Genomic DNA, 72,089 nt, shown 5'->3' on the forward strand with positions numbered 1-72,089 from the left:
AAACTGAGAGCATGGCAGAAATTAAGGAGATGCCTGCCTACATATCACATTCAGTTAGGAGCCACAGAGCTCTGCAGCATTGTTGTTGGAGCCCTTTCCATTTATTCACTGCTCAAACCTTTTGCTTTATTTCCTGCTTTGTGTCCATCCACTTGTATCAGAGTAGCCAGGACAGAGTGAGTTTTTATGAGTCATGATGGTGAGCCAGTGGCTAGACACCTTACATGGACATTATAATGTGTATTTTGGTTATTCCAGGAAATTGTTTTTTAAAGATTTGTTTATTTATTTGAAGTAGTTACACAGAGAGAGAAGGAGAGGAAGAAAGAGAGGGAAAGGTCCTCCATCCATTGGTTCATTCCCAATTGGCTGCAATGGCCAGAGCTGTGTCAATCTGAAGCCAGGAGCCAGGAGCCTCTTCCGGCTCTCCCACATGGGTATAGGGGCCCAAGGCCTTGGGTCATCTTCTACTGCTTTCCCAGGCCATAGCAGGGAGCTGGATCAGAAGTGGAGCAGCCAGGACTTGAACCGATGCCCATATGGGATGCTGGCACTGCAGGTGGCAGCTTTACCCACTATGCCATAGTTCTGGCCCCTCCCCAGGGAAAATTTTTTTTACTTCTTTTCTGCTTAATTCTGCTTTAGTTACCTAAGGTTGGTAAATATATAAATTGTGAATTAATGAGGTATTCCAAATTTAGCTTTGAATTATATGATTTTGTGGGTGTATTTATTCATTCATTTATTTATTTATTTGAAAATCAGAGTTACACAGAGAGAAAGGTCTTCCATGTGATGGTTCACTCCCCAATTGGCCACAATGGCCAGAGGTGTGCCGATTTGAAACCAGCAGCCAGGAGCTTCCTCTGGGTCTCCCATGTGGGTGCAGGGGACCAAGTATCCTCTACTGCTTTCACAGGCCATACCAGAGAGCTGGATTGAATGTGAAGCAGCAGGGCCTCAAACAGGGGCCCATATCAGATGCTGGCACTTCAGGCCTGGGAGTTAACCTGCTGTGCCACAGCACCAGCCCCTAAATTTTACTTTTTTGTTTAGACCTTTCTTATAGACATGGATTATGTGTTTTAGTTTCTAAGTAACTGCATCATAATGAGGACCATTGTAGATTGTAGCAGTTAAAAATATTTGGCTTGATGATCAACATAAGGCTTATAGATAAGTAGCTACCCATGAGATTGTGTCCTGGATTTAGGGGAAGTTTATAAGTCAGTTGGAGGTAGCCTTTTATTACTGGTGAACATGAACGTACTGAGAACACCTTGTCCATTAAATAATAAAATCCAAATGAAGGTTTACACATGAGTTCCCTCCTGCCTCATCTACCACTGAAATCCTGTTGTTTCTCCTTTTGGATCTCCCTGTAATCTGTTGCCTGTTCTTCATTCCCATTACCACCATACCTTGGTTCAGGTCCTACTAAATTACCTTTGATATAATTTTTAATTGACCTCTCTGCTTTTTTTTTCTTACCTTTGTGTCAAAAGCCTCTTAGTTCATCCCAACCTTTTTCTGATTGCTCAGGTTCTCTTACTCCAATATCTAGGAAAATCATGTGGCTGGTAGTTCTTTCAACACATCACACAAAAGAATGCTCAGTAAATGCTTACTAAATAGTGAATGGAAAGCCTTACAAAGCTAGGGTGAACATTTAACCTGCTTGGCCCTGGATGGTTTCTGTTTATACATTTCAGCCCTGTGTCATTATTAACATGTCTCTTTTATTATCAAAGTTGTCTCTGAGCAACAAATTATACATTCATCTAATTGTGGCAGTCATCAAATAGGTATCTATTTCATTGTCTCTTCAACTAGGTAGTTCTTGGGGATCAGAAATTGTATTTGTTTAATTTTTATAGACTCATTTATTCATTCAACTAAAAGAATGACTCTATCAAGATGCTGAGTTTTAATGTCAAAGCAAACATGTTTCTTGCCCTCCTGAATTTTCATTCTGGCAAGAAAAAGCAGTCTACACAAAGAATATTGCCTGACATAATAAACATTAGTGTGAAGGCTGGTGCCGCGGCTCACTAGGCTAATCCTCCACCTTGGGGCGCCGGCACACCAGGTTCTAGTCCCGGTTGGGGCACCAATCCTGTCCCGGTTGCCCCTCTTCCAGGCCAGCTCTCTGCTGTGGCCAGGGAATGCAGTGGAGGATGGCCCAAGTGCTTGGGCCCTGCACCCCATGGGAGACCAGGAGAAGCACCTGGCTCCTGCCATCGGATCAGCGTGGTGCGCCGGCCACAGCGCGCCTACCGCGCCGGCCATTGGAGGGTGAACCAACGGCAAAAGGAAGAGCTTTCTTTCTGTCTCTCTCTTTCTCACTGTCCACTCTGCCTGTCAAATAATAATAATAATAATAAACATTAGTGTGAAATGAATGGATACATTTAAGCATTCCTAATCCAGCAATTCTAATCCCATGAATTATAATTGACAGAAGTAATCACAAACAGAACTCCATGTCATCCTGCTTCCATTTACATTTCTACTTAAAATCTTAAAAACCAAACACCACACATATACCTAAGAATGCATAATATTTATATGCTATCTTGATATTAAACATGAGAAAAATAACCATATAGCAATAGCAACTTTGAATCTCCTTTCTTTTTTAGAGAAGTTATAATCCTATGTGTTTCTCTACAGTGAAGATTAGGATTGTAGATACTCTTCCTCTTCCTCACTTTTTATTTTAGAGATGAGAAATCTGGGTTTTAGAAACTGGGCCCCAAGATAAAAGAAATATTTCTTTTTTTAAAGAAGATTTTTTTTTATTTGAAAGGCAGAGTTACAGAGAGGCAGAGGCAGAGAGAGAGAGAAGTCTTCCATCCACTTGTTCACTCCCCAAATGGCTGCAATAGCCATAGTTAAGCTGATCCAAAGCCAGGAGCCAGGAAATTCTGGGTCTCCGATGTGGATGCAGGGTCCCAGGCATTTGGGCCATCTTCCACTGCTTTCCCAGGCTAGACCAGAAAGCTGGATTGAAAGTGGAGCAGCAGGGACTTGAACCAGCCCCCATATAGAATGTCGGTGCTGAATGAGGAGGCTTAGCCCACTATGCCACAGTGCTGGTCCCGAAAGATTTCTTAAACCAATATTTCACTTTGGTTGGCCTTTAACCTAGACTTTTTTACCATACTTCCATGGGCAAATTTAATTCTAATCTCTTTCCACCTCAGCTTTCTCTTTGTAAATTGAGAATACTGTCTCCAGAATTAACCTAAGGTATAATTGATACAAAGTAAGGCATTTACTCTGGTAATCTGGCCCCTAGAAGATACTTGGCAATGTTAGTCCTGTATCCAGTTCGCTCTCTCTCTCTCTCTCTTTTTTTTTTTTTTTTTTTTGTACTTGGTGAATTAGAGGGTGGTGTAAAATGCTTTGAAAAGAACCACAAATAAAAGACACAAATAAAAATTGTATTCTCAAATCCAGATGTTAAACTATGCTGTGTACACCTGTGCTAAGAGTTACATTGAAATCCTTGTCATTCATTACTTGAGAGAAGCTGTCCAGGAATAAAGCAGCCAGTAGGATTTTTCTGAGGGAAACAGCGTGTGTGAGGGAACCGGGATTTGGGACTCAGCAGCAGTGGCTGTCACTTCTTAAGATTTTGTTCAAGAAAGGAAGAACAGCAGCTGACCCTTGAGATCTGGGGTGGGAAGGAAGGGAAGGCGGGATGTAAACAAAAGCAAACGCCCTCTGGTTCCCAGCCTGTCTCCGCCCACCCCACACTGAAGTCCTAGGAGAGGGCCAGTAAGTCTATCCAGGAATGCCCTGGCCTGGACTCCATTTCCCAGAGTCACCCGGTGCTCTAACGCTTTCCTGCTCTGAACGCCTGTGCGTGTGCATGCGGAAGAACGTGCGCATGCGCGTGCCTTTCCAAGTGGCTCGGAGTTGGGAACGGAAGTTCATTTACTGATCAGAGAGGGCCCTGAGGGGCCGCGCTGCTCCTTCTCCCGCATTCACTGGGGAGTCTTGCTCTGCAAGTGCAGTTGCAGGCAGTTCGGGAGCACACGCCCCAGACCTGCCGCCCGCCGCTTCTGTGCCTCTGCATCTGCCACCGTGGGTCCCAAGTTCCAGCGACTCCTGTCCCACACTCCCCGCTTTGCTCCCCGTGTGTCCTGAAGAAAGGGGACCTGCTCCCGAGATTTTCCACGGCAAGTATGGAGAACAGGAGGGGGCATCTATGCGTGTGTGGGAGAGGGGTGGGTGCGATGGCGGGTGGCGGCTCCCAGACCTCGATCACTTGCTTCTCAGTGATCCTGGGAGCTTCTCCAGCAGAGTTAAGGCTGGAACCCAGGTGTTGTGTCTCCCACTGCCGCTTCCCGGTCTCCCAACACTTGGCCGGTCCCACGGGCTGCCTCGCTCAAATTCTCCTTAAAGTACACTGGATGAGCAATGGCACAAGCAGGGCAGTTGAGAGCAGGGGAAGGAAGGAGTCCCATTCCCTATATTTAAATAAGCCCAGTTCTCACTGTGGGTGGGTCAGAGAATGCCTTGTGGCTGGGCCTCTGGCTATATCCCCTGGTAGTTCCAGCTGGGCGGGGCTCGGTGGCCCTCAGCTGGAGCCTGAGGCAGTGGAGAGGTGGGGATGGAAGATCAGAGTAGGATCTGGCTCCTGCCCCCCATGCTGGACCCTGTGGACACATCTGACAGCTGGGGCGCTCTGTGTTTGGCTGACTTTCCCAGCAGCACGTGAAGCTTGTGCAGTAGCTTTGTGGATTGATCGCTCCTCCGTGTTTAATTAACAGACTCTTTTTCAATCTGGAGCTTGAGGCCATGGAAACGTAGCTGATTTATTTTCCTGCTTTTCGATTTCTGTCTTCAACCCTTCTTTCTTCTCATGTTATTAGGGATGTCAACTTTTATTACCTGCTGCTAACCCCTTTGCAAAGTGAGTAGTGAACTGAAATTAATGCAAGTCTACCGTGTGAGTTAATAATGAGCTACTTCAATCTGGATTTTCATAGTGGAGAGCTATGAAAACATAAATACAGAAAAGTATCAATTTTTCTTGTCTAGTTCTTTACAGTCACTCAATGCTTCACCGAGCTGATTATCTTACAGTCCACATGGTTTTAATTAAGAGGGCCAGTTACTTTTTTTTTTTTTAATTTGACAGGCAGAGTTGGACAGTGAGAGAGAGAGACAGAGAGGAAGGTCTTCCTTCCATTGGTTCACCCCCCAAATGGCCACTGTGGCTGGTGCACTGTGCTGATCCGAAGCCAGGAACCAGGTGATTCCTCCTGGTCTCCCATGTGGGTGCAGGGGCCCAAGCACTTGGGCCACCCTCCACTGCCCTTCCAGGCCACAGCAGAGAGCTGGACTGGAAGTGGAGCAACCGGGACAGAATCTGGTGCACATATGGGATGCCGGCACTGCAGGCAGAGGATTAACCAAGTGAGCCACGGCACTGGCCCATTACTTTTTTTAAAAAATTATTTATTTATTTATTTGAAAGGCAGAGTTACAGAGAGGCAAAGACAGAGAGAGAGAGAGAGAGAGAGATCTCCCATCTGCTGGTTCATTCCCCAGATGGTCACAATGGCCAGAACTGCATGGATCTGAAGCCAGAAGCCAGGACCTTCTTCCAGGTCTCCCACACAGGCACAGGGGCCCAAGCACTTGGGCCATCTTCCACTGCTTTCCCAGGCCATAGTAGAGAGCTGGATCAGAAGTGGAGCAGCCAGGTCTTGAACCGGCACCCATATGGTTTTACCCGCTGACACAACACCAGCTTCAAGTTACTTTTCTTATTCTGGGTTCTGTGTTTAACCCCATGACATTTTAAACATGGGAGGATATTAGTGGTAGATTTTCAAAATGACTGGTCTGTGGAAGCCTTTATACAAGGTGTTAATGTGAAGAGGGGTAAGGAAGAAAAGAGAAAATGTGCCCCTCTCCCCGCACAGAGATGCCCACACAGTGCGGTAAAAGATGTGGCTTTGGGCTGGCACTGTAACTCAGTAGGTTAATCCTCTGCCTGTGGTGCCAGCATCCCATATGGGCACCAGTTTCAGTCCCAGCTGCTCCTCTGATCCATCTTTCTGCTATGGCCTGGGAAGGCAGTAGAAGATGAACCAAGTCCTTGGGCCTCTGCACTCATGTGGGAGATTCAGAAGAAGCTCCTGGCTCCTGGCTTTAGATCAGTGCAGCTCTTCTGGCCATTTTGGCCAACTGGGGAGTGAACCAGCAGAAGGAAGACCTTTCTCTCTGTCTATCCATCTCACTATCTGTAATTCTACCTCTCAAATAAATAAATAAAACATCTTTTAAAAAAAGAGCAATGTGGCCCTGGAAACTAGTGCTATAGACTTTCAGTATAATGAAGTTTTCACTTGATTAACTCAGTGATTCATAGATTCTGTTAGAGTCCTGTTGTCACCAGATTACTAATCTGTGAAACTCATTTAGCATAGTAAGGTTACCTAGGAAGTAAAAATAGAAAGGGAATCCTGGATAGAGGTTGCTAGGGTAACAGCATTCTTCCTCTGAAACCCAGTGTTTTTGACCTTTTCTCCCATGTACTCCCTATCACAGTGCTTGTGAGTGGACAAGCAGTTCTGTGTTTCTGTTGAAAAGAGTTGCTTCACACCCAGGAAACAACTGTAAGACACTTTCTCAGCAACTATGTTGTGTGTACATTAATACGAACTTGAAAACAGCCAAGAACAGGCTTCCTGGACTACTCAGGCTAACTCACTGTTCTTGGCACATCATCCCCTGCTCTGCTAGAAGTTTCTGGCAAGTTCTTTAAAATTTTTAGGAGAGACATGTTTCATATGAGAGACATAATCTGATAATGTAGCAGTGATGTCTTTAAGAAAAGATGCCATGTGAGGAAGCAGTCTGATGTGTCCACTCATCTTCCTATTAATAACTCTCATTGATGTCTAGCACAGGGTGGCAGAAGCAATCCTCCTTCTGAATTGCATCAAGCCAGGAGGATTCACCTACAGTTTATCTGAGCTTTCCTTGTATGAGGGAATAACCAAAATACTACATTGTATAGGGTTTTTTTTTTTTTAATTCATTTTATTTACTTGAAAGGCAGATTTACAGAGAGATGGAGAGACAGAGCGAGGTCTTCCATCCATTGATTCACTCCTCAAATGGCCACAATGACTTGGGCTGAGCCAGGCTAAAACGAGAAGCTAGGAGCTTCTTCTGGTTCTCACAGTTGATTTCAGGGGCCCAAACACTTGGGCCATCATCCTTTGCTTTCCCAGGTGAATTAGGGAGCTATATTGGAAATGGAGCAGCCAGGTCTTGAACCAGTGCCCATGTGGGGTGCTGGCACTGCCAGGGTCTGCTTAACCTACTACACCAGTCCCATGTGCATTTTTCAAAGGAGGGGAGGGGTTAAATTTTTTCTAATATGACTCTCAGAATAAAGATTATAATTTGTAGTAGATGATGATTTTGGTTATATTTTGAGTTTCATTAAATTTCTATATTTTTTAAGTTAATGAGTACTAGTAGTTACCTTATTTTTTTAAAAGATTTATTTATTTTACTTGAAAGTCAGAGCTACAGAGAGGAGAGGCAGAGAGAGATAAGTCTTCATCTGCTGGTTCACTCCCCAACTGGCTACAGTGGTCGCAGCTATGCCAATCCAAAGCCAGGAGCCAGGAGCTTCTTCTGTGTAGTAGTTATGTTATGTTATCCTTGCTTTGGATAAACAAACTCTATCCCATCCCTCATTTAAAATGCTTTTTAAAATAGGTTTATTTTGAGGGCTGGCACTGTGACATGGCAGGTGAGGCTGCCACCTACAGTGCTGGCATCCCTTATGGGTGCTTGTTTGAGATCCAGCTTCCTGCCGTGGCCTGGGAAAGCAGTGGAAGATTGCCCAAGTTTTTGGGTTCTGCACTGCATGGGAGACCTGACAGAAGCTTCTGGCTCCTGGCTTCAGATAGATCCAGCTCTGGCCATTGCAGCCATTTTCAGAGTGAATCAGTGCATGAAAGACCTCTCTCTGTGCCCTGCCTCTCTGTAACTCTGCCTTTTAAATAAATAAATTTTTACATGCTACACCATGGAGCTGGCCCCAAGACCTAACAGGTTTTCTGGGTGCTTATCCTGGGGTTCACTTTCAGCACTAGGCATAGTTATTCTGTGTGACTGAATATTTCATGTTCCTTCTTATGGAAAAGTTTTTCTCATGATCTGAGTAGTTGGCTACATCTGCCCATAGTGGAAACTAAAACTTAATTTGGCATTTGAACACCCAGAGTGCTGATTCCTGTAATCTTCTGAATTTAATCAGAAAATGTGTTTTGAAACATTTGGTTTATGAGTAGGCAGGGCAGTTTTCCTGGATCCCGTGCGAATTGGTGAACTGATGGTGTTTTTCTACCCCACATTATATTCTGAAATTTACTTCATTTTATTTTCTTAAAATAACTATATTTGAAATTTGCTCCCCTCTTCTGAAGTGTTTGTGCTGAAGTGTTTCTGAAGTGTTTGTCCTTCTTATAACCATAGACATAAGTAGCCCTTTTCATTCTCTTTATGATGCTATAAGAGCAATGGGACATTGCAACTCTCTCCCCTGGCAGTACATCTTCCTCAATGTTTCTCTTTGAATTAGTCCCTGGGTTAACTTGGCTGCACAAAAGGCTTATACCTAAACCCAGTGTACCTATTGAATGAAAGTCATCATAAAATCAATATGCCTTGTAAATCTCTCATCTTTTGTTTTGAAATGTGTTGTGAATGTATGCTTTATGTCAGTGTCTGTAAGCCAGAGACTTCCCACTTGAGGCAGAAGGCTGCTGAGGGACAGCACAACTGTAGCTTTGCTCTGTTACTTTACTGTGGCTACTCTCTCACCCTTTCTCTTTATTTTATTAAGATTTAAAAATTTTATTTTAAAGCAGAGTTACAGAGAAAGAGGCAGAGACAGAAGGATGGGGATCTTGCATCTGCTGGTTCACTCAAGAGACTGCAATGAATAATGCTGACTCAGCCTGGAAGTCCAACCCAGTGTTCCACATTGGTGCAAGGACCCAAGTACTTGTGCCATCTGTTTCTGCTTCCCCAGTTGTGTTAGCAGGGAGCTGGATCAGAAGTGGAACAGCTGTGACTCAAACTGGCACTCATGGGGCTGGCATTGTGGCACAATGGGGAAAGCCACCATCTGCAATGCCAGCTTCCCAGATGAGCAGCAGTTCATGTCCCAGTTGCTCCACTTCTAACCTAGCTCCCTGCTGATGACCTGAGAAAAGCAGCAGAGGATGACTCAAGTGTTTGGGCCATTGTAACCCATATGGGAGACCCAGAAGAAGTGCCTGGCTCCTGGATTCTGTGTGCTTCAGTCCTGGTCATTGCAGCCATGTCAGATGGAAGATCTTTCTCTTTTTTAGCATTTATTTATTTATTTGCAAGGCAGAGATAGAGAAAGGGAGAGAATGAGAAAGAGATTTTCCATCTGCTGGTCTACTCCCTAGATGGCTGCAATGGCCAAGACTGGGCCAGGCCCAAGCCAGGCACCAAGAGCTTCATTCAGGTCTCCCACTTGGGTGGCAAGGACCCAGGTATTGGACCATCTTCTACTTTTCCAGGGCCACTAGCAGAGAATTGGTTCAGAAGTGGAGCAGCCAGGACATGAACTGGTGCCTATACCAGATGCCAGCACTGCAGGCAGCAGCTTTACCTGCTAATCCACAATGCTATCCCATCTGACTCTCCCTCCTCTCTGTAACTCTGACATTTTTTTTTAAGATTTATTTTATTTATTTGACAGAGTTACTGATAAATATAGAGACAGATAGAGAGGTCTTTAGTCTGCTGGTTCACTTCCCAAATGGCTGCAATGGCCAGATCTGAGCTGATCTGAAGGCAGAAGCCAGTAGCTTCTTCCAGATCTCCATGTGGACAAATGGCCAAGGACTCAGGCCATACAGTGTCACTTTCCAAAGCACATTGGCAGGCAGCTGGATTGGAAGTGGAGCAGCCAAGACCGGAACCAGGGACCATATGGGATGCAGGGATGCCTCAACCAGCTATGCCACAGCACTGGCCCCCAAAACTCCGACCTTCAAATAAATCAATTTTTTTTAAAGGGTGGACACACATATTGGATGCCAGCATTTTATTTTGTGGTGGCTTAATCCACTGTGCCACAAAGCCAGACCCACCCTTTATCCTTCTGATGACTTGTGTGTCAAGATCTTGGTGATATCTGCTGAACAACTGTTGGTATTGTTAGACTCTTCTGTTTTATTTTGGTTGTCATTTTTTGAGTTTATTTTGGCTGCCACTTTTGGTAGCAAGCTGTGATGTCATCAGTGGCTAAAGCTGCCATGTGTTAGGCTGGCACTGATTCTACCTTTCCATTTCTTCAAGACTAACATGCTACAAAGTAACAACTGGAAATCAAGCTTCCTTTCTTCTCACCTAACAGACCAGCTGGTCTCTGTGTTTCTCATTTTAGCCCAAACCTATATAGCTTCCTAGAACAGAAGGAAGCTTATTTTTTAAGGCAGAATTCATAGTTGTGGTAGACCATTCACCTCTGAGAATTAAAGCCATCACTCTGCTTTTTGACTGGTTCTCAGTCTGTGGTGGTGCCCTCTCTCACATGAAGACAGACTCCTCACAGAAGAATACACCTAGGTGGAGAAAACTTTATGGAGTGGGCTTTCCAAAGTGAAATGGAATTCTGGCCTGGACATCCTTGAGATCGTGATCAGCAGAGTGGGGAAATTCTTAGCTATGTCCATTCACATCCTTTCCTTTTCGTTCAATGTATTCCTCCCTTACATAGTGCTCTGTGCTCTCCTTCTGTTGCACAGCACAAGGAGTGTCTGTGATTGAGGCTGTTTGTGTACTGCTGCAGTATCTGGAGTTGCCTTTGTCTCCATCTCTAACCAGAAACTCAGATGCAGAGTGAGGAGGAGACTGCCAGCCTGCCACACAGGGTTTGGGCCCCTTGCTCCTTTACTTTTCTTCAGTGCAGGAGCAGCCTTAAATAGAGCTGTACTGGGTAGTATTGTTTCTTTTAGATTCGAGTGCTTGGATAGCAAAAGAAATACATATTTTTTTTCTTATAGAACGGATTGAGGAGGCACTACATAAAGTCAGCAGCAACTTTCTTGGCTCCTGTTACATGTCAAGATGAGTCAGAATATTCAGGGCCATTTGTTAAATTTTTAAAAAAATTAAAAATATTTATTTGAAAGGCAGAGTTACAAAGAGAGAGAGACATAAATCATTTATCCATTGGTTCACACCCCTATTGGCCACAATAGCTGCAGTTGGACTGGATTAAAGTCAGGAGCCAGTATCTTCCACATTTCCCATTTGGGAGTAGGAGCACAAGCACCATCTTTTGTAGCTTTCCTAGGCACATGAAGGAGCTGGATCAGAAGTAGACAGCTGGGACATGAACTCATGCACAATATGGAATACCAGCATCACAGGCAATGGCTTTCCCACTATGCTCTACTGTCTGTTTTATTATTATTTTTATTTGAAAGGCAGAGTTAGAAAGAGAGAAAGAGAGATGTAAATCATTTATCCACTGTTTCACACCCCTAATGGCCACAGCACCTGGGGTTGAATCTGGATTAAAGTCAGGAGCCAGTATCTTCTTCCACATTTCCCATGTGGGTGTAGGAGCATAGGCACCAAACTTTGTAGCTTTCCTAGGCACATGAAGGAGCTGGATCAGAAGTAGACAGCTGGGACATAAACTCATGCACAATATGGAATACCAGCATCACAGGCAATGGCTTTCCCACTATGCTCTACTGTCTGTTTTTATTATTACTATTTTTATTTGAAAGGCAGAGTTAGAGAGAAGCAGAGGCGGGGGGGGGGGGGGGGAGAAAGGCCTTCCATCTTCTGGTTTACTCCCCAGATGACTGCAATGGCTGGAGCTACCCTGAACTGAAGCCAAGAGCCGGGAGCCTCTTCCAGTTATCTCACATGGGTGCAGGGGCCCAAGGACTTGGGTCATCTTCTACTGCTTCCCCAGACCTTAGAAGAGAGCTGGATCAGAAATGGAGCAGCCGAGACTCAAACCAGTGCCCACATGGGATGCCAGCAGTGCAGGCAGCAGCTTTCCCTGCTGGGACACAGTACCAGCCCCTCTATCGTCTCCTTTATGGAAACATATATTTAAGGGACATTAGAAGGCCATTCAGGCCCTCCCTACAAAACATTTTGAAATAATGATTGCCAGTCCACAAGACTGCTTCCAAAGGGAGAGAGCTGCAGGAACAGAGAGGCAGTGATGTAGAAAGGGTTTGAGGAACAAGGGAAGATGTGAAGGCTGGAACAAATCTTGAAAAGTATTCTGAAGGATAAAGTAATAGGACACAGGTCATTTGTGCAGATTTCTATTATAGGGTGTTCCTTTTTTTTTTTTTAATTAGAGATAATTTCTAACATAATTTGTGATATACTTGACTCACTTTTCAGTTTTCTTCTTACAGATAAGATGTGCTTATAAGATATAGAGGGGCTGGTACTGTAGTTTAGTCCTCTGCCTGTGGCACTGGCATCCCATATGGGCACTGGTTCTAGTCCCAGCTGCTCCTTTTCTGATCCAGCTCTCAGCTATGACTATGACCTGAAAAAACAGTAGATGGTTCAAGTGCTTAGGCCCCTATACCCAAGTAGGGGACAGAGAAGAAGCTCCTGGCTCCTGGCTTCAATCAGTGTAACTCTATCTGTTATAGCCATTTGGGGAGTGAACCAGCAGATAGAAGACTTTTATCTCTGTCTCTTCCTCTCACTGTCTAATTCCACCTCTCAAATAATTAAAATCTTATAAGATGTAGAGAAGTACTGGAATTAAATGCAATAGTACACTCCTAAATATGCAGTTAGCATTAAATTTTTGTTGAGAAAGGGATGAGCTTGGCTTTATGTGTGTCTTGCTTAGAGCAGAATTTTTTTAAAAAAACTTTTACTTAATGAATATAAATTTCCAGTGTACAGCTTATGGATTACAATGGCTTCCCCCTCCCATAGCTTCCCTCCCACTCGCAACCCTCCCCTCTCCCGCTCCCTCTCCCCTTCCATTTGCATCAAGATTCATTTTCAATTCTCCTTATATACAGAAGATCAATTTAGTATAAATACTTCAACAGTTTGCACCCACATAGAAACACAAAGTGAAACATACTGTTTGAGTACTAGTTATAGCATTAAATCACAATGTACAGCACATTAAGGACAGAGATCCCACATGAGGAGCAAGTGCACAGTGGCTCCTGTTGTTGACCCAACAAATTGACACTCTAGTTTATGGCGCCAGTAACCACCCTAGGCTGTTGTCATGAGTTGCCAAGGTTATGGAAGCCTTCCAAGTTTGCCGACTCTGATCATATTTAGACAAGGTCATAAAAGACAGAGTGAGGATAGTAACCAATGATCCTAAGAGTGGCATTTACCAGGTTTGAACAATTATACAGCATTAAGTGGGGAAGAGGACCATCAGTACACACATGTTGGGAGTAGAGCCATTGGTGGTAGAGTAGAGGTTATGATTACAAAGGAATGAGGCCCAAGTACGCTACACAGGGTCTAGAACAAAGGACAGAGTCATTATTAGAGGAGCTAAGAAAGGTGCTGTCTAAGCTACAATTAAGTTTTCTGATTTAGAGGGAAATAGAACCTGATAGAAGGGGCTTGATAATAATCTGGTGGGCTTTAGGCCTTGTAAGTTAAGAGGCCCAGACCTATCTATCTCTTCACATGGGGTATATCCTAAGGGAGGTGTGAACCTCCTAGGGGAAGGCACTCTGTTGACTTTCATTACTTGGCTGGCCTGGGAGGAGAGCTGGCCAGGTAAAGGCAGGGGGCATCTCTAACAAGAAATTTAGAGTTCTGCCTGCAATGTTGCTGACCCTACTTGACCATCCCCTCAGCTGCAGTGGTCACTTTGGAAGTTGGGCTGAGTGAAGGGCTTTTCAGCTTAGAGCCAATAAGATCTGTGGCTCTGACCTGGGCATCCTTTGACTCCAGGGCAGGTCCATTTCCAGTGATCCAACTCTTGGCAGAGCTGCCAGGGCTCTTCACAAGCTGACTTCTGCTGAAGCCCAGGCTTACCACATTGAAAGCCACTGCAGTGGACTGGCCTGTTGGGTCTCCTTGAGGGCAGATCACTGTACAGATCAGCCATTAATAGGCCTGCCACCCATTGCTTCTGATGCCGAGCTTTCTTTTCCTCCTGGTTTGTGTTAAAGCAGACCAGAGGATGCAAGTCAAGGGAGTGCCCAAGTCCCATCTCTAATCTTCGGAGGCCTGAACTACAAGTCTATAGTCACAGACATGTTCTGTAGTAGTTTTTCTAAGGTAGACAATGCCCATGAGGAAAATTATATTCTCGCTTTAAAACTTTCTTTCCCTTTGGTCTGAAAGGGAGGTTTTTTCTACTTACTGTATACTTCGCTGATGGTGAAGTGAATCTAGCTATGAGATTATTATTTAAGTTCTTCTTTTGGCTATGCTATTACAGAAAAATGTTAGCCATCTCTTTTATAATGTCTAAAGATTAAATTGTGCATCCTACAGATTCCTTCATAATAGAATTAGTTTCCTACCTTGAAGAGAATAGAGAAATGAAAGAACAAGTTGGGCTTAGAATAGAGAAATGAGGGAGCAAGTCCTAGATCGCTTGCTGACAATAGCAATATCACATGAATACTTAGCAAACAGTTTCAACCATTAGATAACAACTTAAGAAAACATTTACCAGAAGGTCCAATGCCTTCTATAAATTTTAAGAATCATGTATTTGAAAACACCTCTTAAATATCTAACATGGTGTAGTTTGTTTAACCAATAAACTTAAGCACAACCATATAAAATGTTTTTAGTTTCTTTCTACCAACAAGTTTAAAACATATGATACACAGATTCAGGTCACACAAATTAAAATGTATCTTTGATTGATTTTAGCAGCTTAAATTTATGGACAACCTTATCCATAAGCCATTTAAAATAAAACTCTTAATAAAATTTTCCCATGTGGACATACAATATGTACACACATAGAACATAACACAATAGACCAATATAGCAATTTTAATAATAGCTTTTAAAATCGTTAACTCTTTTTGTAGATTGCCAATTGATTTGAATTGCTTTTTGTTTTTAGTAACCTCAGTTGACCATACTTTCTCTCAGTTGGTACTGTTAATATATTATTGGCTTCATCTGTTTACAGAGCCATCCCAAAGTACTGAATACAATAGAAGTGGCTGGAAAAAGTCCATAGGAACCTATAGGAGGACAGCTAAACACAGAACCAACAACGCTTTAGTTTTATGAGCAGCAAATCATATATAACTGTGGATGACAAAAGACTTTAAGTCGCCATGTTTAAAATTATAAGCTCATCAACCAACAAGAGGCACTTGCTTACTTCACAGTATTTTTGAAAGCACCTGTAGGATTTTACAAGTATTTAACCCTTTAGGCCTCTGGGGCTTTCTCATTAAGATAACTATCATGTCTAGTGACACAAGATCATTAGACTTTTTAATTCTCAAACATTTGTATTAATAGCATTTTCCATTATAGAAACTTAAAGTTTGGTACCACATCACATCTTGACAGTACTTCTAGTATAATCCAAATAGCCTGATTAGTTGGTGTCTCTATAAGATGAGAGACATAGGTTCTTCGATTTTTTCAGTTGGGCCCAAGCTGGAAAAAGCAAAGTCCAAGACTTACTGGAAATTTTAGAGTCCAGATTGTTTGAAACTTTGATTTTTTGAATGCCTGTCAAGAATGCCAAGAAGGCTCAAAATCCAAAATATCTGGTTGAAATAAGATTCCTTCAAATCATGACATAACATAGACCAAATTTGATCATTGGTACAAGGTGATTATTCAAATCTTTGAAAATAAGCAGATATTTAAATAACCCTTAGCTCTTAATAAAAATTCAGCTGTTTTTGAACAATTAGAATTTAACAGACATCAAGAAGAAAGTAATAGATTACTTTAACACATTGCTTTAACAGAGCATCAGAGTTTAATTCTATGTCAAAGAGAAATTGAGCTTCCTGTGATCTTTTGCTGTGAGGTTTCCTTCCTTTACCTTCTTTCATATTGGTGACTGTGTTTCTGTGTGTAACACATCTTTAAGCATCTTTTGCAGGGCAGGACGAGTGGCAACAAATTCTTTCAGTTTCTGTTTGCTATGAAAAGTCTGAATTTCACCTTCATTCACTAATGAGAGCTTTGCAGGATATAATATTCTGGGCTGGCAGTTTTTCTCTCTTAGTACCTGGGCTATGTCTTGCCATTCCCTTCTAGCTTGTAGGGTTTCTGATGAGAAGTCTGCTGTGAGTCTAATTGGAGATCCTCTGAGAGTAATCTGACGTTTCTCTCTTGTACATTTTAGGATCTTTTCTTTATGTTTCACTGTGGTGAGTTTAATTACGACATGTCATGGTGAGGATCTCTTTTGGTCATGTTTATTAGGGGTTCTATAAGCTCCCTGTACTAAGGTGCCTCTGTCCTTCTCCAAACCTGGGAAATTTTCTGCTAGTATCTCACTGAAAATACCTTCTAACCCTTTCTCCCTCTCCATGCCTTCAGGAACTCCTAGAACCTGAATGTTGGGTTTTTTAATAGTATCCTGTAGATTCCCGACAATATTTTTTAGATTTCTAATTTCTTCTTCTTTTCTTTGATTTGACTGTTTCCTTTCCTGTTCTCTGTCTTCTAAGTCTGATATTCTCTCTTCTGCTTCACCCATTCTGTTTTTAAGGCTCTCTAATGTGTTTGTCATTTGATCTATTGAATTCTTCATTTCATTATGATTTCTCATCACTATCACAGTTTCTTGTTCTACTAGTTGTTTCATTTCATTTTGGTTCCTCCTTAATATTTCATTTTCCCGAGAGAGATTTTCTATCTTGTCCATTAAGGATTTCTGTAGTTCAAGAATTTGTTTTTGAGAACTTCTTAATGTTCTTATCCATTTTTTGAGATCCGCTTCTTGCATTGCTTCTATCTCATCATCTTCATAATCTTGAATTGGGGTGTTTTTTCATTTGGGGGCATCATAGTGTCTTCCTTGTTCTTCTTACCTCAGTTTTTGCGTTTGTTGTTTGGCATGTTGGAGATATTTGGTTTCTTCACTGTGGTGTTTTTTCTTGTTACACTATGGCTCTATATTAAGTAGACTGTCTGCTTTCGGTGGAGACTTAGAGGCTTGAGATGAGTGTGGACTGAGAGCTCTGTTTGGTTCCTCAGGGTTGAGGGTGTGTCAAAGATGACACTCCCAGGTTAGGTGTGGTAAATCTCTCTTTCTTTCTTTGTTTTTTTGATTCAAAAGGGAAGTAATTCCGCACAGCTGAACGTAATTGGAGGTAGTTAGCAGGCACATGATATACCCACAGGAGCCAGAGATCGGAAGCTCTTTCCCAAGGACCACACAGGCAATCTCTGCTGCCCTCAGTGTGGGCTCCAATTCTCCTGAAATCTCCCACTGGGTTGCCAAGTTAGATGCTAATCTCCTGTTATTTCACCCCTCCCCCCAGAGTCAGGTTTTTCTGCTAGGCTTAGGGCCGGTGCAGACCTGAGGTCGCCCTGCTTATGACGTATGTCAAATGGCGCCTGCTCTTTGTCTTGCTAGCCCTTGAGGGGTGAGCGGAGAGAGAGAAACTCGTGTCCGTATCGGTCACTTTTTTTTTTTTTTCCTCTCTCTCTTCTAGTTAGCCTGGTGAACTTTTCCCCACGGAGTTTCAAGCCTCATTCCCTCTAGTCTCCTCTTTCCGCTTGCCCGCTGGTGTCTCCAGCTATGGAGGTTCGGCTCACCTCGCGTTCCATCGCTGGTGTGTTGAGTCTGCCGCTGGTGTCCCGAACTTGGGCTCCCACGCTCTCCACGCAGGTCCACTGTGAATCACTAGTTCCAGAAGAGTTTCCTCTGCTGTTTTTTCCCCTACTCTTCCTTGACCCTGCAGTATCTCCACTTTTATTAACCTGTCTCTTCCCCGGACTAATAGTGTGCTCCCTTCCTATTCCGCCATCTTGCCGCTCCTTAGAGCAGAATTTTTATGACTGAATTTGAGATAATTAAAAATCAGTTTCATAATTGAAACATTGACCATTTTTACTACTGCAGCCTCCCCCTCACTCTGTATCCCTATGCAGATAGTCCACATGAAGGTACAACAGAAAAAGCAGCCTGCATATCTGGAGTAATGCAAATATGCCCTTTGCTTAAACAAGGGGATTGATCGACTGGAGTTCTTTGTGATTCAGTTTGCATTTTTCTGTAGAGTGAAATATAGTGATTTGGGTAAAATATCTCATCTTCTAGTAGATGATTCCAATTGGCTTTCTTATCCATCTACTTCACATCACAGGTGATTCCCAAGACAGGTATTGGGCTCTATCAAATAAAAAAAACAAAGTAGCCTCTTCAGAGTTGATGTATTTCTCCTGGAAAATTGGAGAAATGTTTTGTAAGAAGCAGTTCATGGAGGATGTGTACTCCCCTAGTAATGAGACTGAAGTGATTCCCTTTAATTGCCCCTCCCTGAGCTAGTTCTTGAGGCTCATTGATCAGGACAAGAATGCTAATATTTATAGGCCAATTATCAATGATGCATATTTGTCTTACACATGAGATGTCTGCAGATCTGTTTCTCAAGGCCTTTAAGATAAAATAAGAAAATTTTGTAACAAAAGAGAAGGTTGGCATTGCCTGTTGCCTTGGTCTAGGATCTGTGCATTTATTACCCACTTAGTACTCTGACTCCTATTGTGCGCATCTCCTGATGGTTCTTTTTTGGCCATTCCTGTGTCCAGATTCCTTAATGGGTGACAATCTTTGTCCAGACTTCCAGTGTGATAACTCAGCCCAAATTGGAGTTGACTAGTTTGTGTACCCACTTTAGGATTAAGGTGGTCCAAAACTGCCAGTGCCCAATGACTTGGCTGCCTTTATGCTCACTCAAGAGGTAAGACTCTGGGCACAGGTCTCAAGTGGTTTGTTTGGTCCTCTTCCCTTTATCTCCCTGGTGACCAGGCTGATTCTCAGGTAGGCAGGGAACTTGTTGGCTCACAGAAGTCTCCAGATTTCTGTTTTGCATTCATCTGCAAAATATTTGAAAGTTTCCTCTTGGATCACCAAAGTCCTGAGTAGGGAGTTTTATTTTGTATTGAGATGTGTCTTTATAAAGACAGGTGTCACTGAAGACTGTGTGTCCTCAGAATTAACTGAACTCACCCAGGGCTGCATGGAGTTCCAGGATCCTTGCTTCAGGCTGAACATTGCCTGCTGTTGTGAGCATTTGGGTGTGTACCAGAAAATGGAAGAAATCTCTTCCCCCTCCATCTCCCCCTGTCTTTCAAATAAAATGAAAAACAGATAAAAATTGGGAAAAAATGTGTTTTTCCTTGTGTCCTAAGGAAAAAGTAATTACTGTTGCTACAGGTAGAACTCATTTGTACACTTCACAAATACTCATCAATCTCAGGTTAAAGGTTTGTTGATCACTGCTGGCTGGGCTGCCTACTCAGCTCCCATTCTGTAATGCATCCCCTTCCATCATCTGCAGTTCACTTTGGGTGCTCATAAAACACCAAACTGCCTGCTGACTTTGCAGCCCTGTGTTCTTTATGCATAGCTTGGCCATCGTCTCACTTTCTTTAGCAGCATGCTAATTTTTATGAGTACTTCACAGGCAAAGAATAATGAATTCATTGATTTTCTCTGAGCTTTTGCCCTAAGTGGTTTATTTTCTGAAATTGATTTTGGGTGATTGCTGGATTAGAAGTTGGGGTGCAGAATTTGATATTAGATAAATAGGGCTGTCACTGCCACTTGCACTGTGCCCCACCCTGCAACCTATGCCTGCCTTTGGATTCTGTTTTTATAGAGTGTTGGAATGAGGCAGTAGTGATTCAATAAAGGAATAAATTTTCAATTGTTAAACATTTTTATTTTTATTAATACAAAGAGAACAGATTGCATAAGAATGTAATTCCAGAAGAACATAACCATACTTCTCTATTTCCTCCTCCTTTCTTCCTTTCTCTTTTTAAGGATTTAATAAGCTGGCTTTTTTCCCTAACCTAGTCTTTACCCCTTCATCTCCAGCCTTCCTGTCCATTTGTTCCTACTTTACAATCTGGTACTTTAAGCTTTTTCCCCCTTCTTTCATGCATGTTTTTGCCTACTCCTACCCCAATTCCAAAGAAGGAAAAATGAATAAAAATCATGATATTGATTCAATGACAGGAATCCTATCCAGAAATACAGAAAAAAGTTACCTCCTTTTTCTTTTTATTAACAATTTATTATTGATTTACCTTTCTGGAAGAGGCAGCTGGAAGTTCCCCGAGGTCTGTCCTTAGGATGTGAGGAGAGCCAGAGATATTGGATAGACTCTTTACAGTCTGTTTTACTGTGAGAGATGTTGTTCCACTTGCCTGTGGCAGAAAAAAATGAAATTTCAATGATTTTTTTCTGCATTACTAATTTTTATGATGAGTCTTTTCTTTATCAATGGATAGAGACCTGTCAAATTTGTCATGAGCAAAAAATTTCACAGACACAACTGCTTCCAGAGGAGACACATGCCTCTCCATTCCCATGTGGCCTTCCCCTGAGATCTCCAGGTGGCTTCTCTTGGTCTCCTGAAAGCAAAGAGAAGATTCCAACCACAGAAAAAGTTCACTACGACTGTGGTGTTGTTTCTTGGAAATTCCTGTCCAAAAAGTAATCATTTAAGAACACCAGGGGCATTTTATTAGTTTCACAGGACTCTCTTCTTCCTGGCTCAATGGAGAGGAAAAATAACCAAAGTTGAAGTATGATTCTAGGCAAAGCACAATAATTTTTCCACATAATGAAAATCCTCAATTTTTTCTGCACATTGTTAGTCTTACATGGGTTAGAAAGAAAAATACCATTTAATGTCTTAGAACTCTCTAGTGTTAAAAAGTGCAAGAATTAAAAATTGCTATTTTTTTTTTGACAGGCAGAGTGGACAGTGAGAGAGAGACAGAGAGAAAGGTCTTCCTTTTGCCAAAAATTGCTATTTTATGCTCTTATAAAGCTCCAAAAGCATTAACATTGTGCATTTCTCAGTGATTGGAAAATTCTAAATTTGAAATCAATTAATTGGCTTTGCAGAGTAGGAAGAAAATAATTGGTTTATTAATTATTTATAAAGAGAGACTATGAAAGAAGCTAGTCTTTGGTACCAATTGTCTATGATAAGCTTTAGTGTTTATGAATCCATGACTCATTTTATTTTATTTTATTTTATGTCCACTTGAAGTTGCAAAAGAAAACATACAATAGTGGTTGCAATTCACTTTAACAGACTTTTTGAAAGATTTTATTTATTTATTTGAGAGGCAAAGTTTCTGACAGTGAGAGGTAGAGACAGAGAAAGGTCTTCCATCCATTGGTTCACTCCCCAAATGGCTGAAGAGCCAGAGCTGCTCTATCCAAAGCCAGGAGCCAGGTGCTTCTTCCCAGTCTCCCATGGGTGCAGAGGTTCAAGCACTTGGGCCATCTTCTACTGCTTTCCCAGGCCATAGCAGAGAGCTGGATTGAAAGAGGAGCAGCTGGAACTAGAACTGGTGCCCATATGGGATGCCGGTGCTGGAGGTGGAGGATTAACCCACTGCACCATGGCGCCGGCCCCACAATTCTCTTGAGAACAGAGACATTTATTCCTGAGTCTTTTACTCTTCATATATTTATGAGATGATGTCTGATTTCTTTTGGAGTTCTCTTTTGTTCTTTGATTATTTTCTATGACTAGTTTCTTAAAAGGACTTGTATTGTTAACATCTACAGTTAGGCCAATGAAGTCCTGACAGGGCACTTGTCTCTAGAATTAGAGGAGTGCTCATCATTCTCATACTGTGTTCTGTTGCTGTTCAGCCTGTGACAGTGAGACATGTAAATAAGAAACCAGAAACTCAGCATGTGGTTACCCCACAAGGAATCTTACCTTGTCTGCATCTGAATAATTTTGATAGCCAGGTATTTTTAAGTTGCTAAATATTCTCCTAATTTGTATTTATTTAAAGACTATTAACTTAGTACCACAATTTTTATTACCATAAGTTGATTGCAGATAAGGAATTTACAAATTCATACCTTGACTAGAAGTTTTACTTTGTAACAATCACGGACTAGCAGAAGTCTTAAACCATTAACCTTCATTTTTCTAAAATAAGAGGTTGTAATTAATATGAGTAATATAAAGAATATAATTTTTGAGATGGCGCCATGCTCAATAGGCTAATCCTCTGCCTGCGGCACCGGCACACAGGGTTATAGTCCCAGTCAGGGCACTGAATTCTGTCCCAGTTGCTCCTCTTTCAGTCCAGCTCTCTGCTGTGGCCCAGGAGTGCAGTGGAGGATGGCCCAGGTTCTTGGGCCCTGCACCCACATGGGAGACTGGGAGGGGGCACCTGGCAGCATGGTGCGCCGAACATAGCATGCCAGCTGCAGTGGCCATTGTGGGGGTGAACCAACAGAAAAGGAAGACCTTTCTGTCTCTCTCTCCCTCACTGTCCACTCTGCCTGTCAAAAAAAAAAAAAAGAGAGAGAATATATTTTTTAAGATTTTATTTATTTATTTGAGAGGTAGAATTACAGACAGAGAGGGAGAGACAGCGAGAAAGGTCTTCCTTCCATTGGTTCACTCTCCAGATGGCTGCAATGGCCAGAGCTGCACCCATCTAAAGCCAGGAGCCAACTGCTTCTTCCTGGTCTCCCATGAAGGTGCAGGGGCCCAAGCACTTGGGCCATCTTCCACTGCTGTTCTAGGCCATAGCAGAGAACTGGACTGGAAGAGGGGCAGCCAGGACTAGAACCGGCACCCATACGGGATGCCGGCACCACAGGCAGAGGATTAACCTCTGCACGGCAGCACCAGCCCCAAGTACATGAAGAATTTAGAACAGAAAATCTACCAACCTCATGGAGTTTATCTCCTTTTCAAAACTTTTTAAAACCTTTAGCATGCAAAATGCTAATTTAAGGTGCTGTAATTAAATTCACACAAACAAAAGATGTTTTAGTATGTTTTACTTCATCATTTAAGTTAGATACTGTTAGGAAATTCTAAATTATTTTGTGGATAAATTGTAATTTCATTTCATAGGTGTATTTGAGTAGAAACACAAGCTTTTATAATCAATTATTTATGTTTAAAACATATGCTTATGTATGTTTTAAGTTAAAATAACAGCATTTTATGAAGTTTAGATACATCTTGTTCAATACAAGCCTTTTTTTTTTTAAGTTTTCTTTAAAAAGAATCTTTGTATTTATTTTTTTAACACAGCAAATTCAGAAAAAAGCATTTGGGAAACCAACATTATTAATATTAACTCTGAAAGCATTTCTACCCCTTTACTGAATGATTTTTCCTTCTGTCAACTTTAAACTGTAATGAATAAAAATTGTGTTTTGAACATAAGTTTTTCATGCTAATCTAACACTTTAGGACATTTGTATTTGTTTTATAAGTCTTAAGGAAAACAATAAGGTAATCTCTCATCTAGACAATTCTGGAATCTTTTATTAGATTTAGAATTTTACAGCAAAGTAATATGATCTCTTTGTCCAAATATTATGGCTTTTAAAAAATTTCTCTTCATGTATGTAAATTAATAAAGCTTATTTCCAATATATATTTTCTGTGTTTTCATTTGCTGAAGCAGGGTTCAAAGGGTGTTTTTAGGATCTTGCCAACATCAGTCCTATGTACCCATAAATTATTGGAGCCATTTAATGGATAATAAAAACTGGTTGAGGCTACTGATGAATGCTTCAAAAGGAATCTGATACACACAGATTTTATTGTCATATTGAATTCAACTGAGGTCTTTCTTGAAACTGTACTCTTGATAGACTGAAGACAGAGTAATGGAGTTAATTCTTTATGCCAAAGATACGCGGATCTGTTGTACAAAGGCTTCATTCTCTGTTGATCATCAGTAACTTGAGGTCTTTCTGTAGATTCTGAATGGCAGTGCTTACAGCTTCATATTGCAAAGCACTGGCAGCATATTTGCAGTATTTCTGAGCTCTCACAAAGTCCTCAGGGGTGAGGTGGGTATCTCCTTAGGAAACTGTACTGAAAGTGCAGGATCAATGGCTGGACTACTCTATAGAGTAGGTTGCTTAGTATTCCTTGTTACACCCATGCTATGGGCACTTTTGCTGGTGTGTAGGCTAGGGCATGTGCACCCAGAGGAATCTGTATTCAACTATAGCTGTCTGATGGCATGCTGCCTGGGTCAACTGCTGAAGATGATGATGGCTGAGGTGTGTTGAGTGGGCAGAGATGCTACTACAGCATCTTCATTTTCTTCACCATCAATATCTTCCTCAATTGCAATAGAGCCTGCTTGAGGAGTCTCCTCATTCTTTAAGCAATTATGGATATATGTTGCCTTCCACCTTGCATACTTTCTGTGTTTCACATTTTCATCAGTGTTATGTTAAACACGGTTATGACATCTATTAAAAGACTTGCAGTATAGAAGAACTTGATCATGATTTTTGTGAAATAGCCCAGCACAATGTTCACTGTCTGCATATATAAACATTTTCCAAGAATAATTCCCCGAATGAGCAGAACCAACTGCTCCTTGGGTAATAGCTTCATTATCACCCCCACTGTTTCTTTTTGTTGTTGTGAAGAACCTGAGCCTGGATCAAGGCACAGCTATTTTAGACTAGGCCTCCATCTTGTAATTCAGGACTGACCAGACCCTGAACCCTAAGGCAAAAACTCCTGAAAGAAGAAAAATAAACTCCCCTGATAAACTCCCCTAGCAACAGCCATTCAGCAGATAGCAGGGAAATACCTGCTATCCAGGTGTCTTTTCAGGCAGTTAAGGTGATTGATAACATTCCAAATCCCTGCAGTTTGGCACATACACCCTAGCAGCTCAGGCCCTATGCTTTAGCCAATCATTTTAAAAAGCATCAACCCCAAAGCCATCCAACCACCTTTACTAGTCTATTCCCAACACTGGATTTACTAATCAATTTTAAGAGATGTTCTTTACATTCTCACAGAATGAGATGATTTGCTGAATGGTGCTATAATGTATAGAATGTCTCTGAAAACCCTGTATAAACCCTACAAAGGAAATGGGATGGATCCTCATCAGAAGAACACTGTGATGATTGGAGGAGTGGACCCTAGCTTGAGCTAGAACAATAAACCTCTTTGCTTTTGCATCATTGAAGTCTCTCATTGGGATAATTGTGTCCCATCCAAGTCTGGTCTAACAGTTGTTATTGTTAAGATTTATTTATTTATTTGAAAGGCAGCTATAGAAAGGCAGAGAGATGGAAGGAGAGTTGGCCTCTGCCATCCTCTAGTTCACTCCCCAAATGGCTGCAATGGCCAGAGCTGTGCTGATCTGAAGCCAGGAGCCAGGAAATTCTTCCAGGTCTCCCACATGTGTGCAGGGGCCCAAGGACTTGGGCCATTTTTCTGCTTCTTTCCCAGGCCAGAGCAGAGAGCTGAGTCAGAAGTGGAGCAGCTGGGACTTGAACTGGAGCACATATGGGATGCCAGCACTGTAGGCCAGGACTTTAACTTGCTGAACAACAGTGCCAGCCCCCCAACTGTTTCTTAAGAGCTTCTAACTGACCCGTTAATTTTGATAAAAATTTATGACACTCAGGAGTTTTATTATCAATATTCATTCTAGTTTGCATGGCATATAAATGACACCCTTGGTGAAATACATAATGATCAACAATGGCTGCCAACACCCACCCCTCAGATCAATTCTTGAGCAACTATTCAGTAATAGGCCACCACAAGGCCCTACTTGTCATGCTCCTGAGCCATCAGGTGATGCTGTATTTTTTTTTTTTTTTTACTTTTTTAAATTTTGACAAGTAGAGTTATAGACAGTGAGAGAGAGACAGAGAGAAAGGTCTTCCTTCTGTTGGTTCATCCCCTAAATGGCTGCTACAGCTGGCACTGTGCCAATCCAAAGCCAGGAGCTAGGTGCTTCCTCCTGCTCTCCCATGCGGGTGCAGGGCCCAAGCACTTGGGCCATCCTTCACTGCCTTCCCGGGCCACAGCAGAAAGCTGGACTGGAAGAGGAGCAACTGGGACAGAACCCAGGGTGCCAGAGCTGCAGGCAGAGGATTAGCCTAGTGAGCCGCGGCACTGTATGTTCTTAAACTGTGGGGAGAGTGGGGGCAGTGGAGCAAGCTCAGCCATCTCCACTCTAGCATATCACCACTTTCTCAAGCCTATACTTTTTTCAAGTACATATTACATTCTTACATTCACAGAAAAAGTTAAAACCAGACTGACTGTTGTAAAAATAATTCAGTGGTTATAGAAGTCTACTCATACAACATTTAAAATTGTTCAATAACATACTCTGTGATTTTAAAAAAAAGATTTATGTATTTGAATTGCAGATTTACAGAGAGAGAGAGAGAGAGAGACATCTCTGCTGGTTCACTCCCCAAATGATCACAATTGCCAAGGCAGGGCTAGATTGAAGCCAGGAGCCAGGAACTTCATCCAGGTCTGCCACATGGGTACAGGGATCCAAGCATGAGAGCCATCCTCCACTGCTTTCTCAGGTTCATTAGCAGAAAGCTGGATCAAAGTGGAGCAGCCAGGATTCAAACCAGTACTCATATGGGATGCCAGTACTGTAGGCAGTAGCTTAACCCACTAAGCCACAGTGCCTGCCCCCAAATGATTTTTGGTTTCTGTACGATAGCCATACTAACTGGGGTGAGGAGAAATCTTATTGTGGTTTCTGTTAGCATTTCCCTGATGGCTAGTGATCCTGAACATTTTTTTCATGTGTCTGTTGGCCATTTGAATTTCTTCCTTAGAAAAATGCTTGTTAAAACTGCCTGTTAATATAACAGGAAAAATGGCTGTTGCCCATTTCTTGAACTGGATTGTTTGTTTTGTTGTTGAATTTGTTGAGCTCATTAGAGATTTTGGATATTTTTACTAATAGTTTGCGAATGTTTGCTTCCATTCTGTCAGTTGCTTCCTTTGTTGCAGTTCAGAAGCTTCTTAGCTTGATATAATCTCCTTTGACTATTTTTCCTTTTATTGCCTGTGCTTCAGGGGGTCTTTTTCCAAAATTTGCCTATGACAATGTCTTGCAGAGTTTCCCTGATATTTTCCCCTAGTAATCTAATGGTATCACATAGATTTAGATATTTGATCTAATTACAGCTAATTTTTGTACAAGTTGCAATGTGGGGATCTCTACACTGTGAAGAACAAATTTTTCCAGCACCATTTTTGAAGAGATTGTCCTTTCTCCAGAATTGCTTTAAATTTGTTTCTCACAAACTAATTGGTTTTAGATGTGTGGATTAATTTTCAGAGGTTCTATTCCTGTTTCATAGGTCTACATGTCTTTTGGAATGCCAATAACAAGCTCTTTTGATTATAACTGCCCTATAGAAGATCTTGAATTCTGGAATTGTGATGCCTCCAGCTATGCTTTTGTTAAGATTGCCTTGCATTTCATACCAATTTTGACATCATCTTTTTCCTAACTCTGAGAAGAATGTTGTTGGTATTTTGATTGAGATCACATTGAATCTGTAAATTGCTTTTGGGGGGCTGGCACTGTGGAATAGTAGGTTGAGCCTCTGTCTGTGGCATTGGCATCACATGGATGCCAGTTTGGGTCCCAGCTGCTCCTCTGATCCAGCTCTCTGCTCATGGCCTGGGAAGGCAGTAGAAGATGTCCCAAGTGCTTGGTCCCCTGTATCCATATGGGAGATGAGGAGGAAGCTTCTAGCTCCTGGGTTCAGATTAGCCCAGCACCAGCCATTACAGCATTTGGAGAATTAACCAATAGTTAGAAGGCATCACTTTCTGTCTCTCCCTCTCTCTATAACTGCCTCTCAAGTAAATGATTATAAAAGTAAAATTAAAAATAATTTCTTTTGGCAGTATGGAAATTTTGATATTAGTTCTTCCAATTTATGACATGGAAGATTTTTATTTTTTGTGTGTTTTCTTCTATTTCTTTAATGTCTTGTAATTTTTCTTGTAAAGATCTTTCACACCCTTGACTAAATTTATTCCAACCATAAAAAATTTTATGGTTATCATGAATGGCACTGATCTGATAAGTTATTTTCCAGCCATAGCATTTTTGTGTGTATAATGGCTATTGATTTTTGTGTGTTGATTTTATATCTTACAACTTTACCAAGCTTTCTTATGAGTTTCAGTAATCTCTTGGTGGAGTCTTTTGGTTTCCCAATATTTAGGATTATATCATCTGCAAACAGATTACTGGACTTTATCCTTTCTAATTTGTTTTCCTTTTTCTTGCATTCTTGCCATGGCTAAAACTGTTAGTAGTGTATTGAACAGCAGTAGTGATGGAGAGAAACTTTGGTTTCAGATCTTAGTGGAAATGCTTCCATGATTTCCCATTCAATATGATGTTGGTTGAAGATTTGTCATATATTGCCTTGATTGTGTTAAGGAGTGTTCCTTCTATTCCCAACTTGCTTAAGGTTTTTATAATGAAAGCTTGTTTTTTATCAAATACTTTCTCTTCATCTGTTGAGATCATCATGTGGTTTTTATTCTTTAGTTTGCTAGTGTCACATATCACATTTATTGATTTGCATATGCTGAACCATCCCTGCATACCAGGAGTACATTCCACTTGGTCCAGGTAAATTATCTTTATGATCTGTTGTTGGATTTTATTAGCTAGTAATTTGTTGAGAATTTTTACATCTGTGCTTATCAGAGATATTGTTCTTTAATTCTCTTTCTCTACTATATCATTTTCTGGTTTAGAAAATAAGGTGACACTGCCCAAATAGAAGGAGTTTGGGAATACTCTTCTCTTTCAATTGTTTTGAATAGCTTAAGAAGAATTGAAATTGATTCTGTTTTAAAAGTCTGGTAGATTAGCAGTGATGCTTTCTGGTCTTGGGCTTTTCTTTGGAGGGTTTTTGTTACTGATTCAATCTCTGTCTTGGTTTTTGGTTTGTTTAGGTTTTCTATATGTCTTCATGACTCAATTTTGTTATCTAGTATGTTTCTTGATTTCTTCTAGGTTTTCTGATTTGTTGATCATTGTATGTGATGCCCACATTCTATATTACAGTGCTAATCTAAGTTTTCAGTGTTCCACTTCCAAACCAGGTTCCTGCTTAATATCTCTGGGAATCATGGGGTAGTGGTTCAAATTCTTCAGTTCTTTTACCTAAGTGCAAGATCTACTACTTATTAGCGGACCTGAGAGCCTGGTCCAGCCATAGCTGTTGCAGACATTTAGAGAGTGAACCAACATATGGAAGACCTCTCTGCCTCTCTCTCCCCACCCACTTTCTGTGTGTTTCTCTGCCCTTTTTAAAATCATTTTTAAAGTTATTTGTTTATTTGAAAGTCATAGTTACAGAGAGAGAGAGAGAGAGAGACATAGAGAGATCTTCCATCATCTGGTTCACTCCCCTGGTGGCTCTAATGGCCAGTGTAGGGCCAGGTTGAAAACAGGAGCTTCTTCTGAGTCACCAATGGGGGTGGCAGGAGCCCAAGTACTTGGGCCATCTTCCACCTTTTATCAGACCATTAGCATAAAGCTAAATCAGAAGTGGAACAAGTGGGACTTGAACTGTTGCCTATATGGGATGCCAGTATAACAGATGGCAGCTTTGCATACTGCTGCAAAACACCAGCTCCCTCTCTGCCTTTCAAATAAACAGATCTTTAAAAAAGAAATGAAAATGTACTTAAGATAGTAAAAGTCATCATGATTGAGCACTGAGGAATCTATTGAAATGATTACATTTTAAAAGATTTATTTATATATTTGAAAGGCAGTGTTAGAGTGAGAAAGGGAGAGACTGATCTTCCTTCTGGTTTGTTCTCCTCCAAAATGGCTGCAATGACTGGGGCTAGACCAGGCTGATCTCATAAGATAGGAGCTTCTTCCAGATATCACATGGGTTCAGGGGCCCAAGCATTTGGGCAATCCTTTGTGGCTTTCCCAGACACATAAGCAGGGAGCTGGATAAGTTTGGAGCATCAATATCTGTGACATCCTCCTTGCAGTACAAGAATATAGAACCCATCTGGCACAATTAACATCCTATTTATGGGCGGGCCAAGTATAACAGCTTCCAACTCTCAAGGTTTGGACTAGATGGGTTCTGAGGAATTGTGTTATAACAGATATAAATCCATAACTCTTGGTTTGAGCTTTTGTTAGCAGATAATGGCTGTGACTACTTTGGGTCTCTGGATTGTCACCAGTGAAGGCATCCAGATTAATAGTAATGAGATCAACAGTCAGCAGAATGGTGTCCAGCTGAACTTAAATGGTTTTTCTTTTTTATTGTTAGAATAGTGACCTCCTGCAGTACCCTGGCATCTGGACATAGATAGTAGACATTGGAAGCCGTCCCCTTTGCCAAATGGGGTATGCCAAGTTTTGGGTCCATCATTTATTAAGGAGGCCTTAGTAGCCATCCTCGCATTTTACTGCTATATATCCATGGCCAAAGTCCTACTAGACATCAAGGTATGTAGAATCACAGGCTCAAGGTGTGTAGGTGACTGTTTTTCCAGTATAGCACACTTAATAGCCATCTAATTTAATTTTACTGGCACATAGCAAGGTTCCAAGAGAGGTTATTTCTTGCGTCACAGCCCTTGAGAAGTAATGGATATCATAGATGATGCAAAGAATTTAGAAGGCGTATGAGCTCCACAAGTGAAGAAATCACTGAGAGCACTAATGATAGTGCCTACATAATTTAATTTGACTGATTTTAGCACTTTTCATTGGAAGGGGGGCCATATAAGCTGGGCTGATTTGTAGCATCCATGACAATTAATTTTTTAAATGAGGCATGCATTGCACCAAAACCCAGGAAGGACTAAAAGGTATTAGCATTGTATGTTCTGCACAAGTGTGTCAAACAGTCTCATTCAGGGAGGAAGTCATCAATGTGATATATTCTGTGCTCCTGATAAAAGGTGGGTAGTTAAACTCTTTGCAAAAATTGTGTTTGATGGCAAAGTCAATGAGATGCTTGTGTATACCCTAGAAGAAGTGTCTTTCCAAAGTGAAGGCAAACTAGACTAAGGGGCTGTTGGAAAAGCCTTGAAAAACACATTTGCCACTTTTGTAATAGTTGACAGGTCATTTTTGTATTAAGAGGCATCAGATATGTTAATATTAGATATTAGATATAAAGTGTGGTAGACATAATCGATGGCATATAGCATTAAGATTTTAGTAATCTACCATGAGATGCCATTTACTTTTTTCCAGATCCAACAGGAACAATTGGGCTGCCAAGTGGGAACGAGCTGGAATAATCACCTTTTTGTTAATTAAGTCTAATGTAATAAATTTTAATGCATGAAGACATTGAGTTTCCTTTTATTATGTCATCTTAATTATTCTAGTTTGGGACCTGTGGAGTGTTATTTTCCCTAGTTAAGTTGTAGCTTAAAATTTTTATTTTAATAATTGCTGTGTTAGGCCTTCTCTCCCACCTGTGGGATTTTCTGAGTACATCTGACTATTGGAAAGTTAGGTGATACTATAGTTAAAATGAGATGTACCAAATAAATTATTTTTTCTTCTGATACATATTTTGGAACTTTTCTAAAATGGTATTGAGTACCCTGTTTAAATTTAGTGGGATCCCCTGGGTAAGACTGTTATTTGAGCCACATTACTGACTACACCTATGAAACTCTGTGAATAAATGCATCTAGAACCTGGAAAAGTTGATGTCTTATGCTGATTCTTATATCAATGTCTCTATCTTTTTTAATTAAATAATTTAAAAATAAATTTTAGATGTCTAAAAGGATGAATTTATATATTTTTCAGAAATTTACACCTATATAAACTATAATTTATACATTTTACATTTTCCTTCTTTAGGTTTTTAATAAGATTTATTAGGGCTGGCTCTGTGGTGTGGGCAGAGGCCCACATACTTGGGCCATCTTTTGCTGCTATTTTCCCAGGTTCAATAGCAGGGAGCTGGATCAGGAGTGGAGAGATTGGGACACAAACAGGCACAAATATGGAATGCCATTCTCATCTAGTAAAACTTGATCAGAGAACACTGATTGTTTCTAGTAGTGATATTTCTATTAGTGATAGTAGCTCAAGCTTGACCTCAAATTTAGTCCTTGTCAGATCCTGAATTAGTTTCACTCTGTGATCATCACTCTTTTTTTCTTAGGGACTATATTTTTCATTATTGATTCAGTAAAATCAAGTATTAGAGATCCTATTTCTAAGTGCTTAAAATTATAAATGCTGGTCATTACTCAGAAGGTGTATATAGGGGTTGGACCCATGGCTCACTTGGTTAATCCTGCACCTACAGTGCCAGCATCCCATATCAGCACTGGGTTCTAATCCTAGTTGCCCCTCTTCCAGTCCAGTTCTCTGCTGTAGCCCAGGAGGGTGGTGGAGGATGGCCAAGTGCTTGGTCCCCTGCACCTGCATGGGAGACCACGAAGAAGCACCTGGCTCCTGGCTTTGGATTAGCACAGTGCTGGACATAGTGGCCATTTGGAGAGTGAACCAACAGAAGAAATATCTTTCTCTCTGTTCTCTCTCTCACTATAACTCTACCTGTCAAATAAAAAAAAAAGGTATTTAAAAACCAGTGAGAGGAAATGAGTTATAAAAGATCAATCAACAACAGTTGAGTGTTGCATGCTGCCTTCCCACTTTCTTCTCAGGAATCCCTGCAGAATTCACAACCGTAATTCTAAAATCAGCAACTCCTGCTGTCAGAAGTGTGTGCCTACCACTATAGGGAGCAATAATTTTTAGTAAGGACAAGGCAATCCACTATTTCATTATACTATTCTTGTTTGATGCCTACAACTTCATTTTCTGTTTACATTGTATGATGCTGGGAACTAAGCAATAATTTTCTTCTGGGTCTGAGATGAAGCTAAATAAGATAGAAGTTCAAAACTGAGGTCCCTCAATTTGTAGAATGAAGTCACTGAAAGGCAATTACCAGATCAATGATGGTATAGGCATTTGAATAGCACAATTAATACACTATCTGTAGAAAAAATGACCAATAGCTGTGGGCCAACAGTCAATGGCCCATGAGACCATCACACAAACCCTCAAGAGTTTGACTATAATTTCATGCCAACTCTCATTTAGACAAGAAGAGAAGTAAAAGCAGGAGCTCCATGACACCCTAATATTTTTCTCCTGCCTAATTTGTGGCAGCAACCACTACTTAAGTGCAGGTGTTTTTTGTTTTTTTTTTTTTAAATATAGCTTTGTTAAAAATATACAGATAATTGGCCGACGCCGTGGCTCAATAGGCTAATCCTCCACCTTGGGGCACTGGCACACCGGGTTCTAGCCCTGGTTGGGACACCGGATTCTGTCCTGGTTGCCCCTCTTCCAGGCCAGCTCTCTGCTGTGGCCCAGGAGTGCAGTGGAGGGTGGCCCAAGTGCTTGGGCCCTGCACCCCATGGGAGACCAGGATAAGCACCTGGCTCCTGCCTTCGGATCAGCGCGGTGCACCGGCCGCAGCGGCCATTGGAGGGTGAACCAATGGCAAAGGAAGACCTTTCTCTCTCTCTCTCTCTCTCTCTCTCTCTCTCACTGTCCACTCTGCCTGTCAAAAAAAAAAAAAGAAAGAAAATATACAGATAACTGGATGTGATGGGTAGATGAATTTCAGGATGTTTTGGGTAAAGAATTACTAGATAGTGCATTTTTAAACATTCACAAAGATTTTACAAGGCATTCATGCTGTTTTCCAACAATATTAATCCACCAAATTATTACTATTTTACTGTGAAATATGATCCATTGATGGTCCACAAATTGTTTTACTAGGTAAGATCAAGCATCATTTTAAAGGATTAAAAATGATTTATTCAGGGATATTATTTTCTTCTTTAAATGCTAAAGTTAAAAAGAGTCCTTGGAGGGTTTTTTCTAAAAACCTGTAGAAGTATTTGAGGGTTTTAGAAACCACAATTTAATTATGAGAATTGAAAAAAAAATACTATATTTAATGACAATTTCCAAAAATTCTTTCCACATTTTAATTTCTCCACTTATAGTATGTTTCTTTCAAATGTATTTGCCAAGCCAGGAATTAATGAGGAATTGGAATATTATGTGAGCACTTCATGTGGTTGCACATGTTTTTAGGTATGCCCACTGTATCCTAAGAGGTTGATTTTCCAGCAGTTTTCTTCCTAATGGAGGTGTGCACTGTTTTACAGGGAAGGTAGCTTCATCTGCCCATGCTGTCAACAGGGAAAGATGATGGAAAGTCTCCTTTGTTGTCCTTCTCAGCATATGCCATTGCAATCACTCCCACCATCTTTAGAGAATTTCTGGTCCTGAAGCTGTCCCCATATTGCTCAAGAACTGTGTGATTGGTTTCTATGTCTGTGAATGTTAGTGTGGGGGTAAAAGGAACTTTGTAGAGAAGGACCGGTTCCGGTCTCTTGGTGGCATAGGTGCAGTTGTAGATCGGAGACATTATAATTTCTCATTCAGGTACACCCTCATAGACCTTGGCTGGTTCAAGAAAGGATACCAGTGGTAGATCCTCAGTTCCAAAGCCATAGAAGGGATGAATAATGTTGGATTTTCAAGCATTTTTTTTTTTTGTCAGATGATGAGGGACTAGCGCTGTGGCTCAGCAGGTTAATGCCCTGGCCTGAAGTGCCAGCATCCCATATGGGCACCAGTTCTAATCCCGGCTGCTCCTCTTCTGATCCAGCTCTCTGCTATGGCCTGGGATAGCAGTAGAAGATAGCCCAAGTCTTTGGGCCCCTGCACCCACATGGGAGACCCAGAAGAAGCTCCTGGCTCTTGGCTTCAGATTGGCACAGCTCCTTTGCGGCCATCTAGGAAGTGAACCCGTGGATGAAAGACCTCTCTCTCTCTGTCTCTACCTCTTTCTGTAACTCTGCCTGTCAAATAAATAAAAATAAATCTTTTTTTAAAAAAAGATGATGTGTCTGATAGAAGTCCAGTAGATCTCTAGGTATACAGAAAGGGGTTCTAAAATTTCTGTAGACAACTGGTCTCATACAAGATGGCCATGGGCTGGAGATGGGTGTTCAGACCATTTGAGCTGAATTGTATATGAGCTGAATGTAGGTTGCACCTCTGTCACTGTTTACTCATCTCTAAGATGAGCGTAGCAGCAATACTAATGAAATATCCTTACTGTGAGATGTGTGCAGGCTGACTTACACTGTGTTGCAATTGCATTTATGGGGTTTCTGGTGTATCTTCTTTAAATGAAGTTTCTGGTATCCTACATTGTATAGCCTGTCCAGTGCTACTCATTTGAGGTTACTGAACTTATACAATACCTAGTTTCTGGGAACATGGAAGTTTGGGTACTGGGGGACAGTCCCATTTCCTTTGGAAGTTAGTAATTGTTATGGTATTTGAAGAAGGGAGCTCCACACATAGAAATCTTTTCTAACAGAATACAACTTAATGCTCTCTGAGACAACACCTCAAGGCTCAGAGCAGAGACAAGAGTCATTGAAATGTAAAGATCCTAGTTGCATGGTCCAAGCAGTTATGGATCATACTGACCAGAGTGAGCAAGATATACTTGATATTACCTTACCTCATCCATTATTTTCAAGACTTGGTGGTAATAGAAGTTCTGGACCAGCATTCAAAAGAGAGGCATGAATGGATTAGAAGACAGTGGTCTTAAGGATGTAGCCTGGGGTGGAGGGATAACCTCTCATATCTGAGAGTCACCATCTGCACGGCTTCCTACCACATGCGCATTACTTCATTCCACTACCAGGATCTCTAGAAATGGAGGTCTGTGAAACCTAGTCTGTCATATACTTGGTACCTGGGCTATGCTGCTGCCCCCTGTATTCTAATAGTCCTTCCTGGTAGCTCAAAGAAGTTTTGCTAGGATCTCTGTAAAAAAATGAAACAAATTGTATTTCAGGAGAAAAGTGGTTTGAGTAATGTCACATGATTTGTAAATACCCGGCACCCTAACTTCTGTCTAATGTTCTCTATCTTGCCACACTTAATTAAAAAACATTTATTTTTCAGATCCATTTCAGAAATTATCACCAGTTCAAATAATACTGCTTTAGAAAACTTCCCTGAGCATGTCTTCCCTTTTGCTCCTAATGCTGTTTGGAGTGTGACTTCAAAAAGCATATCATGAGGCCAGTGCTGTGGCACAGTGGGTTAATGCCCTGGCCTGAAGCACCCACATCCCATATGGGCATGGGTTCAAGACTTGGCTGCTCCATTTCTGATCCAGCTATGGCCTGGGAAAGCAGTAGAAGATGGCTCAAGTCCTTGGGTCCCTGCACCCATGTAGGAGACCCAGAAGAAGCTCCTGGCTTCAGATTGGTGCAGCTCCAGCCATTGCAGCCATTTGTAGAGTGAGCCATTGGATGGAAGACCTCTCTCTCTCTCTCTCTCTCTCTCTCTCTCTCTCTCCTCTCTTTGTGTAACTTTGACTTTCAAATAAATAAATAAATCTTTTAAAAAAAACCAAAAAGCATATCATAAAATTTTTCCCCCTTTCAGTAATTTATTCTTGAACAATATACAGTATACATGCAGCTACAGGAAATTACTGTGAACCTTTATCCTGCTTTCTGAAATAGTAAAATTATATTAAATCAGATTCATGTGATAATAAGCTTCTTAAAATACAAACCAAAAGAACACAATGACCATATATAAGCTGAAATGTGAAGAACAACCTTATGGTCTCCAGATAATTTATTTGTGTGAATCTCAGGACTTTTTTTTTTTTTTTTTTTTAGTATCAGCAGCTTTTCTAAGGTCTAATTGATAGGCAAAATTGTGTTTATAGGAGCTTTTTTCTAAGTTTTTTAAAAATTTATTTGAAAGTATTGTATATAGAGGAGAGACCCAGAGAGATCTTCCTTCTGCTTGTTCACATCACAGATGGCCGCATTAAGCAGGGCTGGGACAGAATGAGGCCAGGAACCAAGATCTTCTTCTGGGTCTCCCACATTGGTAGCATTTGCCCAAGTACTTGGATCATCTTCCATTGCTTTTCTCAGGCCAACAGCAGGAAGCTGGATCAAAAGCAGAACAGCCAGAACATGAACCAGTGCCCACATGGGGTGCTTGCATTGCAGATGGCAGGTTTTCTTGCTATGTGACAATGCTGGGCCTGTTTTATGGGAACTTCTAAATGAAATTTTGAAGTTGTATGCATTGTAGTTTGCATGTAATTCAACTTTCTGCCATACTTACTTGTATGTATCAGCATTTGATGTAGGACAAATCAGAAAACACAATGGCTTAGCAAATAGCCATTTGATTTGCAGTTCTGACTCTGTGTTATGGGCTTCACTCAGCTGGACAATTCCTATGATTAGTCTGAGAGCAGAAATGAGAGTTTCATCATTTGGGGAACTGATTGAGACTTCACTTAAGTGTCTTGGGTTTGTGGTGAATCTTGGCTACACACCATCTCTTCAACAGGAAGGTTTTTCAGAAGATAACTGTCAGAAAAAGAAAACCTGAGAAGGCAAATACTTTACAAATTGTCTATTTCTGGGGCTGGTGCTGTGGCATAGCAGGTAAAGCCACCACCTGCAGTGCCAGCATCCCATATGGGTGCCAGTTTGAGACTCGGTTGCTCCACTTCTGATCTAGCTCTTTACTACAGCCTGGGAAAGCAGTAGAAGATGGCCCAAGTCCTTGGGCCCCTGCCCCCATGTGGAAGACCTGGAAGAAGCTCCTGGCTCCTATCTTCGGATCTACACAGCTCCAGACATTGCAGCCATCTGGGGAGTGAACCTGCGGTTCAAAGACCTCTCTTTCTCCCTCTCTCTCTCTCTGATTCTCCTTCTCTCTCTGTGTAACTCTTTCAAATAAATAAATCTTTTAACAAATTGTCTATTTCTATCATATTTATTGGTATCTCATGGGGGTAAATCAAGTGAAATGGTGAAATTCAGGGTCTTTTTTTAAAGATTTATTTGAAAGAGTTACAGAGAGAGGGAGAGGCAGAGAGAGAGAGAGGGGTCTTCCATCCACTGGTTCACTCCCCAGTTGGCTGCAATGGCCAGAGTTGGCCAATCCAAAGACAGGAGCCAGGAGCTTCTTCTGGGTCTCCCACATAAGTTCAGGGCTCCAAGGACTTGGGACATCTTCTATTGCTTTCCCAGGCCATAGCAGAAAGCTGGATCAGAAGTGGAGTAGCTGGGAATCAAACAAGTGCCCATATGGGATGCCAGTGCTGCAGGCAGCAGCTTTACCTGCTAGGCCACAGTGCCAGCCCCAATCCAGGGTTTTGTGAAGGGATGAAGTACAGGGAAAGGTGCTATTTGGAATCACTACTGGTAAAGTGCACTGCATTAGATACACATTATGTGTATTTGTTAATTTTCTTTAGTATAAACTTAATAACAACGTAATGTTTATCTCTTTGATAACTTCATTTATTTGAACACTCAAAGTTTCTTTTTACTTTTACATTATTATTTTACAAAATTTGTAGATAATGCTTTTGTTAAACCAGTGATAACTTCTGTTTAATCTCTGCCACTTAATATAGGTGGGTGCATTTTCCTATATATTTCAACTTTTACAGGTTTATTCCTCCACAGTGAAGCTGATGTTTTCTTGGTTAATGTGTTTATTATTCTTTATTCATTCTATCATATTCTTTTTTTCCCCACTGTTCAGTTCAGAAGGAAACCAGAGGTTTTGTTTTTGTTTTTGTTTTTGTTTTAAGATTTCATTTATTTACTTGAAAGAGTTGCAGAGAGAGAGAAAAAGTCCTCCATCTGCTGGCTCACCCTCCAAATTATTGCAAAGGCTGGAGCTGAGCTGATCCAAAGCCAAGACCCAACAGCTGCTGGGTCTCCTATGCAGATGCAGTGGCCCAAGGACTTGGACCATGTTCCACTGCTTTCTTAGGACATAGCAGAGAGCTAAATTGTATGTTGAGCAGGGAGATTGTATTGCAGACATCCCCAGGTTCTCTTTTTGGGCAAATAATTGCATTGCTTTCACTTTAATTATGTATAATGTTCTTTCAAATGTTTATCATTTGAATGTTTTGGGCAAGTAATTCTATTGCTTTCACTTTAATTATGTATAATGTTATTTCAATTGTTTATCAGTAGAAAAATCATAGACAAGGGCAAAAGCTAATTTGTATTCTTTGTCTTACTCGTATTTTCTCTCTTACTTAAAAATATTTATTAGCTTGATAAAGAAGTTGATGGACTGAGATAGAGAGCTTTGACACATTAATTCACTTCCTAGATAACCATACCATACAGAGTTGGAGTAGAACTGAAGCCAGGATTGAGGAATGGAATCTAGGCCTCCTTCATTGGTGACATCACCACTGCTTCCCCAGGTCTGCATTATCTGGGAGCTAAGAACTGAAGCTGGCATTGGAAATCAAACATAGGCACTCTGAGGTGGCATCATAAACACTAAGCTAAATGTCTGCCCTGTCTTTTAATGTATTTTTTCTCTGACATATTGGAATTGATATGCATGGTGTTTTCCTGGAAATTCTTTTCTGTTCATTCCCATTGTAGTTTCACTGAGAGTTTTTTGCCTTTTTTTCTCAATGCTTTTACAAACTTCTCCTTAACATTACCCATTCAAGAGTCAATATTACCCCTCTTCTAGCCTGCTGTGCAATTCCCCTTGACAGATGTGGCCTTTGTGATTTGAACCTCCTGTTTCCCTCCAGCTTGGGCATTTTTCACAGCCTATAGATCATGGGTTTGACTCTATTGAATACTTCTGTGTGGTTTTCTAAACACTCAACAAGTCTAATGTGAAACCATATCCTTCCTTTTTCCTTCATATCCATACACAACTGTCAGTGTTTTGTGACAGAGTTAATAGTTGACTGGAAGTGTAATGTTACAGGTGATGATAGCATTTGAAGACCTGGCTGTGTACTTTAGCTGGGAGGAATGGCAGAAAATGAACAATGCTCAGAAAACCCTGTACAGAGATGTGATGCTGGAGACCTACAGCAGCCTCTTCTCCTTGGGTGAGTGATAACATTTTCTTGCTATTTGACAAACAAGGGAACACTTTATAATGTTTAATATTGCACAGATATAGAATTTGAGTCCATGAATAATCTGCCTATCTACCATCTAACAAAAGATTCAAATTGGAACATTTGTTGCTTAGCTCTTGGACCAAGCTGTAGTCCTTTAAATAACCCAAGTAGTGATTTCACAAAGTCTTACATTGTTTTCATTAATAGGGCACTGCATTACCAAACCTGACTTAATCTTCAAGTTGGAGCAAGGAGCAGAGCCATGGATGGTGGAAGAATGCCTGAATCAGAGCCTTCCAGGTCAGTCTACACATAAGACACAGGAAGGCCAAGGCAGAAAGTATGCAGATGTTGACTGGTGTTCTTTCCATGAATTTTTCTCAAGCCTTATTCCTGATGACAGCTGGTTTTGTGCATCAGACACAGGCATTCTAGAGTATTTAGAGGTACCAGTATCTTTCTAACTTTTGTTCTTAGTGAAGATGTTCTTTGATTTAAAAAAATCCAGTCATTTTCTGATGTTACTAAGGCTTTTATCTAGGTTTGATACATTCCCCAAATTCTAACTTGTCCTTCTCTACACTTTCATACCTTTTCTTTGATGCACTTCTTAGTTCCTTCAGTGCTTGTTAACTAGGTAATATACAGAAAGGTTTTTTTAAGATTAGTGTTTCTTTCTGTTTATTTTTAAATATTTATTTATTTATTTGAAAGTCAGAGAGAGAGAAGGAGAGGCAGAGAAAGGCAGAGAGAGACAGAGAGGTCTTCCATCCACTGGTTCACTTCCCAATTGGCTGTCATGGCTGGAGCTGCACTAATCCAAAGTCAGGAGCCAGGAGCTTCTTCCAGGTCTCCCACATGGGTACAGGAATCCAAGGACTTGGGCCATCTTTTACTGCTTTCCCAGGCCATAGCAGAGTGCTGCATCAGAAGAGGAGCAGCTAGGACTTGAACTGGTGCCCATAAGTGATGGCAGCACCGCAAGTGGTGGCTTTAGCTGCTGTGCCACAATGCTGGCCCCCAGAAACTTATTTCTAGCTCATTGCTCAGAGTTCCCACTCATGATTTTGCCAAGGCATAGTACTTACTCAGGACTGAATCAATAAATGTGAACTTTCTCTTTCTTAGTCTCTTTCTTTTTTTTTTTCCTCTATGCCTCTCAAATAAGAAATTATGGTTTGTTGGAAACATTTGAGGAGTGAGCTATAGCTGGCAAACCTATTTCAGTCTCTCTGACTCTCAAGTAAGTAAATAAATAAACGTTAAAAGATGGTCATGTGACCGGGGCTGTGGTGCAGTGGGTTAACACCCTGGCCTGAAGCATTGAAATCCCATATGGGCACCAGTTCGAGACCCAGTTGCTCCACTTCCAATCCAGCTCTCAGCTATGGCCTGGGGAAGCAGTAGAAGATGGTCCAAGTCCTTGGGCCCCTGCACCCGAGGGAGTCCCAGAAGAAGCTCCTGGCTCCTGGCTTCAGATCAGCACAGTTCTGGCCATTGTGGCCAATTGGGGAGTGAACCATTGGATGGAAGACCTTACTCTCTCTTTGCCTCTCCTCTCTCTGTGTAACTCTTTCAAATAAATAAATAAATCTTTAAAAAAAAAAAAAGACCAAAAGATGGTCATGAGTAAGCCTCTGTGCTGTGACGTTAGAAATTATGAAGCTTGGCCGGCGCCACGGCTCACTAGGCTATTCCTCCGCCTTGCGGTGCTGGCATACCGGGTTCTAGTCCCGGTCAGGGCACCGGATTCTGTCCCAGTTGCCCCTCTTCCAGGCCAGCTCTCTGCTGTGGCCAGGGAGTGTAGTGGAGGATGGCCCAAGTGCTTGGGCCCTGCACCCCATGGGAGACCAGGAGAAGCACCTGGCTCCTGCCATCGGATCAGCGCGGTGCGCCGGCCGCAGCGCACCAACCACGGCGGCCATTGGAGGGTGAACCAACGGCAAAGAAAGACCTTTCTCTCTGTGTCTCTCACTGTCCACTCTGCCTGTCAAAAAAAAAAAGAAAGAAAGAAATTATGAAGCTAGGAAAGACACTGTAGTGCAGTGTGTTAAAGCTCCAGCCTGCAGCACTAGCATTGCATATGGGTGCCAGTTCAAGTCCCAGCTGATCCTCTTCTAATCCAGCTCTCTGCTAATGCACCTGAGAAAGGAGCAGAGGTTGGTCCAAGTCCTTGGCCCCCTGTACCCATGTGGAAGACAAGAAAGAAACTCCTGGCTCCTAACTTTATCTTGGTCCAGCATTGGTCATTGTGTCCATGTGGGGAGTGAACCAGCAGATGGAAGACTGCTCTCTGTCTCTATCTCTCTCTATAATTCTAGCTTTCAAATAAATAAAGTAAATCTTTGAAAAAAAGAAATCATAAACTAAGCATGAACTTGTGTAAAACATAAAAATAAATGATCCTAGACTCACCAAAAAAGTAATGAGATTTTGAGACCCAAGGTCAAGTAGCCTTGTGGGTTTATGTTGAGTGGCTCAGATTTCACTAAGGGTGGAGTTTGAAGTATGATTTCTCTCTTATTTTTCAGTATCATTGAAAAATAAGCAAACAAAAAGATAAAGCATAGGAAATGAAGCTTTCTATGAAAATAGCAGACAACTGATCAAAAGTCTCCAGAAATTCTAATTATCACACAAGAATGTTTATGGAAAGAATTGAGAGGTGGTAACCAGCACTGATGATTTCAGAATGAGCTAGAAAACACTTTTCAAAGATGAGCACGTCCTGGTTTGCAGAAACAAATTCTTCAAACTGATAGGGAGTGTTTAACTAAAGTGGTAGATTGGGACTTTTCTCTACCTGTTGTACTTCTGAGAAGCTGAAGGTGTCGGATGTCCTTAGGAATTTGGGGAAGCTGTCATAGAGTAGAGACAAAGTAGTTTTTCATTTGAAAAATCCCACAAATGATGTTTACCTAGAAAGACTGAACATAAGACAATCATAGATTCAAATCATACTCCTTAAATGTTGCCCTGCTTAAAGTACAGGTGCATTTCACTCTTCTCCACCTGCAAGTAAATGATCAGTAAAACTTTTTCATGTTTATGGTTGAAATATCAGAGAAGCAAAAAACACACAATTTTTATAAAAATAAGCTAGAGAAAAAGGACAGAAAAAATTGGTTGCTAGGTAGTGGGTGAATATTTTTATTACATATTTGTTCATTTTTTAAAATATTTTATAGTTATTTCATCTTTATAAAAGGCACAGTGATAGTGAGAGGAGAAAGAGGTCCTCTAATAGCTCACTTCCCAGATGCCTGCAACACTTAGGTCTAACTAGTCTGAAGCCAAAACTTTAGAATTCATCTAGTCTATCCTGGTGTATCACAGGTTTCCAGGCACAAGAACCATTATCTGCTTCCTCCCGGTTTACATATGCAGAGAGCTGTACTGAAAGCAGAGTAGCCAGGGCTTGCACTGACACTGTTTTGAGGTGCAGGCATCCCATACATCATAGCACAAAAGTCATCCTACCATACTTGAAAAATTCCCATGGTAAAAAGGATCATGTTTGAACATTGGGAAACCTCATGGTACAATTTAATATATTAATGTATTAAGGAGAAAAAACATATTTTTTATTTTTTTATTTTTTATTTTTTTTGACAGGCTGAGAGAGACAGAGAGAAAAGTCTTCCTTTGCCATTGGTTCACCCTCCAATGGCCACCACAGCTGGCACACTGCGCTGATCTGAAGCCAGGAGCCAGGTGCTTCTCCTGGTCTCCCTTGCAGGTGCAGGGCCCAAGGACTTGGGCCATCCTCCACTGCACTCCTGGCCCACAGCATAGAGCTGGCCTGGAAGAAGGGCAACCAGGATAGAATCTGGCACCCCAACCAGGACTAGAACCCAGTGTGCCGGCACTGCAGGAGGAGGATTAGCCTATTGAGCCACAGCACCAGCCAGGAGAAAGACCATATAATGGTCATAAATAAGTACCTCATACTGATTTTATCAAAATCTAATACCACTTGAATAACAAGTAACTTCATTCCCTTTATATGAGTATGCCAGGAGAAACAGTTACATGTGATTCAGTGACATGATTGCTTTTTTCTCATTTCAGTGGTCATGAAAAGGGATGACCTGATTAGCATCAACCAGGAAAGTCAGGACAAAAATCTGAATCAGGATTTTATGAAAAATAACAAGACATCAGCTCTCAAGAGAGTTGAATTAAGAAAAACCATTACTTTAAATTCAAGCCATATTCCAACACTGATTATTAAAAAGGGAACCTATTCACAATTGAAGCCCGAGGAATTCAGTAAATGTCACACTGTTTATCCCCACAGTGGGCCTGATCAACTACAGGATGGAGAGAAATTTGATAACACTAAGATACCTGGAAATTCTCTCCAGTTCTGTGAGCCTTTTGGTCAGCATGACAAGATTCATATCATGAAGCAGCCATTTGGACCCACTGGACAAGCAAAATTCTTCACAAGAAAGATGCTCTGTAAATCTGAGAGGGTTCCTATGGCAGAAAACTGTAATAAATCAACTGTCACTTTTGGAAAAGTAACTCAAATAGAAAAAGCTATCCATGAAACTTCTAGCCTCAATATGCATCAACAAACTCACACAGGAAAGAAATTTTATAAGTACATTAGGTATGTTGAACCTGTCATTCACCAGTCACATCTTGCAATAAATCACGGACTAAATACAAGGGGAAAATTCTCTAAAGGTAAACCTTGTGAAAATTCACTCAGTTTTAATTCACCTTATGAATGTAATGACTGTGGAAAAGGCTTTGGACAAAAGTCAGTCCTAAGGAAACAGAAGCAAATTCACACTGAGGAGAAACCTCATGAATGTAATTACTGTGGAAAAGCTTTTGGACACAAGTCACACCTCATAAACCATCAGCGAATTCACACAAGGGAGAAACCTCATAAATGTAATGACTGTGGAAAAGCCTTTGGACGCAAGTCAGTCCTCATCACACACCAGAGAATTCACACAGGGGAGAAACCTCATAAATGTAATGACTGTGGAAAAGCCTTTGGACAAAAGTCAGACCTCATAATACACCAGCGAGTTCACACAGGAGAGAAACCCTATGAATGTAATGACTGTGGAAAAGCCTTTGGACACAAGTCAGTCCTCATGAAACATCAGCGAATTCACACAGGGGAGAAACCTCATAAATGTGATGACTGTGGAAAAGCCTTTGGACAAAAATCACACCTCATCATACACCAGAGAATTCACACAGGGGAGAAACCTCACAAATGCAATGACTGCAGAAAAGCCTTTGGACGAAAGTCACACCTCATTATACACCAGAGAATTCACACAGGGGAGAACCCTCATAAATGCAATGACTGTGGAAAAGCCTTTGGACACAAGTCATACCTCCTCATACATCAGCGAATTCACACAGGGGAGAAACCCCATGAATGTAATGACTGTGGAAAAGCCTTTGGACACAAGTCAGACCTCATGAAACATCAGCGAATTCACACAGGGGAGAAACCTCATAAATGTGATGACTGTGGAAAAGCCTTTGGACAAAAATCACACCTCATCAGACACCAGAGAATTCACACAGGGGAGAAACCTCATAAATGTAATGACTGTGGAAAAGCCTTTGGACACAAGTCACACCTCATCATACACCAGAGAATTCACACAGGGGAGAAACCTCACAAATGCAATGACTGCGGAAAAGCCTTTGGACGAAAGCCACACCTCATTATACACCAGAGAATTCACACAGGGGAGAAACCTCATAAATGCAATGACTGTGGAAAAGCCTTTGGACACAAGTCATACCTCCTCATACATCAGCGAATTCACACAGGGGAGAAACCCCATGAATGTAATGACTGTGGAAAAGCCTTTGGACACAAGTCAGACCTCATGAAACATCAGCGAATTCACACAAGGGAGAAACCTCATAAATGTGATGACTGTGGAAAAGCCTTTGGACAAAAATCACACCTCATCATACACCAGAGAATTCACACAGGGGAGAAACCTCATAAATGTAATGACTGTGGAAAAGCCTTTGGACGAATGTCAGTCCTCATGAAACATCAGCGAATTCACACAGGGGAGAAACCTCATAAATGTAATGACTGTGGAAAAACCTTTGGACACAAGTCACACCTCATCAGACACCAGAGAATTCACACAGGGGAGAAACCTCATAAATGTAATGACTGTGGAAAAGCCTTTGGACACAAGTCAGTCCTCATGAAACATCAGCGAATTCACACAGGTGAGAAACCTCATAAATGTGATGACTGTGGAAAAGCCTTTGGACACAAGTCAGACCTCATCATACACCAGTGAATTCACACAGGAGAGAAACCCTATGAATGTAATGACTGTGGAAAAGCCTTTGGACACAAGTCACACCTCATCATACCCCAGCGAATTCACACAGGGGAGAAACCTCACAAATGCAATGACTGTGGAAAAGCATTTGGACAAAAGTCATACCTCATCATACACCAGCGAATTCACACAGGGGAGAAACCTCACAAATGCAATGACTGTGGAAAAGCCTTTGGACGAAAGTCACACCTCATTATACACCAGAGAATTCACACAGGGGAGAAACCTCATAAATGCAATGACTGTGGAAAAGCCTTTGGACACAAGTCAGTCCTCATGAAACATCAGCGAATTCACACAGGGGAGAAACCTCATAAATGTGATGACTGTGGAAAAGCCTTTGGACAAAAATCACACCTCATCATACACCAGAGAATTCACACAGGGGAGAAACCTCATAAATGTAATGACTGTGGAAAAGCCTTTGGACACAAGTCAGTCCTCATCACACACCAGAGAATTCACATGGGGCAGAAACCTCATAAATGTAATGACTGTGGAAAAGTCTTTGGGCAAAAGTCACACCTCATCATACACCAGCAAATTCACACAGGGGAGAAACCTCATAAATGTAATGACTGTGGAAAAGCCTTTGGATGAAAGTCATACCTCATCATACACCAGAGAATTCACACAGGGGAGAAACCTCATAAATGTAATGACTGTGGAAAAGCCTTTGGACGAATGTCAGTCCTCAGGAAACATCAGCAAATTCACACAGGGGAGAAACCTCATAAATGTAATGACAGTGGAAAAGCCTTGGATGAAAGTCACACCTCATTGTACACCAGAGAATTCACACAGGAGAGAAACCTCTTAAGTGTAATGACTGGAAAAGCCTTTGGACACAAATCACACCTCATATTACACCAGAGAATTCACATGACGCAGAAAACTCATGAATATAATAACTGTGGAAAAGCCTTTGGATGAAAGTCACACCTCATCATACACCAGAGATTTCACACAGGGGAGAAACCTCATAAATGTAATGACTGTGGAAAAGCCTTTGGACAAATGTCAGACCTCATGAAACATCAGTAAATTCACACAGGAGAGAAACCCTATGAATGTAATGACTATGGAAAAGCTTTTGGCCATAAGTCAGTCCTCATGAAACATCAGCAAATTCACACAAGGCAGAAACCTCATGAATGTAATGACTGTGGAAAAGACTTTTTATGAAAGTCACACCTCATACCACAAGAGAATTCACAGAGGGGAGAAACCCCATGAATGTAATGAGCAGGGGAAAGCGTTTGGACAAAAGTCAGTCTTTAGGAAACATCAGAGAATACACAGGGGAGAAACCTCATGAATGTAATGACTTTGGAAAAGCCTTTGGACAAAAGACAAACCTCATATCATAGTAGAGAATTCACACAGGGTAGAAAACTCATGATTGTAATAACTGTGGAAAAGCATTTAGCCATAAGTCAACCTTCATCATGCATCAGAGAATTCACACAGGGCAAAATCCTTAAGAATGTAATGACTGGCAAAGCCTTTGGACAAAAGTCAAACCTCATAATGCACCAGAGAATGCACACAGTGTTGAAACTTCATGAGTGTAGTGACTATGGGAAAACTTTTGGTCTTAAGTTCCAACTCCAACTGCATCAGAGGATTCACACAGGGAAATAACATTATAAATGTAATGGGTGTGGAAAAGCCTTTTTCTATAAATTATACCTCATATCAAAACAGAATTCACACAGGGAAGAAACCTTATGAATCTAATGAGTGTGGGAAAGCCTTTTGTTATAAATCATAGCTCATATCACACCAGAGAATTCACACTGGGGAGAAACGTCATGAATGCAATGACTATAGAAAAGCCCTTGGCAATAAGTCACATCTCAGAATGCGTCAGAAAATTCACATGAAGAGAAACCTTTTGGACATAATGACTTGGAAAGCTTTTTCCCATAATGAAGTCCTCATTGCACATCATCTAATTCATATGGGGGAAAACACTTTGGATCTAATGCATATGGAAAAGCCTTTATCCATAAGTTAACACCTCATAAAACATCAGAATTCACATGGGGGAGAAACCTTATGAATGGAATGAGTGTTGGAAAACTCTACCAAAATCACACAATATAACATCAGAAAATTGATTACATGATAGAAATCTTGTAATAAGTGTGGGAAAGCCTTTTGTCAGAAGTAATACCTCATAACACATGTAGTTCAAACAAGGGAGAGAACTTTTTCCAAAATCAACATAACCGTGTGACAGAGCCTTTTGCTGGAAATTACATCCCATACAATAGGCACTCCCATAAGGAAGAAAGACTGGGACCAGCGCTGTGGCACAGTAGGTTAAAGCCCTGGCCTGAAGCACTGGCATACCATGTGGGCACTGGTTCTAGTCCTGGCTGCTCCTCTTCTGATCCAGCTCTCTGCTATGGCCTGGGAAAGCAGTAGAAGATGGCCCTGCACCCACATGGGAGACACAAAAGAAGCTCCTGGCTACTGGCTTCTGATTGCTGCAGCTCCAGCCATTGCATCCATCTGGGGAGTGAACCAGTAAATGGAAGACCTCTCTCTCTCTACCTCTCTCTGTAACTCTGTCTTTCAAATAAATAAAGTAAATTGTTAAAAAAGGAAGAAAGGTTAGAAATATTAGTGTGAGAAAAAGCCATTTGTCAGAAATTGATCACTATACATCAGAGAATTCACACAAAGGGTTTCTTTGGAGTGTAATGAATGTGGAAGTATATTTTCATGGTATTCAGGCTGTCATAAATATGCAACTCAAAAAAGGTGATATCCTTCAAGTGCAGTAGATATGAAAAAACCATAACCAGAAATTAAACAGGCTCGCACCATGGTGCAGTAGGATAATCCAGTTCTAGTCCCAGCTGTTTCTCTTCCAATCCAGCTCTCTGCTGTGGTCTAGGAAAGCAGTGGAAGATGGCCAAAGTGCTTCGGCCCCTGTACCCATGTGGAGACCAGGAAGAAGCTCCTGGCTCCTGGCTTTGGATCAGGGCAGCTCTGGCCATTGTGGCCATCTGGGGAGTGAACCAACAGAAGGAAGACCTTTATCTCTGTCTCTCTCACTGTCTGTAACACTACCTATCAAATTAATTAAACATCAACAAACACCAGAGAATTCATACAGCAAAATGTCAAATTTAATGAATGTGAAAAAATTGTTCTGCCATTAATCAATTCACATGAAGAGACTCAGAAATGAGAAAACATACATGCATAGAAAAGTTATATACCATACGTCATCTCTCAATGGTTACCTGACAACTCACAGAAAGAAAATATCCTATGACTGTATTGTATTGGGAAATACCTTTATTATTAGGCATACTTCCACAAAACATATCAAGATTACAGAGAGAAGTCCCTGAAGTATAATTTGTTTGAAACAATTCTTTGGTGGAATCACACCTTAGTAAGTATTGGGGCAGTTTTCATGATGAATTGTGACAGAGAGTGGTTAACCGTTCTTCAGAAATTTTTTCTCTTATACAACCTGTAGTTTTGGTTTCTCATTATTGTGAGTGGTATCAAGTATATGAACTGAACTGTACTCTCTTATGTAAATTTTGTTAATAAATATCTAAAAGTTGAGTAACAGTTGTTGCAACAGTTATTTGGAACACCATCTTCATCAATTACAAAGTTATTTGTTTTATGGATGCTTTGTTGGCCACCCAGGATTCTTTCCCCACATTATTGTGCAAACCAGTGATGTGACCATAGGCATATCAAGTGACATATGTTCCAGCCGTAATGGGTACTCCAGCCCTGGAAAATAAGTGTGTGTGCAGTACAAGGGAATGAGTTTGTGGTGACCTATATGCCCATGAGAAATTTCAACTTATCTGTGTGCACATCTGGATTAGACTCCACTACCCAAGGTCTATTTGAATATGCAAGTAGATGTTATCCCACACATCACCCTCATTCTTTAAAGGGACAATCTGAAACCCTATAAGTTGCAACACTTATCTGAATTTTCCTGTATTACTGAATGCATAATGCCTTTTTCATTCATGATCCCCCTTTTCCACTCTACTTCATTCAATTCCTAATTGCCTTGAAAAGAACATGGAATGAAGTCTATCCAGGTGGTACCCATTGCAACAGAGAAGCAGGAGCATAAATGTACACTTTTTAAAAAAGATTTCTTTATTTATTTGAATGTCAGAGTTAAACAGAAAGAGGAGAGGCAGAGAGAGATCTTCCATCCAATGGTTCACTCCCCAATTGGCCACAACAGCCGCAACTGTGCTGATCCAAAGCCAGGAGCTTCTCCAGATTTCCCATGTAGGTGTGGGGGCCCAAGCACTTTGGCCTTCTACTATTTCCCAGGCCATAGCTGAGATCTGGATTGGAAGTGGAGCAGCTAGGTCTCAACCAGTGCCCATATGTGAAGCTGGCACTTCAGACCAGGGCATTAACCTGCTGTGCAACAGCACTGGCCCCTGTAGTACACTTGTATTAATTTAACTTTACTATAATTTTTATAACCTTTTTTATTGTATTACCCCCTGCTCCTACAGGTGGCCCTCATTTTTGTTGAAAATGTGTTTTTATCCCTTCCAATTTACAAAGTCTTTACTTGATTTACATAAATCTGATTTACATTCAGTTAATTCCTCAAGATACCCTCAGGAGGAACACTTTACCTAGGTTGCATGGCCATCCCTTGATAACAGGGCTACAAATGCTAGGATGCATCTAGCTTCAGTAGCTCTTTTATTTCCCATCTAGATAATAGCTGTGCAAGTAATCCATTCCACCTCCATTAGAAATAGCTCTTCATCTCTGTTTAAGTCCTCACAGCTTCTTACAAGTGTTTATCAAATTAAATCTTATAAACAGATTTAATAGAAAATGAATGGTGTGGCTGCTGGTAGTTTCAGTGAGGTTGTATGATTTGCTGGACTGCTGTTTTGTCTGGGTTATCTTTCATATTACTTAGAACTAATTTTTCACAATATTGCTTGCCTGAGCACTTTTTCTAGGGTCCCAGCTAAACAGGTGTTTGAAGACTCGATTTACTGTTAATTCTCATGGTACAGCTCATTAAGGACAGAGGTCCCACATGGGGAGCACAGATCATTATGTGGTCCTTGGACAGAGCAAATATTATACCCATTTGATTTAGTACTCAGGCACTGGGCTCCATTGAAGATAAGAGCTCAGCTGAACAGAATATAACTCCCTTCCAATTAAAAAAAAAAAAAGGAGATTTACCATGCCAAACCTGGGTGTGTCACCTCAGGCATACCCTTTACCCTTGAGAACTGAACAAAGCTCTCTGGCCATACCCACTACAAGCCTCTAGAGATTCACTGAAAGCAGAAATTCCATTTATCTATAGTCATAGTACAATGATAAAAACTACCACAGCAGGAAAAAAAAAAAAAAAAGGCGAGTATCTCCACAAATGCCGAACAAATGCAAGAATCCAAGAAACAAGAGTAAGGAAAACATCATGATGCTCCCAAAAGAACATGACACTTCAATATTAGAATATAAAGATGATAAGATAGAAGAAATGCAAGAAATAGAACTCAAAAATTTGATCATAAGATTACATAGAAGTAATCAAAAGCAAATGCACAAACTACTGAAATCCATGAAGGACATGAAAGAAAATTTGTTATGGCAAGGATGTTTTCTGATCATGTCTATTTGAAGTTCTGTGTGCTTCCTGTACTTGGACATCTCTCTCTTTTTCTGCTAGTATTTCACTAAAAATGCCTTCTAATGCTGTCTCTCTCCATGCCTTCAGGAATTCCTAGAACCCAAATGTTGGTTTTTTTTTTTTTTAATAGTTTCCTGTAGATTCCCAACAGTGTTTTTAGATTTCTAATTTCCACTTCCTGTCTTTGGTTTGACTGTATGCTTTCCTGTGCTCTGTCTACTAAGTCAGATATTCTCTCTGCTACCTCATTGATTCTATTTTTAAGGCTCTCTACTGCATTTTTTATTTGTTCTATTGAATTCTTCATTTCACTTTGATTTCTCTTTAATATCTCAATTTCATGTCCTACTGAATTCATGTTATCTTGATCCCTCCTTATAATTTCAATTTCATGGGAGAAATTTTCTTTCATGTCCTTCATGGATTTCAGTAGTTTGTGCATTTTCTTTTGATTACTTCTATGTAATCTTATGATCAAATTTTTGAGCTCTATTTCTTACATTTCTTCTATCATCATGTTCATAATCTAGTATTGAAGTGTCATGTTCTTTTGGGAGTGTCATGATGTCTTCCTTATTTTTGTTTGTCATATTTTTGCATTTGTTTAGCATTTTTAAGATACTCATTGGTTTCTTATTTTTTTTTCCACTGCTATGGCTTTTATCTTTGTACTATGACTCTGTAGATAAGTGTACTGTCTACTTTCACTGAATCTCTAGAGGCTTGTAATGGCTATGGCCAGAGAGCTCTGTTCAGTCTCCAGGGTTAAGGATGTGCCTAAGGTGACATACCCAAGTTTGGCATGTTAAATCTTCTGTCTCTCTTTTATTTTTAATTTCTATTTTTTTTTGACAGGCAGAGTGGACAGTGAGAGAGAGACAGAAAGGTCTTCCTTTTGCCATTGGTTCACCCTCCAGTGGCCGCCGTGGTAGGCACGCTGCGACCGGCACACTGCGCTGATCCTATGGCAGGAGCCAGGTGCTTATCCTGGTCTCCCATGGGGTGCAGGGCCCAAGTACTTGGGCCATCCTCCACTGCACTCCCTGGCCACAGCAGAGAGCTGGCCTGGAAGAGGGGCAACTGGGACAGGATCGGTGCCCCGATCGGGACTAGAACCCGGTGTGCCAGCGCCGCAAGGTGGAGGATTAGCCTAGTGAGCCGCGGCACCGGCCCTGTCTCTTTTTTTTTAATCAGTAGAATATTCTGCCCAGCTGGGCTCTTCTCCTCAATGGAAACCAATGCCTGAGTACTAGCCCCAGTGGGTATAATATTCATCTGCTCTGTCCAAAGAACCACACAAAGGATCTGTGTAGTCCTCAGTGTAAGTTCAGATTCTCCAGCAATGTCTCATTGGGTAACCAGGAACCCCCAACTTGTGGCATCTCAAACCGAGAGTGCTCAAAGTCCTAGCCACACTGCGAGTCTCCCCACACACCCTCAGTTTTTTATTTTTTCACAGTCCTGCTTTGGAAGCTTCACACAGTCACAAGTTCCTAGTTCCCTGTTTTTCTCCCCACGAGAGTCAGGAGTCTCCACTCAGCTGTTGCCAGGTGCAAACACAAGCTGGCACAGCTGTTATGTATGTCCAAAGTGGCTCCTGCTCTATCAGCTTGCACACATTTGTGAGATGATTGGAGAGAGATAAATGTGTCTGTATTGTCCCTTTTTTCCTCCCCTCTAGTTTGGCTGGCACACTTTCCCCCACGGAGATTTAAACCTCATTCCCTCTAGGTTCCTGCCACTTTTTTTGCCAGTGGCTCGGGCTATTGTGGTCTTGTCTCACCTCACCTTCCAGTTCTGGTGCATAGGCAGGCTCTCAGTTGTTGGAGTCGTGATCCATGGGCACCATGCCACCCATGTGGGTCCACCAAGTCCCTCTAATGTCAGTAGAGTTTCCTCTGCCATTTTTTCCCTAACTCTTCCCTGAGACTACTCTATCTCCACTTTTTTAAAACTGTCTTTTCCTGGGCAAGAGCAGTAAGCTCCCTCCCTACTCCGACATCCAATTATTAGCCCATCTCTATATGATTATGACTCTGTTTCTGCCAAATTACTAATTTATACACCATATAATCAAAATTAAATGCCTTCCATGGAATGCATATTTATTTTATCATTTACTACTGTCACCTGAATGTGTAATGAGTAACCTGATTTGTGACAGTCCTAACATAGGGAAATGATGGGCACCATGGTTTGGTTTATAATTGTGTGGTCATCAACTCACTCTAAATGCTGGAAGTCCCAGCAACTGTTATGTGTATAGAATTTGAGTACATTGCAGTGCCAGCACCATCATGGTCATCATCATAGGATACATTCTTAATGTTTCTAGATGCTCCTGGAACTGTAAGTTATTTTCTGATTGTGGAAAATTTTCCAAACTACAAGTCTGTATCATACTGTAATTTTTCCAGTTTATTCTGGACTGTTTTTTCACCAAATACTCATCCACATATTTGTTTTTTAATTATGGCTCACATTAAAATACACATTGTCACTAAGGGCAAAGCAAAGTTTTAACTTCCATGTGCATCAGGTTTCTATTTTTTATTTTGTCTTTCATTAATTTCATCTGAGTATGTCAATATCCACATGGAAACCAATATTAGCACTGCCAAGGTGTGATGATTCTTTGGGGCACTTACATTTTCATGTCATGAATGCACTAAATAATGTTCAAGTTGTCTTAGCAACCTCCATCTTTATGGACTATCAAATAATTTTAGAATGTTACATTTTTTTTTTTTTTGGACAGGCAGAGTGGATGGTGAGAGAGAGAGAGAGAGACAGAGAGAAAGGTCTTCCTTTGCCGTTGGTTCACCCCCCAGTGGCAGCTTTGGCCAATGCACCACATTGATCTGAAACCAGGAGCCAGGTGCTTCTCCTGGTCTCCCATGTGGGTGCAGGGCCCAAGGACCTGGTCCATCCTCCACTGCCTTCCCAGGCCACAGCAGAGAGCTGGACTGGAAGAGGGGCAACCGGGACAGAATCCAGCACCCTGACCAGGACTAGAACCCGGGGTGCCGGCACCACAGGTGGAGGATTAGCCTAGTAAACCATGGCACCAGCCGAATGCTACATTCTTTTACACTTTCAATGACACTTTCTTATAGCTTTTTTATTTTTAGAGAGTCAAAATTGTCATTCTCTTTAAAATTTCCATGCATTAGATTGATACAATTTTATCTTGGCTTTAGAATTACTGAATTAAATGGCATAAGCTTTCTTTGATTTAAGAGAGCACAAATTTTCTGTATTTAAATGTGTATTTAGGGCTATTTTTATTAATGTCTGTTACATCTCCTTGTAACCTTGTTTCTGCTTCTACTAAATTTACCATTTGTACACACAACTGTCAATATACAACATATTGAAATGAATATTTCTCTATTTTTCTATTTTTCATGTTGATTTAAATTTATTATTACCACCTTAATAAATAGTCAATAACCTAATTTGTGCCAATTCTAGTGCAGGGAACTTCAGGCTACCATGATTTATTTGATCATTGTAAGGCCATCAACTATCTAAATTCTGGAAGATATCCAAATTTTATTTTCATAGTATTTGAGAACAATTTAGGGCAAGTTCCATCACTCATTAGCAGGAGATTTCATTCTTAGCCTTACAGACATTCATGGAACTTAAAATTAACCTTTAATTATGAAAATTTAAGTTAATTTTTAAATTCACTGGAGTCACTCTTTTGCACAAATATTTTAGTCTAGGCCAATCATAAGCCTGTGAATCTGTGGCCATGGAGATTTAACTTTTATTATAAGATCATCATCACTCCCAACATTCTATAAGTTGCCCTGGAAACTGTCAGGTACACAGTGTCTCAGGGTCATTTTAGCCAAGGATAATAATTCTTTCTCCTCAATGTAATATATTTATGAATATATGTAACATATATAACATACATATATTTTATACATATATAAATTTGCCACTATGTGTCTAGATACTAGTACATTTTCTGAAATTTATGTGGGAGAATAGTGGGATCTTAATGTTATTTTTATCCCAGAATTATGTATGTTTATTTAATTTTAGAGGTTGGTAGACTTGGAAACACAGAGAAACAGAGATTATGAGCTACAACTTGGTGGCTTACTCTTCATTCTTGTAATGATCAGAAACTGGATTATTACAGAAATCTGAGCTATTCTTTTCTGATGATAAATGCATTATAAAAATGTCAAAGTGTTGCTCTATATACATTTATATTACAAATTATATATATGTACATTTACATTGTAATGTCATAAACACACACAGATATATATGATTATATATACAAACACCTTTAAAGTTCTGGTTATTGGTATAAATTTTTTGAATTTTAAATATTTACTTATTTTTTAAATTTTATTTAAGTAATATAAGTTTGATATATTTCATATATACAGATTAATGAATGTAAGTGACACTTCCCTCAATACCTTCCCTCCCACACACACTCCAACCCTTTCTCCTCTTCCCTCTCACATTCCCACTTAACATTTACAAAGTCTGTTTTCAGTTTACTTAATGATTTTATAGTTTACACTAAGTAAGAGTTCAACAAGTCAGCAAATAGTATGAAGAAAAAAATAAATTTAAAAAATTACTGTTCCTCAGTGGAAGAGACAAGGGCTGTAAACAATCATCAAATCTCAAAATGTGTATCTAATTCTAATACATTACATTTTAGGTACTCTATTAGCTACCTCAGATCAGGGAAAACATATGATATCTGTCTTTTGGGGACTGGCTTATTTCACTAAGTATAATGGTTTCTAGTTGCATCTATCTTGTTGCAAAAGACAGGGTTTCTTATTCTTTCTTCTTTTTTTTTTTTTATAACTGAGTAGTACGCCATAGTGTGTATATACCATAATTTTCTTAACAAGTCAACAATTGATTGATATCTGGATTGTTCCCAGATCTCAGCTGTTGTGGATTGTGCTGCAATGAACATGGGGTTATGGATAACTCTTTCTTTCATATGCTAATTTGGATTGGGTAAATTCCAAGGAGTGGGATGGCTGGATCATATGGTAGGTCTATAATCAGATTTGTAAGATATCTCCATACGGTCTTTCACAGTGGCTTGCACCAGTTTACAATCCCACCAACAGTGGACCAGGGTAACTTTTTCCCCACATCCTCACCAGCTTTTGTCATTTGTTGATTGCTATATGCAGGCCATTCTAACTGTGAAACCTCATTGTGGTTTTGATTTGCATTTCCCTCATGGCTAGTGATCTTGAACATTTTTGCAAGTGTCTTATGGCCATTTGAATTTCTTCTCTCACAAAATGCCGGTTCAAATCCCTTTCCCAGTTATTCACTGGATTGTTTGTTTTGTTGTTTAATTTCTTTAGCTCTTCATAGATTCTGTTGTCAATCCTTTACCAGTTGTGTGGTTTGCAAATACTTTTCCCCATTCTTTCAGTCACCTGTTCACTTTGCTGAGTGTTTATTTTTCAGTGCAAAAGCATCTCAGCTTGATGTAATCCCATTTGTCAATTTTGGACTTGATTGCCTGTGCTTCTGGGGTCTTTCCCAGGAAGTGTTTGCCTATGCCAATGTCTTGCAGAGTAGGGTTCACTCAATGTTCTCTAGTAAGTTGATGGTATTGGTCATAGATTTAGGTCCCTGATCCATTTTGAGTGGATTTTTGTGTAAATTTTAAGGTATGGATCTTGTTTCATACTTCTGCATTCAGAGATCCAGTGTTGCTAGCACTATTTGTAGAAGAGACTGTTATTGTTCCAGGGATTGATTTTAGCTTCTTTGTCAAAGAGTAGTTGTAGATATGTACATTATTTTCTATTGTGTTACATTGTTCTATATACATCTAATTTTATTTTGTGCCAGTATCAGGCTCTTATGGTTATAACTGCCCTGTACTATCTCTTAAAATCTGGCTTGGGATGCCTCCAGCTCTTTGTTGTTGTTGTATAAGAGTGATATAGCTATTTGGGTCTCTTGTTTTTCCATATGAATTTTAGGATCTTTTTTTTTACATCTGAGAATGAAAATTACAAAACACTAAAAAAAGAAATATATGAAGACATTAAAAAATTGAAAAATCTTCCATATTCATGGATTGGAAGAGTCAACTTCAACTGGCACTGTGGCTCAACAGGCTAATCCTCCGCCTAGTGGCACTGGCACAGCGGGTTCTAGTCCTGGTCGGGGCACCGGATTCTGTCCTGGTTGCCCCTCTTCCAGGCCAGCTCTCTGCTATGGCCCAGGAGTGCAGTGGAGGGTGGCCCAAGTGCTTGGGCCCTGCACCCCATGGGAGACCAGGATAAGCACCTGGCTCCTGCCTTTGGATCAGCGCGGTGTGCCGGCCAGAGTGCGCTGGCCGCAGTGGCCATTGGAGGGTGAACCAACGACAAAGGACGACCTTTCTCTCACTGTCCACTCTGCCTGTCAAAAATTTTTAAAAAAGGAAGAGTCAATTTCATCAAAATGTCCATACTACCAAAAGCAATTTATAGATTCAATGTGATCCCAATCACAATTTTTTGCATATCTAGAAGAAATGATTCTGAAACTCATTTGGAAACACAAGGGACCCTGCATAATTAAACCAATCCTATACAAGAGAAATAAAGCTGGATGCATCATAATATCTAATTTCAAGACATAGTACAAGGCAATTATAGTCAAAACAGCCTGGTACTCATGCAAAAAAATGGTAGACCAATCAAACAGAATATAAACTCCAGAAATCAATCCATGCATCTGCAACCAACTTATCTTTGGCAAAGGTGTAACTTTTGTTTACATTCCTTTGTCTTCCTTATTTTCTGCTTTTAATGTAGATATAATGTGCTATTTTAAAAAAAATCCCTTACATGTGATTATCTCATTATTATTTATATTATCAAGTAACTGACTTCATTCACACTAATGAAAGTATAATTTATATTCCAATTAGTATACCTCCAATGGTGGAACTAGAAATGTGCCAGGGGATTTCAAATCAATCTTACCAAGGAGGCAGGTACCAATGCCAGTGCACTTGGTAAAGTGATAAGTATAAATACACAACCGATCAAAAAGATAGGGTATGTGTCGAAGAGATTTCACAAATAAGACCAGTGTAAGCAAATCATGAAGGATAGAATTAAAAGGGAGAGAATGATCCTGCGGGGGAAGCAGGACACACAGCAGACTCATAGAATGGCAAATGCCCAAAACAGCACTCCTGCCTCAGAATCAACCCTTGGGACATTCAGATCTGGCTAAAAGGTCCATGAGAGTCTCACAGGCATGGAAAGCCATGACATGGTGGCAAAAAACAATCTAAATGAAAGATTCTGGTGAACAAGACCCCAGCAGAAGGAACAGGCCATCAAGGAGAGAGGTGCCTTTCTCTGAAGGGAGGAAGGAACCTCCACTGTGACACAGCCTTGACTAAACAAGTTCAGAGTCGGTGAACTCAAGGGACTTCCATAGCCTAGACAGCTCATAGCAAGAGTCTTGGGTGATTGCTGACGTCATAAATAAAAGTGCCAATTGTTAAATCAACAACAGGAGTCACTGGGTACATGCTCCCCATGTAGGATCTCTGTCCTTAATGTGTTTTACTATGAAACTTAAAAACACTACTAGTGGAACAATACCCTATACCTTGTGTGGTTGTGTGAATGCAGCCTGTTGAAATCCTTGCTTAGTATATATAAGTTGATCTTCAGTATATGAAGGTAATTGAAAATGAAACTCAATAAAGGGCGGGATGGGAGAGGGAGAGGGGAGGGCCATGGGAGGGAGGGAGGTTGAGGGGGAAGCCACAACAATATAAAAGTTGCACTTTGTAAATTCACATTTATGAAATAAAAAATTTTTTAAAAATCCCTTACATGTGATTATCTCATTATTATTTATATTATCAAGTATCTGACTTCATTCACACTAATGAAAGTATAATTTATATTCCAATTAGTATACCTCTTTGTATATTTTGTTTTTCTTTGAATTTACACTCGTCAATTGTGTAAATTGTTAGTAGCTTAATGAAAGTCCATCCTAGGACTAAAACTATCACTATGCAGCTCAAATTTTATGTTAGAACATCATAAACAAAGGCAAATTTTGTGAATTTTTGCCACTTTTATGTATACAGTTCATTGGAAGCACTTTTGGCCAATATTATCATTCTCTGTTTCCAGGTAATATACCTTTAACTTTCTCTGGTTTATGAGAATGTACTTAAATCTTTGATTATTAGTATTTTCCTAAGTGTCACTGTAGATGTCAGTATCTTACATGTCAGCATTTTTTTGATAAATGGTATGATATTCTCTTTATCATTGTTGATTTTTTCTTTGATTTCTCAAATTTAATGCACATTTAATATATGTTGTATATGTTTGTCATTCAATTATTGCTCCTATATTTTTCCTGTCACTTCCAGTAATAGAATATAGGTTATATATTAACATGAACACATATTTTTAAATTTTTATCTTTTATTTCTATGATACATACACATCAGGATGTAGTGTGTATCAATCCTAGTACAGAGAACTGTAGCCTTTCCTGGTTAACTTTTTCATTGTGATTTTGTCAATTTGATGAAAATTCTTTATGTTTACTTTTCAGTGTTCCTTGATTTAAATTCCTTGAATTTAAAAATTTTCTGACAGTAAAATAATTTTCTGGGTTATTGTTCACCAAGTTTTTTTATGTCTACTGATCACTCTATTTATTATCCTAATTCTAACTATAATGATCAAAATGCAATTTATGTCATAAAATTTGCATTTTATTGTCTTAATTCACTAATATGACCCCTTTATATGATCAATATCCAATTATAAGCCAATCTAACTACTATTAAACTTAGTCCTTCATTTTTTATCAAAAGAATCCTTTTATATAAGGAATACAGACTTCATGAATTTCATAAGTACAGTTTTAAGAATATAGTGATTCTGGCCAGCTCCGTGGCTTAACAGGCTAATCCTCCACCTTATGTTGCCAGCACACTGGGTTCTAGTCCCAGTTGGGGTGCCGGATTCTATCCCGGTTGCCCCTCTTCCAGGCCAGCTCTCTGCTATGGCCCGGGACTGCAGTGGAGGATGGCCCAAGTGCTTGGGCCCTGCACCCGCATGGGAGACCAGGAGAAGCACCTGGCTCCTGGCTTCGGATCAGCATGATGCACTGGCCACAGCGGCCATTGGAGGGTGAACCAATGGCAAAAAGGAAGACCTTTATCTCTGTCTCTCTCTCTCACTATCCACTCTGCCTGTCAAAAAAAAAAAAAAAAAAAAGAATAGTGTGATTCTTCCCATGGAGCATGACCTCTCACTCACCTTCCCACTCTCTTCTTCCCTCTCTTATTCCACATCATCTTTTATACTAAATTTTATTTTCAATTAATTTTATACACCAAAGATTAATTTATAGTAAGTGAAGAGTCCAACAAACAAACAAACAAAAAGAAAAAGGAAGACAATGGCTGTTCAAAATCATTGCTTTTCCCAGGTTAATTTCCTTTTCTTGTTTTTTGAGAAACTTTTTTTAAAGATTTATTTATTTGAGGGCTGGCACTGTGGCACAGTAGGTTAATCCTCCATCTGTGGTGCCAGCATCGCTTATGGCTCCAGTTCAAACTTGGCTGCTCCTCTTCCAATCCAGCTCTTTGTTATGGCCTGGGAAAGCATAGAAGATGGCCCAAGTCCTTGGGCCCTTGCAACCACATGGAATACCCAAGGAAGCTCCTGGCTCCTGGCTTCGAATTGGCACAGCTCCAGCTGTTGCAGCCATTTTGGGAGTGAACCAGCCAATGGAAGACCTTTCTCTCTGTCTCTCTTCCTCACTGGAAAGACAGTTTAACACTTTAACCCTTAAAATCTTTTTAAAAAGATTTTATTTATTTATTTATTTATTTGAAAGAATAACACAGAAAGAGGAGAGGCAGAGAAAGAGAGAGAGAGAGAGAGAGGTCTTCCATCTGATGGTTCACTCTCCAATTGGCTCCAATGTTCAGAGCTGTGCCAATCCAATGCCAGAAGCCAGGAGCTTCTTTTGGGTCTCCCACTTGGTCACAGGGGCCCAAAGACTTGGGCCATCTTCTATTGCTTTCCCAGGCCAAAGCAGAGAGCTTGATCAGAAGTGGAGTGGCTGGGACTTGAACCAGCACCCGTATGGGATGCTGGTGCTTCAGGCCAGGGCATTAACCTGCTGCGTCACAGTGCCGGCCCCAAGAAACTTCATTTACTTTAAAGAAGCACCCAAGAATGATACATCTTTTGCAAGCACTTAGACATAATTTTAGCTTATGAGACATAAGGATATCCTGCACTTAATCCATTAAAAGAAAATAAGTCTTTGGGAACAAGTTTTATCATTAATTAAAGAAGCACCTAAGAAAATAAGCAATGAAGTTGGACACTTTGACGTAACTGAAACTTATGAGACATAAGAATATCCTCCACTTAATATACTAAATATACTTAATATACTTTGAAAACAAGTTTTACTGCTAACTCTCCCGACACAACTCTTTGAGAGCAGAGGTCTTGCATGCGAAGTTAGTGCACAGTGACTACTGTTGTTATTTTAACAATTAACACTCTTATGTATGGCATCAGTGATCACTGAAGGCTCTTGACATGAGCTGCCTAGGCTATGGAAGCCTTTTGAATATAAAAGTTCTGTAAGAATTTAGAAAAGACAATAAGCAAAGTGGAAGTTTTCCTCAAAGAAACCTTTTCTTTAAGGAATGCAAATTTCATAAGTATAACTTTATTAATATATTTATTCTTCCTACTGTACCCACCCTCTCACCCACACTCTGATCCCTGCTCCTCCTCCTTCTACCATTTCCAGTCCCATTCTGCATCAAGATTCATTTTCAATTAGCTTTATACAAAGAAGATAAACTCTAAAATAAGTAAAGATTTCAATGATTTGCACATACACACACACACACACAAAAAAAAAAACAGAATAAGTTTTACAGTACAATTCATTAAGGACAGAGGTCCTGCAGGGGAAGATAGTGGGCAGTGTCTCTTGTTTTTAAATTAACAATTAACACTCCTATGTATGATGTCAGTGATCACCCAAGGCTCTTAACATGAGCCACCTAGGCTATGAAAGCCTTTTGAATCCACAAGCTCCATCAGTATTTAGATGAGGTGGTAAGCAAAGTGGAATTTCTCTTCTCCCTTCAGAAGAAAGTACATCCTTCTTTGATGACCACTTCTTTCCCCTGGAGTCTCACACTTAAAGGTCCTTCATGTAGGAAACTTTTTGCCACTGTGTTTTGGCTTTCCTTGCCTGAAATTCTATCATGGGCTTTTCAGCCAGAATCAAATGCCTTAGGTGCTGGCTCTGAGGTCAGAGTGCTTCTTAAGGTGATTGTCATCCTATGAGTCTGGTATATGGACTGCTTCCCATGTTGCAGCACTCACTCCTTTTTAATTCTGGCATTATTTCCAAACAGTGAATCCTATTTATATGATCATTTTAACACTTAATCATATCCATAATATCACTTTAACACTTAAAATGCTATTTTTACTCCCAACTTAAGAGGATTTGGAGTCCCATGGCAAGTTTTTAAAGTGTACCCTTAGGGGGCAGTGCTGTGGCGCAGCAGGTTAAAACCCTGGTCTGCAGCACTAGCATCCCATTTGGGTGCCTGTTTGAGTCACAGTTGCTCTACTTTCAACCCAGCTCTCTCCTGTGGTCTGGGAAAACAGTAGAAGATAGTCCAAGTCCTTGGACCCCTGCACCCACACAGGAGGCCCAAAAGAAGCTCCTAACTCCTGACTTTGGATCAACGTAGCTTTGGCTGTTACAGCCATCTGGGGAGTGAATCAGCAGATGGAAGATTCTCTCTCTCTCTCTCTCTCTCTCTCTCTCCCTCTCTCTCCCTCCCTCCCTCCCTCCCTCCCTCCTACCCTCTCTCTCTCTACCTCTGCTTCTCTGTCACTCTGCCTTTCAAATAAATAAATAAATTTCTAAAAATGAATAAATAAAATAAACTCTATCCTTAGATGTAAGTCCATAGGAATATATTCAGAATTATACAGCTTTACAGTTCCAAACATCATACTTATAATTTTAGAAACATGGCATTTCTTCCCACTGTGCCCACCTTCTCACCCACACTCCCACCCCTCTTTCTCCTCCCTTTCTCATCCCCAATCTTATTTTTTATTATGATCTATTTTCAATTAACTTTATGCACATATAATCAACCCTTTCTTAAATAAAGAGTGCAACAAATAGTAAGAAAAAAATTCTTCAACAGTCATGAAAGGAGCTGCTCAGTTATTTCTTCTCAAAATGTCAATTTCAATCCTACAGATTGCCTTTTAGGTTCTCTACTACTTATCAAGGGTCAGGGAGAATGTATTGCATTTGTCATTTTGGAACTGGCATATTTCACGAAGTATATTTTCCAGTTTCATCTATTTTGTTGCAAATGACCGGATTTCTTTTCTTTTTTTACCACTGCGTAATATTCTATGGTGTACATATCCCATAATTTCTTTATACAGTATTCAGTTGACAGGACTTGGATTGATTCCATGTTTTAGCTATTGTGAATTAAACTGCAATACATATGGGGATACAGATAACTTACATATGGTGTTTTCATTTTCCTTGAGTAAATTCTCAGGAGTGGGATGGCTGGGTCATATGGTGGGTCTATATTCAGATTTCTGAGCTATTGCCATGCTGTCTTGCACAGTGACTTTACCAGTTTACATTTCTACCAACAGTGAATTAGGGTACATTTACCCCCCTACCCTCACCTACATTTGTTGTCTGTTGATTTCTGTATGAAAGCCATTCTAACGGTTTGAGGTAAAACCTTATTGTGGTTTTGTTTTGCATTTCCCTGACAGCTAGTGATCCTGAGCATTTTTTCAGGTGTCTGTTGGCCACTTGGATTTCCTCTTTTGAAAAACACCTGTTTAAGTCATTTGCCCATTTCTTAATTGGGTTGTTAGTTTTGTTGTTATTGAGTTTCTTGATCTCTTTATATATTCTGATAATTAATCCTTTATCAGTTTTAAAGTTTGCAAATATTGGGGCCAGTGCTGTGTTCAGCAGGTAAAGCCACTGCCTGCAGTGCCAGCATCCCATATGGATGCTGGTTCGAGACCTGGCTGCTCCACTTCTGATCCAGCTCTCTGCTATGGCCTGGGAAAGCAGTAGGAGATGTCCCAACTCCCTGGGTCCCTGCACCCACATGAGAGAACTGGAAGAAACTCCTGGCCCCTGGCTTTGGATCAGTGCAGCTCCAGCCATTGCAGCCAATTGGAGAGTGAACCATCAGATGGAAGACCTCTCTCTCTCTCTCCCTCTCTGCTTCTCCTTCTCTCTCTGTCTAACTCTGACTTTCAAATAAATAAATAAATCTTTAAAAAAAAGTTTGCAAATATTTTCTTTCATTCTGTCCATTGCCTTTTTACTTTGCTGAAGTTTCTTTTGTAGTTCAGAAGCTTCTCAATTTGATGTGTTCCCATATGTCAATTTTGGCTTTCATTGCCTGTGCCTCTGGAATCTTTTCCAGGAACTCTTTTCCTATGCCAATGTCTTGCAGAGGTTCCCCAATGTTCTCTAATGATTTATGATATCAGGTCATAGATTTATGTCTTTAATCCATTTTGAGTGGATTTTTGTGTAAGGTAGTGGTCTTGCTTCCTATTAATGCATGTGGTGATCTAGTTTTTCAGATCCATTTGTTGAAGAGACTCCTTTTTCCAGGGATTGATTTTATTTTTTTAAAGTTTATTTATTTATTTGAAAGTCAGAGTTACACAGAGACAGGAGAGGCAGAGAGAGAGAGAGAGAGAGAGAGAGAGAGAGAGAGGTCTTCCACCCACTGGTTCACTCCCCAAATGGCCGAAATGGCTGGAGCTGCAGTGATCTGAAGCCAGGAGCCAGGTGCTTCTTCTGGGTTTCCCAAGTGGGTGCAGAGGCTCAAGGAATTGGGCCATCCTCTACTGCCTTCCCAGACCATAGCAGAGAGCTGGATCAGAAGAAGAGCAGCCAGTTCTCAAACGAGCACCCATATGGGATGCTAGCACTTCAGGCCTGGGCATTAACCTGCTGTCCATGGTATTTTGATTGGTGTCACATAGAGTCTGTAATTTGCTTTCAGAAAAATGGATATTTTGATGATATTTTGGGTAATATTTTGTTAAGGATTTTTGCATCTATGTTCATCAGAGATATTTTTCTATATTTATCTATAGTTTGGAGAGTATTACTGATACAATCTCTATTTTGGTGATTGGCATGTTTATGTTTTCTATAAGTTCATGACTTTGTTTTGGTAGATTGTATCTTTCTAGGAATCTATCCATTTCTTCTAGGTTTTCTAGTTGTTGGCATACAGCTCTTCACAATAATTTCTGATGATTCTTATTTCTATGGTATCTATTATTACATTTCCTTTTTCATCTCTGATTTCATTGATTTGACTTTTCCTTTATTTTCTTGGTCAGTTGCACCAATGGTGTATCAATTTTATATTTTTTTAAAAAACTAGCTTTCCATTTCATGGATTTTTCAAATTTTTGTATCAGTTTTATTTATTTCTTCTCTAATTTTACTTTCTTCCTACTTTTGTGATTGGTTTGTTGTTGATATTCTATATCCTTGAGTTTTATTGATAGCTCATTTATTTAGTACCTTTCCAGTTTTTTCATGTAGACATTGATTGCTATGAACTTCCTTCTTAACACACTTTTGCTATATCTCATAGGTTTCAATATAATATATTGCCATCTTCATATGTTTCCAGAAATTTTTTGATTTCTCTTTTGATTTCTTTTATGACCCACTGTTCATTCTGGAGCATGCTGTTCAGTCCCTATGTTTAATTATGTTCTAGAGATAGTATAGTAGTTGGTTTCTAGCTTCATTCCACTGTGGTTTGAGAAGGTACATGGAATGATTTCAATTATTTTGAATTTGCTGAGACTTGCTTTGTGACCTATCTTATGGTCTATCTTAGAGAATGTTCCATGTAGTGATGAGAAGAATGTGTATTCTGCCACTGTGGGGTGAAAGATTATGTAGATATCCTTTAGGTCCATTGCATCTACAGTGTCAATTAACTCTGTTCCCTTGCTGGTTATCTGGCTGATCTGCCCATTGATGAAAGTGGAGTATTGAAGTCCATGTCTCCCTTAGGTCTACTAACATTTTTTACATAGCCAGCTGCCCTGTAATTGGGTACATATACACTTATTATAGTCACATCTTCCTATTGGATTGATCCATTAATCATTACATAATGCCCTTCTTTGTCTCTTTTATCAGTGGTTATGTTAAAGTCTATTTTGTCTTATATTAGAATCGCAACACCAGCTCATTTTTGGTTTCTGTTAGCATGGATTGTCTTTTTCATCCTTTCACTTTCCATTAGCATGTATCTTTGTTGATGAACTGTGTTTCTTACAAGTAACAAATAGATGGGTCTTGATTATCAATCCATTCAGCCAGTCTGTATCTTTTAACTGGAGAATTGAGGCCATTTACATTCCAGGTGAGCATTGATAAGTAATGACCTGACCCTCCATTTTTCCATAAATATTCCTATCATTTACTTTGGATTTATTTTGTATTTCTATTGGGGTTTTCTGCCTTCTCATTCTTTCATAATGATGGCTATCTTTCTGTGTTTCTGTGTATGGCACATCCTTAAGTATCTTCTGTAAGGCTAGACAAGTTTTGATGAATTCTTTCAATTTCTGTTTGTTATGGAAGGTCTTTATTTCACCTTTATTCATAAATGCAAGATTTGTGGGGTACAGTATTCTGGGTTGACAGTTTTTTTTTTCTTTTAAGACTTGGACTATATCTCAGTATTCCTCTTTTGCCTGTAGGGTTCCTAATAAGAAGTCAGCTGTGAGTCTAATTAGTGATACGCTGGAAAGTGATTTGTCACTTTTCCCTTGCTCAGTTTAGAATTTTATGTTTTGCTGTAGAAAGTTTGACTACAATGTGTATTGGTGAATATCTTTTCCAGTCATGTATGTTAGGAGTTCTATATTCTTCCTCTACCTGAACATCTCTGTCTTTCTTCAAATTGGGGAAATTTTCTCTAAATATTTCATTTAATTGGTTTTCTATTCCCTTTTCTTTTTGCTCTCCTTCAGGAACTCCTAAGACTTGTATGTTGGGTCATTTGATAGTATCCCATAGATTTCCAACACTGCTTGCTTGCTTTCCTTTTCTCTTTCTTTCTTTCTTTCTTTCTTTCTTTCTTTCTTTCTTTCTTTCTTTCTTTCTTTTTGACAGAGTTAGACAGTGAGAGAGAGAAAGGTCTTCCTTCCATTGGTTCACCCTCCAAATGGCCACTATGGCTGGTGCTGCACCGATCTGAATCCAGGAGCCAGTTGCTTCCTCCTGGTCTCCCATGTGGGTGCAGAGCCCAAGCACTTGGGCCATCTTCCACTGCCCTCCCGGGCCACAGCAGAGCTGGACTGGAAAAGGGGTAACCAGGACTAGAAGCTGGGGTGCTGGCACCGCAGGCAGAGGATTAGCATAGTGAGCAGTGGCGCTGGCCTCCAACACTGCTTTCAGGTTTCTTCTTGTTTTGTTTTGTTTTTTTTTTGTCTGTCAGTAAGATTTTCAAATATTCATCTTCTAATTCAGATATTCTTTCTTCTGCCTCTTCAAGTCTGCTGTAAAGACTTTCCACTGCAGTTTTTATGTGATCCATTTTCTTTCATTTCTAAAATTTTATTTTGATTTCTCTTTATATTCTCAGTTTCCTGGGAGTTTTCATTCATGTCTTGTATTGTTTTCTTTAGTTCATAGATTTGCTTCTGATTTTTTTGAGTAATTCTATGATTAATTTTCTAAATTACTTTTCTAGCATTTCCTCAATCTTTTCATATTAATATACTAATATTTAAATGTTGTGTTCCTCTGGGGGTCATGGTGATTTCCTTATTCTTGTTTCTTAAATTTCAGCTCTTATTTTCTGGCATTTGTGGAGTTGATTTTTAATTTTTTCTTGTGTTGGTTTTTATCTTTGGGGTTATGCTTCTGTGGCTTCATGGAATGTCTGCCTTTTCAGTGACTACCAGGAGGCATGTGGTGGGTGTGGCCCAGAGGCTTGGGTTAATGATCTAGGGTGGGGCTAGTTTCAGGGGTAACACCAACATTGGGCATGGTAAAACTCCAAAGCCAGCTATGCCCTACACCTTTTTGTGTAGCTACAAAATGTCTTAGCATATAGGGCTCCCACAGATGCCAAGACTATAGGGTGCTGTTGGTGCAGGTTCTCCTCTGTCTCTCATAGTTGCCCAGCCACCTTCTTGCCAAGCTCTGAGGCAGTGAGGGCTGTGGGCCATTCCCTCCATTGGTAGCTCTGGATCACATGTGCACACTAGGGTCCCTGGTCTAAAGCCTGCCTGATGCTGCTGGCAGCTCTGTGTCCAGGTGTCCCATCTCAGTGAACTGTTATGTGCATGCCTGCAGTCTTCTGAGTTGTAGCACTGGTTTAAAAGTATGCCTACTCCCTCTATTGGTAGGGTCATGAGTTTTGTATTGGAGAGATTGGTTTGAATCAGCTGTCCCCTCTACGTCCACTAGGACCTCAGGTGACTGCCAGCAACTGCTAGCTCCCGAGGCTGCAGTCTGCACCCACTGCATGCTCTCTCTGGCTCTGTGTCCATGGATTGGTATAGATAAATCTGCCCTCACTGTCTCAATAGTGCTGCCAGCTCAGGCTGTCTGTGGCTTCTATTCTCCGGGTGCGCATTAACACTCATCATGCAATTTCAAGCTATTTCCCCTCCTGTTGTGGGGCTTCCCAGGTGGTTTTCTCTTCTCTGCCAAGCGTGTACCTCCTATCCTATTCTCTGAAGTTTTTCTTCTTAGCCCTGCATAGCAGGCTGCTCTCTAGCCCTCAATTTTTTTCTCTCAAACTTAGTTCTTAGGTGACTTTTTCCTTGTGACATCAATGTGGTGAAAATTATTGAATTTTCTTTGCAACTATTTCATGCCCCCAAATTCCCAAAGCCATCTTTTTTTTTAACTTTTATTTAATGAATATAAATTTCCAGTATACAGCTTATGGATTACAATGGCTTCCCCTTCCCATAATTTCCCTCCCACCCGCAACCCTCCCCTCTCCCGCTCCCTCTCCCTTTCCATTCACATCAAGATTCATTTTCAATTCTATTTATATACAGAAGATCAATTTAGTATAAATACTTCAACAGTTTGCACCCACATAGAAACACAAAGTGAAACATACTGTTTGAGTACTAGTTATAGCATTAAATCAAAATGTACAGTACATTAAGGACAGAGATCCCACATCAGGAGCAAGCGCACAGTGGCTCCTGTTGTTGACACAACAAATTGACACTCTAGTTTATGGCGCCAGTAACCACCCTAGGCTGTCGTCATGAGTTGCCAAGGCTATGGAAGCCTTCCAAGTTTGCCGACTCTGATCATATTTAGACAAGGTCATAAAAGACAGGTTGAGGATAGTAACCAATGATCCTAAGAGTGGCCTTAACCAGGTCTGAACAATTATACAGCATTAAGTGGGGAAGAGGACCATCAGTACACACAGGTTGGGAGTAGAGCCATTGGTGGTAGAGTAGAGGTTATGATTACAAAGCAATGAGGCCCAAGTGCACTAGACAGGGTCTAGAACAAAGGACAGAGTCATTATTAGAGGAGCTAAGAAAGGTGCTGTCTAAGCTACAAGTAATTTTTCTGATTGAGAGGCAAATAGAACCTGACAGAAGGGGCTTGATAATAATCTGTTGGGCTTTAGGCCTTGTAAGTTAAGAGGCCCAGACCTATCTATCTCTTCACATGGGGTATATCCTAAGGGAGGTGTGAGCCTCCTAGGGGAAGGCACTCTGTTGACTTTCATGACTTGGCTGGCCTGGGAGGAGAGCTGGCCAGGTAAAGGCAGGGGGCATCTCTAACAAGAAATTTACAGTTCTGCCTGCAATGTTGCTGACCCTACTTGGCTGTCCCCTCAACTGCAGTGGTCACTTTGGAAGTTGGGCTGAGTGAAGGGCTTTTCAGCTTGGAGCCAATAAGATCTGTGGCTCTGACCTGGGCATCCTTCGATTCCAGGGCAGGTCCATTTCCAGTGATCCAACTCTTGGCAGAGCTGCCAGGGCTCTTCACAAGCTGACTTCTGCTGAAGCCCAGGCTTACCACATTGAAAGCCACTGCAGTGGACTGGCCTGTTGGGTCTCCCTGAGGGCAGATCACTGTACAGATCAGCCATTAATAGGCCTGCCACCCATTGCTTCTGATGCCTAGCTTTCTTTTCCTCCTGGTTTTTGTTAAAGCAGACCAGAGGATGCAAGTCAAGGGAGTGCCCGTGTCCCATCTCTAATCTTCGGTGGCCTGAACTACAAGTCTATAGTCACAGGCATGTTCTGTAGTAGTTTTTCTAAGGTAGACAATGCCCATGAGGAAAATTATATTCTCACTTTAAAACTTTCTTTCCCTTTGGTCTGAAAGGGAGGTTTTTTTTTTCTACTTACTGTATACTTCGCTGATGGCGATGTGAATCTAGCTATGAGATTATTAGTTAAGTTCTTATTTTGGCTATGCTATTACAGAAAAATGTTATCCATCTCTTATAAGGTCTAAAGATTAAATTGTGCATCCTACAGATTCCTTCATAATAGAATTAGTTCCCTACCTTGAAGAGAATAGAGAAGTGAAAGAACAAGTTGGGCTTAGAATAGATGAGGGAGCAAGTCCTAGATCACTTGCTGACAATAGCAATATTACATGAATACTTAGCAAACCGTTTCAACCCTTAGATAAGAACTTAATAAAACATTTACCGGAAGGTCCAATGCCTTCTATAAATTTTAAGAATCATGTACTTGAAAAGACCTCTTAAATATCTAACATGGTGTAGTTTGTTTAACCAGTAAACTTAAGCACAACCATATAAAATGTTTTTAGTTTCTTTCTACCAACAAGTTTAAAACAT

The 72,089-nt window shown here is 40.5% G+C and overlaps 1 protein-coding gene and 1 pseudogene across 1 annotated transcript; one reads left to right on the top strand and one right to left on the bottom strand.

Moving 5' to 3' along the window:
• Window positions 1-3,905: 3,905 nt before the first annotated feature.
• Window positions 3,906-50,982, top strand: LOC133754858 (zinc finger protein 271-like). Its single transcript, XM_062185233.1, is given in 4 exon segments — window positions 3,906-4,191; window positions 39,943-40,069; window positions 40,292-40,384; window positions 44,156-50,982. Coding segments are annotated over 3 exon segments (3,432 nt in total). The 5' UTR covers window positions 3,906-4,191; window positions 39,943-39,945; the 3' UTR covers window positions 47,371-50,982.
• LOC133754757 (vacuolar protein sorting-associated protein VTA1 homolog) lies at window positions 23,960-27,294 on the bottom strand (annotated as a pseudogene).
• Window positions 50,983-72,089: the final 21,107 nt, after the last annotated feature.

Source organism: Lepus europaeus, unplaced genomic scaffold (genome assembly GCF_033115175.1).
Source record: "Lepus europaeus isolate LE1 unplaced genomic scaffold, mLepTim1.pri SCAFFOLD_29, whole genome shotgun sequence".
Taxonomy (NCBI): Eukaryota; Metazoa; Chordata; class Mammalia; order Lagomorpha; family Leporidae; genus Lepus; species Lepus europaeus.